Source organism: Gossypium hirsutum, chromosome A10, assembly GCF_007990345.1.
Source record: "Gossypium hirsutum isolate 1008001.06 chromosome A10, Gossypium_hirsutum_v2.1, whole genome shotgun sequence".
In the NCBI taxonomy this organism is placed as follows: Eukaryota; Viridiplantae; Streptophyta; class Magnoliopsida; order Malvales; family Malvaceae; genus Gossypium; species Gossypium hirsutum.
The window spans coordinates 93,204,675-93,276,763 of record NC_053433.1 but is presented as its reverse complement, the minus strand read 5'-3'; the positions used below and the strand labels follow the sequence as shown (position 1 = coordinate 93,276,763).

At 34.4% G+C, this 72,089-nt stretch overlaps 1 protein-coding gene and 2 long non-coding RNA genes across 4 annotated transcripts; all 3 read left to right on the top strand.

The window, feature by feature from the left end:
* Positions 1 to 8,446: 8,446 nt before the first annotated feature.
* LOC107896655 (uncharacterized) lies at positions 8,447 to 9,536 on the top strand. The gene is made up of 2 exons (XR_001683812.2): positions 8,447 to 8,785; positions 9,100 to 9,536. It is a non-coding gene; the product is annotated as an uncharacterized lncRNA (long non-coding RNA).
* A 29,651-nt stretch (positions 9,537 to 39,187) lies between these two features.
* Positions 39,188 to 56,869, top strand: LOC107896658 (uncharacterized). 2 transcript variants are annotated; one of them, XR_001683814.2, is made up of 4 exons: positions 39,188 to 39,720; positions 42,057 to 42,135; positions 43,131 to 43,188; positions 56,487 to 56,869. It is a non-coding gene; the product is annotated as an uncharacterized lncRNA (long non-coding RNA). The 2 variants fall into 2 exon arrangements; XR_005903463.1 differs by lacking the exon at positions 39,188 to 39,720 and adding an exon at positions 41,517 to 41,622.
* A 4,319-nt stretch (positions 56,870 to 61,188) lies between these two features.
* On the top strand, positions 61,189 to 64,326 carry LOC107896659 (protein NRT1/ PTR FAMILY 4.3). The gene is made up of 3 exons (XM_016821877.2): positions 61,189 to 61,475; positions 62,013 to 62,230; positions 62,676 to 64,326. The coding sequence occupies exons 1-3, from the start codon at positions 61,349 to 61,351 to the stop codon at positions 64,122 to 64,124; spliced, it is 1,794 nt and encodes a 597-aa protein (XP_016677366.1). The 5' UTR covers positions 61,189 to 61,348; the 3' UTR covers positions 64,125 to 64,326.
* Positions 64,327 to 72,089: the final 7,763 nt, after the last annotated feature.

Sequence of the window (72,089 nt, the reverse complement as noted above, 5' to 3'; positions counted from 1 at the left end):
CTCTTGTTCTACCATCATTAACAGATCAGGAGATAGGTTACAATTTCAGTCATTTTCAAAATCTTCAGTGTCCTCCATACATAAATCTTGCTCGAAAGGAATCTCTGAGTCATTGGCAACGTTGCTCATATCATTGATATCTGGAGACCTGTTATGGATGAAGAAAGAAATCCAAAGAACAAAAGAATCTAAGAATATTTGATTTATGTGGTATGATTATGAATGAAGTAGAAAGAATAAAAGAATATTTGCTCAAGATGATACGCAAGAATGCATTTTTTATTGAAATAACGATGTTTGGACATATGCCAATTTCATAAAAGGATTCTTATTGCCCCTAGGCTTAGAGCAATAAGCTTGTTTTGAACATTACTCTGAGTTAATTCTAAAAGTTATAGGGATCTCCTCCGCGGTCCAATTGTTCAAAACACTTCTCGGGATGTAAGGGCGAATTCCAGATAAATTCCATTCTTCGGTTCTTTCTTCGCATATGGCGTTAATGCTCAAACTTTCCAACATTTCTTCCACCACTTTCCTCACTGTCATCTCTTGTTTCGGGTGGATAGTTCCTCCAGACACAAATGTTCGGGATAGATGAGGAAAGGTCATTGGTTCCCACTTGACCTCCTCACCGCGCAGACGCGCTCTTCTCATCTCTTGCCTTTTCTCCGGCTCTTTCTTCTTTTGCTTCGCGTCTGGCTTAAATCTTAGGCCAAAGCAGTCTCATTTTTCCCTTAACACTAGTACCTCGATCCTTTCTTGGAGGCATCTTTCAAGTCCTCTTCCTGGTATGGCTCCTTTGCCGACCGTCAATCGCAGGCCCATCCTTATAGTTTTGGATATTTTGGGCATTAGGATCTTGTTCCCTTCGACAATGAATGTAGCATTGACGAATTCTAGCGATCGAAAGGAACATTCTATCGCCTCATCGTCCGTACCCACGTACGGTGCGTCATTAGTGACGGATGCAATGATGTCTTCCTCCGCGTTTATCGTTACCAACCTACCCTCGGTTACCAACTTTAACTTTTGGTGTAGGGATGACGGTACTTCCTCCGTCGAGTGAATCCACGGTCTCTCCAACAGGCAATTGTATGATGGCTTGATGTCCATTACCAAGAAGTGCATCTCGTATGTATTTGGGCCAATCAGGAGAGGTATCTCGATCTTTCCCATCACTTTTCTTTCTGTACCGTTGAATGCTCTCACGACGTTTTGACATGTCTTCATGTGAGAGTTATCCACAGGCAGCCTATTTAACATGGACAAGGGCATGACATTCAATGCCGATCCATTATCAATCAATACCCCCGGCAATGTTATCCCTTGCAGCAAGTGGTAATGTGCAGGGCCTTTGTAGATCCCATGCCTCCGGTGGTATTTCATCATCATTAAAGAAAATAAAATTATCCGCACTGATGTTGTTGACCAGACGATCGAGCTTGTTGATGGAGATATCATCCCCAACATATGTTTCATTTAAAACCTTCATCAATGCACTTCGGTGAGTTTCTGAACTCAAGAGCAAGGCTAGTTGGGATATGTGAGCTGACTATTTGTGCAATTGCTCCATAACGCTGTACTCGCTGTGCTTCAGGAATTTTAAGAATTCCTTAGCTTCCTTTTCAGTTACAGCCTCATTGACAGGTGATTCAGGTCTGGTTGTCTTTTCCTTTTCTTGTTCAACGACCACGGATTTTCCTTTAGCTGGTTCTGCCTTTGTGTTCGGAGTATAACGCCTTCCACTGCGTGTATAGAAACCCTCGTCTTGACCTTTCTCCAAAGTGCCAACTGGATTCTCCTCTCCTGGGATCGTTACGTTGCAGTCGTAATTCCAAGGAACCCTTTTGCTATCTTTATAGGGGAAAGCAACGGGCTTTTGAATTATGACATTTGGCGCAATTGGTACTCCGACTTCATTGACTCTTGGTCAGGATATAATTACGACAGGGTGACTGACTCCATAGACATTGTTGATTGGCCCTTGCTCTGACGTGCACACATCTTCCCCTTTCTGGCCCTCGGTATACTTGAAGAATTCGATCTCTTTATTTTCTATCAATCTCTGTACTAGATCCCTGAATTCATTACACTTTTGGATCTCATGCCCTTCCTCGTCATGGAATTTACAGTAGTACTTTCCTCTTTCGGGCTTCTCCTTTAAATCTTGTGTAATTAAACCTTCTTCCACCATTTTCTTCCAGACCTATCTCAACAGGGTCTTTATCTCCGATACGTCCATCTTAGTTCTCATCCCTCCACTTCGGACTACATCATTTACCCCATTGTCTGAATGACTGGGTAACAGATTTCCCACCACATTAGGTTTTGTGGGTTATCGAACTTCACAATGCCCATCTTTATGAACCTTTCGACTAATTTTTTGAAGGCCGTGCAGTTCTCAATTGTGTGCCTCACAATTCCTGCATGGTATTCGCATTGCACGTTTGCGTCATACCACTTTAGGAATGGAGGTTGCATGGATTTCAGGTAAAATGGAGACACCACATATGCATCAAACAGATTCTGGTAAAACTCCCTATACGTCATTAGGATTGGCGTGAACTAGACTCTTTCCGTGTTAGGCCTTGGGTTGGAATCTTGACTCGCGGAGCCCTGATGGCTAGTAGTCACTGCCATCGGCTGGCTTACTGACTGGTTTGGAATAACCCTTATGATATGCGCTCGTATTGTTCACCTTATTTTCTTTCCTTCTTGGAGCCGATCTCTTGGCACTTTCTTCCGCTTCAATCTTCTCACATCTCACTGCGTTTTCTATCATCTCCCCAGACATCACTTTGTCAAAGAATCTCTTAGTAGCGCTTCCCAACATGTGGTTAATGAATGGGGCCTTCAGGGTATTGATAAAAAGCATGGTTGTTTCTTTCTCCAAGAGAGGCGGTTGGACCTGCATTGCCATCTCCCTCCATCATTGGGCATATTGTCTGAAGCTCTCACTCGGCTTCTTTTCCATGTTCTGTAATGTAATTCTATCGGGTGCTATGTCCGTCACGTAACCGTATTGTTTCATGAAAGCTTGAGACAAGTCCTTCCATGAACCAATTTGGGCACGGCTGAGCTGGTTATACCACTTGGCCACAGATCCGATCAGACTATCCTGGAAATAGTGGATCAACAGCTGATCATTGTTAACATACCCTGTCATCCTTCGACAGAACATCGTAATATGAGCTTCAGGGCTGCTTGTCCCGTTATACTTTTCGAATTTCGAGGTTTTAAATTTTGGTGGGAGCACCAAATCTGGGACCAAGCTTAAGTCCTTAGCGTCGATCCCGCCACTATAGTCAACAGTCTCCATTGCTTTGAACTTTTCTTCAAGCCATTTGCACCGATCATCAGTTGTTTTGCCAGGTCTACTTTTTTTTTTCCATTTCCACCACATCGTCAAGGTCCGGGACAAATGGATTAGCTAGATTATCTCGGGCTTAGAGCTCGAACCTATGGGAATATTCATTGGTGTCGAGGCATTGGCCTGGTATTGCTGGGGCTTGATAGTGACGGGAACCGTTCGTGGGTGTACCTCCGGTTGTGGTTGAGCATTTATCAGAGCAAAGTCTAGAGGGTAGATAGGGTCTTCATTATCGTTCCCCATAACGCTCTTCCTCTTTTCGCGTTCTCTAGCTAGCAACTGTGCCAACTGGCCTATCAGATTATTTTGGGATTCTTCCATTTTTTCCCTCATATCTTGTTGTATTTTAGCCATTTGCTCTTGCATCTGTGCTTGTAATTGCTCTTGCATTTCCCTTTGCATTTGTTCTATCCTTTCTAATCTCTGATCCATTACTTTGGCTTTACGGCGGGTATAGTAGCTGTGTTCAGTTGGTTGATTCTCGTTGGTTTCCAGATTAACTGAAATAATTTTGTTTAATCAGGGTCTTTTCATGAAATTTAATGCATAGGATGAAATGTAATGCAAATGAATGAATGCAAAAAAGAGGCATTGATTCTAATTCAATTTCATTAGAAGAACTTCACTAGAAAAAAATTTCTTTACATAAAACGGATGATTACATATACGACTTTGTCCTAATACCCAAAGCCTTAACTTTCCTAAGAAGCTAAGCTAAGTTTCGGCCTCGCTCTGATTCTGACTCGTACTTTAAGCTCAATACATCAGCCTGAACTGCCAAGGTTTGCAAGTGATCAGCTACCTCCCGAACCTGAGCCACAGCTTCGCCCATGACATAGTCTCTTTCTCTAATCTGGTCTTGAGAGCGATGAAGCTGTTCCCTACAATGGTCGTTGTTTGACTCAAAAAGTTCTACTCAAATTTTGCTATCTCGCAGCACAGTCTCGAGTTCCTCTACTTTCCCTTTCAACTCCTCGATCCTGCTCAGACTAGCTTTCAGCTCAATTACGAAATTACGGCTACGATGTTGATGTAGTGATCTTTCCAATTCAGCCACACGAGCTAGTAACTTCTCCTTTTCGTTTTGGCTTTCTAACAAACTCTTTTTCAGAGTGTCCTCTCGTACTCGGGCATCTTGAAATCTTTTCTCCCAATGGTCGGCTCTAGTCTTTTCCTCTTTGATCTCTTGACGCCATTGCTCTGACGTTTTACCTAAACCGGCAGTTCTTATTGACATACGCAGCTTCTTGTAATCGGTTTTCAGACTATCTAAATCTTCCTCGGCCTTGTTCTTTCCTTTCCTTAACTTCTCAGCCTCTAGCTTGTGGATATCGACGTCTAATCCCAACTTCATTTTCTCTTTTTCTAGCTGCTCTATCTTCTTTCCCAACTCAGAGTTCCTTTTTTCGAAGTCTTGCTTAATGATCTCTAACTCGGATGGGATGACTCGTAAATGCTCCTCTATTGGTTGAGTGTTCCCTTGATTCAGCCTAGGGATATTGTCGCTGACTCTCCTACCCAACCACTATTCGTACTCGGGGGTCGTCATCGGGCCTGTGGTGAATCCTTTCATTCTTCGAGTTTGGTTCCAAGCATCTGATATCTCGCGAACCCTCTTCTTATAATTGTTGTCTTTATAGGGGAACTCACATTGTGCCAACCCCTGTGTCACCGGTATAAACTGCCTTGATCGGTACTGCCTTAGCACCATCAGTGGAGCGTATCCAACAGCTCCCCATATTCCAGCCAGAGGGACCCAGTCAAAATCACCGCACCTATATAAGATCTCATCAGGGATTAACCACGGAGCCCTCCATTCAACGTCTTTAGCCCATAAATTCTGGAGAATAGTTATCCATTTCTCTTCTAAGATGTCGTCCCGCCTCGGTGTGGCTACTAATTCCCTTAATGGGGAATAATCTTTAGAGAAAACCCGATAGGAGACCCTCTCTACCTTCCAGAAATGGCTGTGGAACTAAGCCAAAAGAAACTGAGCACAACCAATAAATCTTCCCTCGCCCGCTCTCCGGCATGCATTCAAGGATTTAAAAGTTTCTGCTAGGATTGCCGGGACAGGTGTAGTACCTTTATCAAGCCAATCGAATAGATTTGAGACAGCTCCATCTATGTGTCCTAGCGCCTTAGGAAAGATGATCAAATCGTAGAGGCTTAAGGCAAAAACATCAACCCTTTTCTTCGAATCCGGGTGCGCAAGAATCAAGTCCCTCAAATTCCTCCAAGGAATACACTTACTATCCCCTTTTTGCTTGATGCGGGGTACAACCCATTGCTCGCTCATCGCCGTTATATTCATCAACTTCTTCAAAAATGGAGGGACGTTGACAGGTCTTGAATAGGCCCTATCGGCCTGTATCTTCGAGCAATTAAGTAACGCCATGTATTCCTCCACAGTAGGTACTAAATCGACTCCTCCGAAGGTGAAGCAACTATAAGCGGGGTTCCAGAACTGTGCGAGGGCCCGTAACAAGTACTTGTCCACCTTTACATCGAGCAAATAGGGTAGGTCACCATAGTTATAGTAAAAGAGTTGTTTGACTTCGCCATTCCAACTATTCCATATATCCCTTAACTCTAGCAGGTCGTTCTGAGTTACACTAATGCGAGTGAAATCCCACAACTCCGACTCATATCCCTCAGTCAAACTATCTCATTTCTCTTGTTGCGTTCTCTCGGACCACACTTGAACGGCCTCATTATCCTCCACTTTATCAAGAAATCCTTTTTCCATGCTAAACTCTCCTATCTAGCAACTGAATGTGAATCAACACCCTTTTATGATGAGATGCCATGCGAAGACAACAAAACACAACAAGTCAGTATTATATACAAAGAATAGCATTCAAAGCAAATAAGAAATAAATGAGCACCTAATCCGGCAACCACTAGGGTTCAACGTGGTTCTACCTAAGGCAGGCTCTTAGGGCTCATTACATGTGGTTCGGTTCTAAAGTAAAGGTACCTGAACTAGCAGATTCCTCGATCCTCACCCATTATAGGTTCATACGGACCGAGTTCGATTCAGGGGAATACATTTTCCTACGGCTATACGGAGATGAAAACCTCACGAAGACGTAGGTACGGATGTGTCCCGAAAGCGATCCACTATCCTATACGAAGGTGTAGACCTCACGAAGGAATAGTTTCACACTTCCACTTAAGAGGGTGAAATTGACCAATAATGCGATGCGATATGCAAAGATACATCAAAGAATTAAACTACTTAAAGCAAGCCTATTATGAAGAAAGCCACGAAAATAACAAACAATATGCAGTGTAGTAAATTTAAAATCGATTTTCAATTTTCGACGAAAGACAAAAATTAATCAATTTAAGGCTTGACTCTCGTATGTCCCCAGCAGAGTCACCAAGCTGTCGAAACCATTCTTTTGAAAATGAGAATCGACTATGTTTGAAAATGGAAATTAAAACGGGAGTTGCCACCGACCTTTATTAGGTGTGATCGGATCACCTTTGTTCTAATAAAACATTTTAGTTTACTAAAACGGTATTTTTGGCCTACGAAACTCGAGAGAATGGGTTCGGGAGTCGGTTACGTGCGATGAAGGATTAGCACCCTCATTACGCCCAAAATTGGTACCAAATTGATTAGTTAGTGTCTTAATGTCGAAAGTTAAAAATCGAGAATGGATTTAAAATACGATTCTTTTTATTAACATCGATTTTAAAAATGCTTGAGTTAGCTCAAAACGATTATTAAAGATTTCCTCGTCTCGAGATATAGGAGTATCACATCCCGTAAGTTAGGGCACAATACCATGAACTCCCGAGCGCAAGTTTATCTTTAATTTTAATTAGAATTCCGTGTATTTTAAAACTCAAAAGGATATTTGGCTATTTAGAACCAACGAGAAAATCGAAACCCCGTAAGTTAGGGCACAACTTCTCGATGTTCCAAAAAGCAAAATATTGCATTATTTTAAAATTTTTATTTTTGAATAATAGCGAATACGATACTTAAATGACGTACGTTATTTGTTTGGGTCAAGATACAACGATTTATTGGATAAATATAAAGAGACTTGATTCATGGACCGATGATATGAAATAAAAGTATAGTGCGACATGGAACAATGATACATGTATAAAATATTCCACAAGCGCATGGCAATAATATGAACACGAGTAAGCAAATTAACGTACATGCAATAGCAATAATCTCACAATATGCACTCTTTAAAAACTAATCATTAATAATAAAAACAAATGAATTAAATAATACAATTAAAAAAATGTAATACATAAATAGTTAAAATCAAACTAAAATAGATGAATTTTAAATGACCATGAATGAATTTAAAATAAATAATGTAAAAAAGGTTAAAATCAATAATATGCAAAACGTTTTTCTTTTTTGAAAGAAAGAATGATATATACATATGAAGAACTTTTAAAAATAGATAATATATATATATACAAAAGTATAAAACAATGTATAAAAAATTAAAGTAAATAATAATAGCAAAACATTTCAAAATAAGTAAATAGGGTTCAAAATAAGTTATATAATCAATTTAAAATAAGTAATAAAATGATTTTTAAATAATACCTAAATAAATCTAAGCTATAATATATAAGGTATAAAAAGTTTTAAACGAATGATTTTAAAGAAAACACTTTCAAATTAATAATAAAAATTTCGAATATAATATGAAAGAAATTTAAAATAAAATAAAATAAAATAAAATGATATATATATATAAAACATAAAACGTTTTTATTTTAATGGAAATAAAGTAACCTATAAAACTTAAAAGGTAATATATATGTATGTATATATATAAGCCTATAATAAATAATATAGCAAATAATAATATGTAAAACAATTTAAATAAGACAAAGAAAAAAGAACTCAAAATAAAAGAAATAAAAGATTTTAAACAGGGGGACCAAAGCAACAATCACGCAAACTTGCGGGGATAATTTTAAATGTAGAAAAATGCAAAAGGGATGATTGAAACACGTAAGACAACAGAGGGACCTGAGTAGCAAATAGCCCATTCGGGCTTTGAAAATGACCCCCTTTTACACTGCGTCGTTTCACCTTTTAAAGAAAACAAAAGGGTTTCTTCCTTTTGTAGGCAGATTTATGCTGCTTATTTTTTAAAAGAACTCAGCCTCCCTACCCCCTTTTCTCTTCGTTCGGCTAGGGTCCTGAACCCCTTATCGCTGCCCTCAGTGGTTTGTCACACCACCATTACAATCAGTGGCCGACGACAAGCGAAATAGGCTACCTAGCCTCTGTTTGTGGTGCCTTTGAAGGTCCCAAATCCCTCGGTCGAGTGCCCGAAAATAAAGGGACTTCCCAACCTCCCCTTTTGGGCTCAACTCCAATGGAGAAAGAAGTCTCCGACGACCGACCATGGGGGTTTTCCGGTAAGTTTTATTTCCCTTTTATTTTCGTAAGTGAAATAAAATAAAATAAAAAAAACTAAGAGAAACAAAAGTAAAAACAAGATAAAGAGACAGAAATCTTCACACACACAAAAAAAATCACCTTTAAAACGAGTATTCTGTTTTTTTGATTAGTTTTTGCTTGTAAAATGTACGTAAAAAAATTACAAGAGAGTAGATCCGGGCTTTTAAAGCCATTTACAATCGATTCCCTTTTAGTTTTTTTGTTTTTTGCTCTTCATTTCTCTGCGCTCGCATGCTTCTTTCTCTGCTATTGTGCTTGTTTCAAATGTCAGATGACGCGTGGAGGGCGACTGATGGAGCAGCGTGCGAGCAGACGAAGAAGCGCGGGGCGGTGGCTGAACGTTCCTAGGGTTCTGCTGATATTTTTTGCATTAGATTGATAGTTTGGGCTGTATTTGTTATTGGGCTGATTATGGTTTGAAGGTTTGGGCTAAAATTTGAGTTTAGAGTTTTTTATTGGGCTGTTTATTTTGGTTTGAAAATTTGGTTTTTATTTATTTTTGTTTTTGGTTGAGTCATGGGCATCGGACAAATTTAGGCCCGTACATTATTGAATAGTTATGTTTATCGTAAAAGACTTGACTCCCAAAACAAACATTTACTAGATAGTTCTCTTTGTATAAAGAGACATAAGAACTATAAATAAGAGTAAAATTGCATTTGGAATGTACGTAAAAAAATTCAGAAATGCAACTTTCTACTCCTTCTATCTTCCTACTAATTATAGATTGTTTATAAAAAATTACCATAAAATTTCTTTTATAGAAATTGACATTCATATTGTATGTTAGTGAAAAAAAAATTCATATTCATAAGAGAGAATATTTAATGTGGCTGAACTCGTAATTTATATGGTTCAGCCCCTTTAACCTAAGCCCAAAATATAAACAGGATAAGGATTACTCCACTAAACTTGTAATTTTGCATGGATAAAGCTAGAAATGTGAATCACCACAAGATACAACTTTTGCAGGAATAAAATTACGAACTCTCCTCTCGTAAATCTCTATTTATAGGACTTATTACGTAATATTAACAATTTGGGTCTATATATAAACATTTTTCATGATTTTGTTTTTGATATATCCTCAAAAGTAATATGAAAACCTCAAAGTCTTGATATGTTTTTTTTTTCCAACAATACATATATTATGTAGCATTGATATTAGAATATTGGAGATTAAATGGTCAAAATGGATAAAAGCCAAAAATTAAGCTAAAGTATATGTATGATTCAAAGCACCAAAGCATATTATAAAAATTAAAAAAAAAAAAAGATGGATTCAAAAAGTCAAAAGGTATGTGTTAGAGAAATAGGTTGGTAGTTGGGCACTCCTTGGGAGGCTTCATTATTTCCACTTACTTTCTTTCGGTCCCCTTGTTTATAATTACGTTACAGTTTAGTAAATGTAAATGGAAAGAAATTTCCCACAACCTCAGAATTAAAAAAGTTAAAAAAATCCCAAGTTAGCACGTGGCAATCTTGGTGACCAGTTGTTTATATATAATGGAATTGAATCACACGAGTTGACATTGATTATCAATGTTCTGCCGACAACATCAGACATTTTTGTCGCTATTGGTCTTTTCTGCGAATGCACTATCAATATCAAACTTTATCCCCCTCCAACATTCTTCTCTCTTCAGCTTAGACAACTTGTACACGATTGTTGGTTGACTTTCACACACTGTAATTATCATACCACTCATGTAATTTCTCTTTAAATTTTGGTCTAATTTCAAACAAATTTTCATTTTTAATTCTTTTTAGAAAAAGAAACTTATATTAAATAATTTGAAATCCATACAAATTTATCCACTGATCTCTCTATTATAATTCAACCGGTTTTCTAAAATGTACATTTGAAGTTAATTCTTTCATTAGTTTTGTAACACTTTAACTTATTTATTTCTATTTTTGTAAATATTTGATATAAATGAGTATTTGCTTCAGTTGTTAAGTGTTTTGAATGTGTGTGTGAGGTCTTAGGTTCAATTCTCATTTTTAACAATTTTTGTTATTTTTTATTCAAGTCTTACCCTTGTTGAGTAGGCTTATATTTAATTGTCTGTTAATTTATATTAGAATGAGCCAGTTGGTTCAAGTGGTAAGCGAGTTGGTGTGCTGGAGGTTATGTGTTTGAATCCTTGCGTGAGCGTAAGTATTAATTTTGCTTGGAGTTGTGATAGAGTTTCGGTGGAGTTGGAATTCTAAGTAGTGGGTGGTTATGATTGTGGATGTAGTAGGATTTGGGTAAAATTCGTATTTCTCAAAAATCCCTCTTTTGGAAATCTGACATTTCTGCACTTTTCTTCCCATAAGAATTTTTTTTGCTTTTCTTTTTCTCACCCTTCTTCCTTCCTCTTTTTGGCAAAATTGTTTTTATAAACTTCGGTGTTCGTACGTTTGGTAGGTAAGAGTTGTATATTTTGGCAGCATCAAACCGTGAAGAACGAGACTCTCCTTTTGTGGAATCGTAGTTGGAGTTTTGGGGAATCGGGTAAGCATTGAACATTTGAATTTCGTTTTTGTCTATTTCAATGTAGTTTGATTTGGTATCAAATTAAGCGATTAATTCGGGGTTTAATTGGTCAATTTTAGGTGCTAATGGTCTCGGGAGTGTTTTGCATCAAAATGGTACCAGGTGTGTTCCCAAATCGCGAAAAACGAAGTTTCAGTGCCAAAACTCCTTATTATAGACACCACACAAGCGTATGGCCGACTGTGTGGCTAGTCGTGTGGGTGGCCGTGTGCGAGACATGGTCGTGTAGTCGACGAAGGCATGGTCGTGCGCAAGACACTATCGTGTAGTGGTGTGAGTGTAGCTGTGTGGGCGCCACGAACTAAGCCAAGTTAGGCGTGTGGGTATTGGGCCAGGCCGTGTGGGCTACTCGGGCAAGGCCAATCTAGACATGTGGGCTACATGAGCATGTGGGCCCATAATTCTAAAATTTTTCCTAGGGTCGTACAGATCGTTCCTATCAACTATGGGCCTACCGTAGGGCCTATAAGAGCTAACCAAAACCTATTTCGTATGTTATGATATTTTGATGGACTGATCTGAGTAGGATACTAAATGTATGCCTGTTATTTATATATAAGCATGTTGAGCATGTCAAATCTGTTATTTCTGTATTTGATTTTTGTATCTATTTTGGGGTGGGATTTTCATATGAGAAGGAAGTGTTCTGTATGGCGTTCATCGCCTATCATCTGGTAGCTTGGTTGTACATTATCTGATATGTGTCGCATCGACACTATATGGTGTGTAGGGATGGGTGGGTGTTTTTAACCTTTACATGGTGTGATGGGATGGACGGAAATGGTGTGTAGAGGATGCAGGTAGGACTCACTGTATCTGTTTTTGTATATTTGCATAACTATTTCTGTTATCTGTATCTGAAATTGATATAGTCCGAATCTGTATCAGACTGTATATGAGTTTACTATATATTTTGCATGTCTATTTCTGTTGGGTTACATATTGAGTTTTCGTAAACTCACTTCTGTTTGTCTATTCTGTACAGGTGACCCACAGACTTATGCGAATTGGTGTAGCGGAGTCTTGCGATGACCACTAGTCTACAAACTGATTTTTAATTAAAGTTTTATTATTTAAGGGTTATTTCTGAGAGTTTTGTACTAATTAGACTCTCCGGACTGTTGATGCAAATTTTAGGATTTGAATTTTTTGTTAAATATTTTTATTGGGATGACTAGCTAAAAACACGGTTTTTACTAAAACAAAGGTTTTCTAAACTTACGAATGGGATTTTAAGAAAATAACATTTACTATAACATTGCTGCAAAATTTCGTTTTGGCAAATCAAGCAATTAATTAGCGTTTTCTGCAATGGATATAAATGAATATAAGTTGTCTAAACCGAAATGATTTAACGTAATCATTTTCAAAACCTATTCTTTGTGACATCTCCGAATTTGACCATAACATCTAGGTCGGGTTTGGGGTGTTACATTTAGTGGTATTAGAGTCAGGTTGTAAAACTCGGGCTGTGAATTTTGGGTTCCAAAGTTTATGATTTAAAAAGAATTGGTTTTCAAATAATCTAAGAAAGTATGTGGTACACCGAGTCTCCAACACTGATCCTGTAAGTATTTCAGAACTTAGATAGAAAACTCTGAAACACTGTAGTTAGTACTTTCTAAAACTGTACTGAGTTAGTTAGAGACAAAAACTTCGGAAAACATCTCTGAACTTCTGATAATTTATGCATAAAATATCTGCTAATAAATACTGGAATTGATGCATAAAACTTTATAATATAGATAAAAATTTAAAATTTACGAAGAGTGCTCGTGGAACACGCAGACTTGGTGTCGAAACCATTCTTAAATTTGAAAACAAAAACGTGGATCGACTTTAAAAATGAAAATGGGATCGCCAACAACCTTTTTTGTTTAGGTGTGATTAGATCACCAAGGAGTTTGGTCATTTTAATAAAAGATTTTGGTTTACTAAAACAATGATTTTGGTCTACGAAATTTGAGAAAACGGGTTTAGGAGTCGGTTACGTATGAGGAAGGATTAGCACCCTCATTACGCCCAAAATTGGTACCAAAATGATTAAATATTGTCCTTATGTCTGAGATTTAAAAGAGCTTTTGAGATGTGGTTCCTTTTGAAGCATTTGAATGGTTCAAGTTGGTTGTCAAAATTCTCTCGTTTCAGAGGAATGCAGCATCACATCCAGCACGATAGGACATAATCCTTTATATCCTCAAAAACAATGATAAATTTTGACTTCCGAAAGCTTATACGTTGGAAAATACAAAAGGATGCCCAATTATTTAGTCCAACGAAAAATCGAAACCCAGCACAGTAGGGCACGATTCCCCGGATTTCTAAACATTGAACATTGCCTTGTTTTAGAATTTAGAAAACGTGAGTGAAATTCTAAGGGAATATTCGATTATTTTGAACAAATAGGAAATCGTAACCCAGCACGATAGGGCACGATTCCCCGAACTGCCAAACATCGAACATTACCCTCGTTTTGAAGAATTTTTAAAGACATGAGTGAAATTCCAAAGGAATATTTGATTATTTCGAACAAGCGAAAAATTGCAACCCAGCACGATAGGGCACGATTCCCCGAATTGCCAAACACCGAATATTGCATTCGTTTTAAAGAATTTTTAAATGAATTGTTATAAAAACTAGCTTAAAACGTATTAATTTTACTTGAAATAAGATGGAATAATTTAAAAAAATTTAAAAGAAGTTAAAAATCATAATGCAACATTCGTATACTAAAAGGAAAATAGAACATGGGGTAATATATACACTCACAAAATACAATATCAATTGGCAAACTAATAATCAAGTATGACTAATCTAAGGCAAATATAATTGAACTTCTCAACATGGATGGAAAACAGTTGATATAACAATAAAATGAATAAATAATATGCAACGATAATATACATGGCATAATATAAAACAATCGATGCAACAAAATAGCAATTAGAAGTTAAAGTGTTATAAGACAATCTTAAGATAATGATGAATTGATGAACACATAATACACATAATATATGAATTGATGAATTTAAAATATTTGCAAAACAACCTAGGGATATATACTTAATTATTAAAATACGTGTTATAAAATAAATATTTTAAAATAAAATAATGTACAAGGTGTCAAAACATTTTAAAAAGTACATACAATAAAAGAGAATTTAGTAATATAGAAACATGAATGAGTAGCCAAGATGCATGATAAAATAGAATTTTTAGAAAATATACTATATACATAATGGGTTAAAAGCATACACATATATATATATAAATTGAAAAGCAATTACATGCAAAAATAACATAGAAATGATAATATATATATAAGATTAAATTAATTTTATTATAAATTATATAATAGATTTAAGAACATGCTTATATATATAAAGAAAACTATATGTATAAAGTACATAGATTTAGAAATGTATAGATTAAACATAGGCACCAATAAATATATATACTTACATGATAATAATTTAAAAGATATATTATGTAGGATCATATAATAAAATATAAGAATAAATTAAAAAGGAATTATACATATAATAAAATATAAGAATAAATTAAAAAGGAATTATATGTATAAAATAATATGAGATTAATAGTATGCATGAAATAAAATTAACTTTATGATAAAGTATGTATACATATATATATGTATGATAGTATAAAAAAACATTACAATAGTGATTTTAAAAAACAAAATGAAATCATTAAAGTAACTTAAAACATAAAAAACAAGTAAACAAGGATTAAGGATGTTGAATGTATCTGAAAAAATAATAATGAACCTATAAAATAAATAAAAAGGAAACTCAACTAAAATAGAATAAAAATGAAAGAGGCAAAACCAGCGTGCAACGTGTGCGAAGGCGCAGGGACCAAATCTGGAAATAATCCAGACCCTAAAACGCAGCACTGAGGCATGGACCAAAGTGCAAACACGCGTAAATTATCGGGCCAAATTCAAAAAACAACAAAATACAAATATGAGCTGATTAAAATGCGGCGCAAAAGGGAAGGGCCTGCTGCGCAAATAGTCCATTTTAAGCGCAAAGGCGCGAACTCGGGTTCTGGAGCGGGTCAACGCGCGGATCCCTTCCCCTCCAGGACGGCACTGTTTGGTTGTATCCTCAAAATTTAAAGAAAATGAATGGCATTTTTCCATTTTTCCAAGTTACAGACCGAATATCCAATTGTTAGGGTTTCGGCGCAGCAACCTTCATCTCCTAAGGCCATTTAATCATCAGTTCACCATTAAAATTGGTGAATGATGTAGAAGCCTTCTTTATTTCCATCAAAATCGACACTTAAAAGAAATTTTCACTAGCATCTCTAACCCCAACTTCGACGGAGAAGACGAGGATCTCATCGATACATCTGCGAAGGTAAACTTCTCATTTCTTTCTCTTTTTTTTTAAAAAAAAATTCTAAAAGAAAAAAAGATACATGCAAAAGAAAAAAATTGAAGACCAAAAATTCAAATCACCTTCTGATTTTTGCTGATTCTTTTGTATTGAGTTTGTGTAGTGTGTGTAAAAAGGGAACCCTTACAATCGAAAATCAACAGGGCTTTATAGTCGAATAATCAAAAGAATAAAAAAATACAAAAATTTTTCTATTGGCTGCTACTCTTGCTACTGTTTTTGTTTTCTTTCGCAGGTACGGAGTGCGTGGCGCGTGGGCATGGCTATGGCACCAGGATGTGATCGTACGGTGTTGAAGGTGTATGGAGGCTGGGACTACTGCGGCGCAAAGTGGACCTTAGGGTTTTTTGTTTCTAATATGTTTTGGGCCGTTCGGGCCTTGAATTATTTGGCTCTAGGTTTTGGGCTGTATTTTATTATTGGGTTTGATGTATTGGACCTGTAAACTGGACTTGGACATTTAATTTGGTTTAATTATGGATTTTGGTTTTTTTGGTGGACCCGGGCAAATTGGCTCGCTTACAGTTGCCCCTCTTTGCTCATTGTCGTGTAACGAGAATAGAGCAAAGACTTCAAAGAAGACCAATTTTGTTCGGTCTCACCAAATCATGACTTCTTTGATGTTCTTCTTCTTCGAGGTAGCTTTGTTCCGATCCTCTGTAACTTCAGGGATATAGGAATTGTTGCTCCAATTTGCTCAGCTGTAACTTTAGAGAGACTAGCCTTGTAGCTTTTAATCTGCTCTGCCGCAACTGCTCTATTGCAACCTCAGGGAGATATGGTTCGTTATATTTAGTCTGCTCCTCTGCCACTTCAGGGAGATAAGACTCGTAATTCAGCCTGTTACCCTACCACTTAGGGAGTTAAGGCTCACTGTCTTCGATCTGTTCCACTGTAACTTCAGGGAGACAAGATCTGCAATTCAGCCTGTTACCCTACTACTTAGGGGGTTAAGGCTCAACGTCTTCGATCTGTTCCACTGAAACTTCAGGGAGACAAAATTTGTAATCTTCAGCCTGTTACCCTACTACTTAGGGGGTTAAGGCTTGCTTCTTCGATCTGCTCAACTGTAACTTTAGGGAGACAAGATCTGCAATCTTCAGCCTATTACCCTACTACTTAGGGGGTTAAGGCTTGCTTTCTTCGATCTGCTCCACTGCAACTTCAGGGAGACAAGATCTTCAATCTTCGGCCTGTTACCCTACAACTTAGGGGGTTAAAGCTCACCGTCTTCGATCTGTTCCACTGCGACTTCAGAGAGACAAGATCTGTAATCTTCGGCTTGTTACCCTGCTACTTAGGGGGTTAAGGCTTGCTTTCTTCGATCTGTTCCACTGCAACTTCAGGGAGACAAGATTTGTAATCTTCGGCCTGTTACCCTGCTACTTAGGGGGTTAAGGCTTGCTTTCTTCGATCTGTTCCACTGCAACTTCAGGGAGACAAGATCTGTGAATTCACTAATGTTGCTACGCCGTCTTCTAAGGACATGTCCTGTAGACTTGGTTTCATATACCTATACTTATGCCAAATGGCTAGGATGCTATGGTCAAAATGAGTCAAATGCTCCTAACTAGATGAATGATTATGAATGTAAAAATTTCATGAGAGTGATTCTTTTTTAGATGCTTAAGGTCTCATTGTTCATATCAGGATTCTATCATTGATGTGCTATCGCATCTTCTTGCTTAGCCGTTATCTTTGACAGAAAAATTAAAGAAATAGTCACAATTTGGGCTATTCTTTTTCCAATGTTTCTCACTTTTGAGTCTGGTTAGTTCTGACTAGTGGCCCTGTTTCAGGTCCTTGTACTGTTTAGAGACCTTCCAGAGTAATATGCATAACTTCTTTTGTGTGAATATTATAAGTCCAAAAATCGTGACTTCAACAAAATGCTCGAAAGAGACTATCATAATGGACAAGATGGAATTTTATTGAGCAAAACTCGAAGTGAATAAATTAAACAAGATAGTAAATCTATTAGGGTACAAAATAAGATGAGAAAAAGGTACCCCAGATATCGCAGCACGAGCTTCACTATTCTAACTTTTCAAAGGCCATTTTGAGCTAAATATGTGTTCAGGAGATCCCACGTATTTTGTTGATGCTCCAAGATGTACGGTTCTTCCCTCTTGTTAATTTGGGAGGACAAGACTACCACATGCCCCATATTCAAAATTTGAGCTGCTCGTTTTCAGGTTTTCAACTCAAAAACCCATTTGGTCTCAAAGTGCCCTTTGCGAGTTTTCACCTTGGCCTCTCCTTTTTTTTGTCTCAAAGTGCCTTTTGCGGTTTTCGCCTTGGCCTCTCTCCCTCTTTAAGTGTAGAACTTCTTGACAGAATCTGAATTCACAGGATTGGGCAAGTTTTTCCCATCCACTTCAGCTAGAATTAATGCTCCTCCGGAGAAAGCTTTCTTCACAACGTAAGGCCCCTCCCAATTGGACATCCATTTTCCTCTAAAATCATTCTGTATAGGAAGGATCTTTTTCAAAACCAGGTCTCCCTCATGGAATTCTCTAAGGCGAACCTTTTTTGTCATAAGCCCGCATCATTCGTTTTTGGTATATCTGACCATGACGGATAGCTCTTAGCCTCTTTTCCTCAATCAAGTTCAATTGATCGTATCGAGACTGGATCCACTCTGTTTTATCTAACTTTAACTCCGACAACACTCGAAGGGATGGGATATCGACTTCGATTGGCAATACCGCTTCCATTCCATAGACCAAAGAGAAAGGTGTTGCCCCAGTTGAGGTTCTGACCGATGTTTGATAGACAAATAGGGCAAATGGTAACTTCTCATGCCAATCTTTGTAGGTCTCAGTCATCTTCCCCACAATCTTCTTAATATTTTTATTGGCCGCTTCCACCGACCAATTCATTTTCGGGCAGTATGGTGACGAGTTGTGGTGTCTGATCTTAAATTGACTGCAGACTTCTGCTATCGTACTATTGTTCAAGTTTAATGCATTGAAAGATATGATCCTCTCCGGCATCCCATATCGATATATGATCTCTTTTTTCAGGAATTTGCTCACTGCCGATTTTGTAATATTGCATATGTAGCAGCTTCTACCCACTTGGTGAAGTAGTCGATAACCACAAAGATAAACCGATGCCCATTGGAAGCTTTCGGTGATATTGGTCCAGTTACATCCATACCTCATATAGATAAAGGCCATGGGGAAGTCATGACATGCAGCGGTGAATGAGGCACATGAATTTTGTCTCTATAGATTTGACATTTATGACATCTCTTGGCTTAATTGACACAGTCTCCTTCCATAGTGGACCAATAATACCCGAATATCATAATTTACCTAGCCATCGTAAAGCTATTAGCGTGTGTCCCACAGACGCCCTTGTGGACTTCTTCCAAGATTTTCTTAGCCTCTACATCGTCTACGTATCTTAATAGCACTTGCTCTTTTCTTCTTTTGTATAGGATTTCCCTATCTAAAACATAGTCAATGACCAATCTTCTCAGTGTCCTTTTGTCATTCTCGCTTGCCTGGTTCGGGTATTCACGATTCTTCATGTATTGCAATATATCGTGATACCAAGGGTGGTCATCTTTTTCGTCGTCTTCTTCAATATTGTAACAGTGAGCCGGAGTTTCATAAATGCTCATCTTGATGGGTTTGACATCTTTTTGTTTGTTCATTTTGATCATGGAAACCAAGGTAGCCAAAGCATCGGCCATCTGATTTTTGTCCCGTGAAAGGTAGCAGAAGGTAATGTCATCAAACTCTTTAACCAATTCAAGGACCAGTTTTCGATAATCGATCAACTTGGGATCTCTGGTATCCCATTCTCCTTTGAGTTGATAAATCAGTAACGCAAAATCTTGATACACCTCTAACACTTTAATCTTAAGTTCTATGGCTGCACGGATACCCATGATGCACGCTTCGTATTCTATCATGTTATTCGTACAATCAAAATCCAATTTACTAGTAAATAGATAGTGATCTCCGTTTGGAGATACCAAAACTGCCCTGATTTCATTACCCACAGCATTTGACGCCCCATCGAAGTTTAGTTTTCAGGGAAGTTCTTCCAAAGCACCTTCTTCAATGGTCACAATACACATCAGGTCTTCATTCGGGAAATCGAAGTTCAAAGGCTCGTAGTCTTCCAAAGCTCTACTGGCCAGAAAATCTGCTATTGCACTCCCTTTTACTACTTTCTGGTTCACATAGACTATGTCGAATTCAGAGAGCAGAATTTTCCATCGGGCCATCCTTCCATTCAAATCTGTTGAATCCATCATATACTTTAAAAGGTCCAGTTTTGAGATGAGCCAAGTAGTGTGATACAACATATACTGCCTCAACCTTCGGGTTGTCCAAACTAGGGCGCAACACAACTTTTCCATCGGCGGGTACCTTGTCTCACATTCAGTGAACTTTTTACTAAGATAGTAAATAGCTTTTTCTTTCATTCCTGACTCATCATGCTGACCCAGTACGCATCCCATGGAATTCTCAAATACTGCTAAATACAATATCAATGGCTTATCGGGGTTAGGTGGCATCAGCACCAGAGCGTTGGATAAGTACTGTTTGACCTTGTTGAAAGCCCTTTGGCATCATTCATTCCATTCACCTGGGTTGTGTTTCTTGAGGAGGCGGAAAACAGGGTCACATTTCTCAATTAATTGTGAAATGAATCGAGCGATGTAATTTAATCTTCCTACAAAGCCTTGAACCTCTTTTTGGATACGCGACGGAGTTAGCTCTTGTATGGCTTTGACTTTGTCTGGATCGATCTTAATCCCTTTCTCACTAATCACAAATCCGATAAGTCTTTCCAGACTTGGCTCTGAAGGTACATTTGGCTGGATTGAGTTTTAGCTGAAACTTCCTCAACCTTAAGAACAACTTCCTCTGGACTTGTATGTGCTCATTTTCTGTTCGGGACTTTGCAATCATATCATTGACATAAACTTCGATTTCTTTGTGTATCATGTCGTGAAACAGGGTTACCATCGCCCTTTGATATGTTGCCCCCGCATTTTTCAGTCCAAATGGCATCACCTTGTAGTAGAACGTGCCCCACATGGTTACAAATGTGGTCTTCTCCATGTCTTCAGGATGCATCTTAATCTGGTTATATCCAGAAAAACCGTCTATGAAGGAAAACGGTGAGTGTCCTGCCATGTTGTCCACTAAAGTGTCGATATAAGGCAGTGGGAAATTATCTCTCGGGCTGGCTTTATTCAAATCTCTGTAGTCTACACACATTAATACTTTTCCATGCTTTTTAGGGACAGGGATGATGTTGGCTACCCATTCTGAGTATTTTACCACCTTTAAAAATCCAGCGTCAAACTGCTTTCTAACCTTTTCTTTTATTTTTAGCAAGACGTTGGGCTTCATTCTTCGGAGTTTTTCCTAAACTGGCTTACATTCTTCCTTTATGAGGAGTCGGTGCACCACGATATCGGTGTTCAACCCGGGCATATCTTGGTATGACCATGGCAAGACATCTTTGAATTCTTGAAGTAATTCGATAAGGTCTCGCTTCATCTCCATGGTGTTACAAGTTCCGATCTTCACCTCTTGTCCCTCTCTTAAGCTCACAATTTCTGCTGATTCTTTGTGAGGTAGGATTTGTTTCTCGCCTTGTTCTACCATCCTTAACAAATCAGGAGATAGGTTACAACCTTGATCACCCTCGCAATCCTGAGAATCCTCCATACACATATCTCGCTCAAAAGGAGGCTCTGAGCCATTAGTAGTGTCACTCATATCGTTGATATCTGGGGACCTGTTACGTGGATGAAGGATGATACAAAGAACCAAAAGACTTTAAGAATACTTATCTGTATGGTATGATTATGAATGAATAATGAAAGAATATTTAGAAGAATGTTCGAAGAACAAAAGAATCCGAAAGTAATCGTTTGTATAATATGATTATGAATGAAATTGAAAGAATGAAAGAACGTCTGCTCAAAATGATAATAACTGTGCATTTCATTGAAATAACATTTTTGAACACAAGCCTATTTCACAAAAGATTCTTTATTACTCCTAGGCCTAGAACAATAAGTATGTTTTGGATATTACTCGGAGTCAGCTCTAAAAACTACAAGAATCTCTTCTGTAGTCCAGTTATCCAGAACACTTCCAGGTATGTAGGGGCAAATGCCCGACAAGTTTTCTCCTCCAATTGCTTCTTCGTATGTGGCATGATGTCCAAGCTTTCCAACCTTTCTTCTATGCCTTCCTTTCTTGGCGTTCCCTGCTCGGGATAAATGATTCCTCCGGACACAAAAGTTTTCAATATATAGGGGAATATCATTGGTTCGCATTTGATTTCCTCTTCTCTTAATCGTGCTCTCCTTCTTTCTTATTTCTTTTCCAGCTCTTTTTTCCTTTGTCTCACATCTGACTTAAATCCCAAGCCAAAGCGGTCTCTCTTGTCCTTTAATACTGACATTGCAACCCTTCCTTGGAGATGTCTCCTGAGTCCTCTTCCCGGTAGAGCTCCTTTTCCGACCATCAACTGTAGACTCATCCTTGTAGTTTTGGATAATTTTGACGTCAGAATCTTGCTCCCCTCAGTAATTAATGTCGCATTAACAAATTCCAAAGACCAAAATGAGCATTCGATTGCTTCGTCATCTGTCTCCAAATAGGGTACATTACTGCTTACAGCTGCAATGATATCCTCTTCAGTATTTATCATTATCAACCGCCCCTCGGATACTAACTTCAACTTTTGATGTAACGATGAAGACATTGCCCCAGCTGAATGTATCTAGGGCCTCCCCAATAAGCAGTTGTATGAAGGCTTGATATCCATCACCAGAAAATCCACCTCATATGTGTTTGGCCCGATCAGAAGAGGTATCTCAATCCTGCCCATCACCCTTCTCTCCGTACCATCGAATGCCTTCACTATGTTCTGGCATTTTTTCATGTGAGAGCTGTCTATAGGTAATCTGCTTAGTGTGGAAAATGGTAGGACGTTCAAGGTTGACCCGTTGTCAATCAGTACTCCTGGTAGCGTATATCCCTTACAACGCGTGGTGATATGTAAAGCTTTAGTTGACCCCCTGCCACCGGGTGGTATCTCGTCTTCATTGAAGAAAATAAAGTTATCGGCACTCATGTTGCTAACTAAACTGTCTAGCTTGTTGACAGAGATATTGTTAGTGACATACGGTTCATTCAAAACCTTCATCAGTGCGCTGCGATGGACTTCTGAACTTAGGAGTAAGGCCAGCACCAAGATACGAGCTGGTTGTTTACGTAATTGTTCCACCACACTGTACTCGTTGCACTTTAGGAATTTTAAAAACTCCTTGACCTCCTCTTCGTTCACTAGCTCATTAATAGGAAGTTCAGATTTGGTCGCTTTTTCCTTTTTCTGTTCGACCATTATGGCTTTTCTTTTTGAGGGTTCTGCTTTCTCATTTGCTGAATCATTGTGCCTCCCGCTACGCGTATAGGAGCCCATATCTTGGTCCTTTTTTGAAGCATCAGCCAGGTTCTTTTTTCCCGAAATCGTCACGTTACAGTCATAATTCCATGAGACCCTCTTGCTGTCTTTATAGGAGAAGACTGTAGGTATTTGGATTATGACTCTCGGTGGCAATTACACTCCTACTTCATTACTTTTGGGTCGTGATATGATGACCACGGGGTAGTTAACTGTTTGATTCTGCATTATCGATTCTCCCTCCGATGCACATATATCTCCCTGTTCGGGATCTTTGGTTTCTTCATAAAACTCTATTTTTCTATTAATCATCATGTCTTGTACTAGGGCCCTGAACTCTACACATTGTTAAATTTCATGCCCCACCTCGTTGTGAAACTCACAGTAGTTCCTCTCTTCTTCAGATTCTTCTCTCGAATCCAACATGATTAATCCTCTATTGACCATCTCCTTCCCGTCTTAATGGGGTCCTGACCTCGTAACTTCATACTTGAGCTTCTTGCTTCCACCTTCGCTTATCCCGTTTACTCATTGGTCGGTCTGATTGGGGAGTGGGTTTCCTGCTACATTAGGTACGGCTGGGTCATCAAACCTCACAATCCTTATTTTAATGAGTCTTTCAACTAGCTTCTTGAACGCAGTGCAGTTTTCGATCAAATGTCGGTGATTCCTGCGTGATATTCGCATTGGAGGTTTGTGTCATACCATTTGGGATACGGGGGCTGCAGTGGCTTCAGGAAAAAAGGGGACACTACATGAGCGTTGAATAGGTTCTGGTACAGCTCCCTATACGTCATGGGTATAGAGGTGAACTGTGGCATTTCTGTGTTCTCCCTCGCATTGGATTCCTGTCTCACAGTGCTATGTTGATTGGAGGTCACCGTCTTTGGTTGATTTATAGTAAGTGACTTGGACTAACCCTTACTGAATGTGCTCGTGTTGTTCACTTCATTATCTATTTTCCTCGGGGCCGACCTTTTGGTACTTTCCCCTACTTCGATTTTGCCACTCCTCACAGCATTTTCAATCATTTCACCCGTCATCACTATGTCTGCGAAGCTTTTGGTGGCATTCCCCAATATATGAGTAATAAAAGGGGCCTTCAAAGTGTTGATAAAGAGCATCGTGGTTTCTTTTTCTAAAAGCGGCGGCTGAACTTGTATAGCAATTTCTTTCCATTTTGCGCATACTGTCTGAAACTTTCATTTGGTTTCTTCTCCATATTCTGGAGAGTGATCCTGTCGGGGGTCATGTCTGTCACATAATTATATTGTTTCATAAAGGCTTGAGCTAGATCTGTCCATGAGTTAATCTTAGCACGGCTCAATTGGTTATACCATTTAGATACCGCCCCAACCAGACTGTCCTGGAAACAGTGAATTAGTAGCTGGTCATTGTTGACGTATCTCGTTATTCGCCTATAAAACATAGTGATTTGAGCTTTAGGGTAGCTTGTTCCATTGTACTTCTCAAATTCAGGCATTTTAAACTTGAGGCGAAGGACCAAGTCTAGGACCAAACTTAGGTCCTTAGCATCAATCCCGTAATGACTATCGACACTTTCCATAGTTCTTAATTTTTCCTCCAGCCATTTACACCTTTCTTCCAATTGTTTTTGTGATTCTATCCTTGCCTTTTTTTTCTTCTCCAACTTCATCCAAATCGAGAACAGACAGATAATTCGAGTTATTAACAGGGTTAGAGCCTGAGCTGGCTTGGAAATTCATTGGTATCGAAGCTCCAACCTGAACCTGCTGAGGCATGATCGTAATAGATGGTCTATGCAGACTAATCTCAGGCTGCATCAGTACATGTGTCGGAGTGAAGCCAGGAGGATATTGAGGGTTTTCATTAATTTCCCAAACATTGTCCATAGGGCCCTTTCCTTTATCCATTCTTCCCATCAGCAATTCAGACAACTGACTCATCATCTCTTTTTGGGATTCCATCATTTACTCTTTCATCTCTCGCTGAATCTTGGCTAGTTGTTCTTGCATCTGTGACTGCATCTGTTCCTGTATGTCCTTTTGCATTTGCTCCAATTTCTCAAGTTTTTTATTGATTGACTTTTTCCTTGTACCGTAGGGGTGCGTAGTTGGTTGGTTTTCGTTGGTTTCCAGATTACTGAAATGATTTTTAATTAATTAGAAACCTTTTATGACCTTTAATGCATAATGATGTGATGTAATACAAATGCATGAATGCAAATGAGGCATCAATTTTGATTCAATTCCCTTTAGAAAACTTCACTAGAAAATAAAACCCTTTTACATAAAGCTGAGTTACAAATAAAACTTTGCTCTAATACTCAAAGTCTTAAGTTTCCTAAGCAACGAGGCTAGCTCCTGCTCGTGATCTGACTCCAACTCGTACTTCAAGCTCAGTGCATCCGCTTGTACTGCTAAAGCTTGCAAGTAATCGGCTGCCTCCCGAATCTGGGTTATGGCTTCCCCGATAATGTAATCCCTGTTTCTGACTTGGTCTTGCGCATGGTGAAGCTGCTCCTTCCAACGCTCCTCGCTTGCCTCAAAAAACTGAATCTACATCTCACAGTTTTGTAGTGACGCTTCTAATTCTTCTACTCTTCCCTTCATTTCTTCCACCTTACTCAAGCTTGCCCTCAACTCCATTACAATATTATGGTTTCGATACTTATGAAGAGACTTTTCGAGTTCTGTCACTCTAGCCTTTAGTTCACCTCGTTTATTTCTACTTTCTGACAGACTCTTCTCTAAATCTTTATTTCGTGCCTGAGCTTCTCGGAATTTCTTTTCCAATCGGTCGACTTTGGTCTTTTCCTTTCGAATTTCATGGCGCCATTGTTTGGAAGTTTTACCTAGCCCTGCAGTCCTCATACATAGGCGTAGCTTCTTATAATTAGTCTTTAAACTGTCTAGATCTTCTTCGGCCTTACTTTTCCCTTTTCTCCACTTCTCAGCCTCTGATATCTGAACATCAATGTCTAATCTCAGATGCATCTTCTCTTTCTCCAATTGTTCGATCTTTTTCCCAAGCTCATAACTTTTCTTCTCGAAGTCTTGCTTTATAATTTCCAACTCTGACGGGGCAATTTGTAATTGTTCCACCATAGGTCGAGCATCTTCCAAGCTTGGCCTAGGAACATTATCATTGACCCTCCTCTTAAACCATCTATCATACTCAGGCATCACCATGGAACCGACAGCCAACCTCTTTATCCAGCCAGTTCGCTTCCAAGTATCCGATAGCTCCTGAACTTTCTTCTTATAGTGGCCACCTTTAAAGGAGAATTCACACTGAGCAAGCCCGTAAGTCGTGGGTACAAACTGCCTCGATTTATATTGCCTTAATGCAAGCAATAAAGTATACCCAGTAGCTCCCCAAATTCCTAACAACGGCACCCACTCAAAGTTCCCACATCGATACATGATATCATCAGGAACCATCCAATAAACTCTCCACTCTATATCCCCCTCCTTGAGGTTTTGGAGGATTTCCACCCACTTGTCCTCTGAGATATCCTCTCTCCTTTGTATGGCTGCCTCCTCTTTTAACAGGGAATAACTTTCAGAAAAGACCCGATAAGAAACCTTGTCTACTTTTCAAAAGTGCCCATGAAACCACACCATCAACAGTTGTGCACATCCAATAAATCACCCCTCGCCTGTCTTCCGACACGTACTCAATGATCTGAACGTCTCAGCCAATATTGCCGGTACATATGTGATTCCCTTCTCAAGATGATCAAATAAGTCGATAACTGCCTTATCCACGTGCCTTAAAGCCTTAGGAAAAATTACCAATCCGTAGATGCTTAAGGCGAAGATATCGACCCTCTTTCATTCATCCGGATGTGTCAGAACCAAATCTCGCAAATTCTCCCAAGGGATACATTTACTATCTCCTTTTTGTTGAATCGGAGTAGTGACCCAAGGCTCGCTCATCCCTGAAATGTTCATCAATTTCTTTGCAAAAGTCTAACCATTAAAAACCCTGGCATAAGTCTTTCTAACTTGAACTTTTGGACACCTGAGCATAGTAGTATATTCCTCTACAGTAGGTACTAAATCCAGTTCTCCAAAAGTGAAACACTTGTAAGCAGAATTCCAAAACTGCACCATAACTCGAAACAGATGCTTGTCTACCCTAATATCTAGCAAGTAGGATATATCACCATAGCTTTGATAGAACAACTGTTTGGTCCCTTCATCCCAATGAGCCCATATATCTCTCAACTATTACAACTCATTCTGTGCTACATTGACGCGAGTGAATTCCTGCAACTCTGATGTATATCCTTCTGCCAAGCTATCCCCTTTCCCCGATTGTAACTTCTTTAATCATGCGCGGACGGCTGCATTATCCTCAACTTTATTAAGAAATTCATTCTTCATGTCAAACTTTCTAACTTAGTAATCGAATACTAATTAACACCTCCTTTAGTATGCAATGTCATGCAAAACACAATCAAAACAAAACACAAGTTAGTATCAAATAATAGTGATAGAATACAAGCACTTAAAAGATAATTATAACACATACATAGGTAAATACTAAGGATTGATGCGGCTCTACCCAAGGATAGCTCCTAAGGTTTGCTATATATGGTTCAGTTCTAGAGATAAGGTACCTGAACCAGCAGATTCCTCAATCCTCACCCATTATAGGCTCATATAGGTCGAGTTCGGTTCAGGGGGATACATTTCCCTATGACTATGTGGAGATGAAAATCTCACGAAATCATAGGTACAGATGTACCCCGGAAGCAATCCACTAGCCCATACAAAGGTGAAAACCTCACGAAAGCATAGTTTCTTACTCTCACTTAGAAGGTGTGACCACAGCGGTCATGCAATGCAATGCAACATTATTTTACAAGACCCGAACCATAATGATCATACAATCAAATGCAATCGAAAGGAACATGATTTTTTTAAAACAAATTTTCAATTTTTGATGAAAGGACAGCAAATAATCAATTTTATGGCTTGACTCTCTTGTTCGTCCCCAGTGGAGTCGCCATGCTGTCGAAACCATTCTTAAATTTGAAAACAAAAACGTGGATCGACTTTAAAAACAGAAATGGAGTCGCCACTAACCTTTTTTGTTTAGGTGTGATTGGATCACCAAGGAGTTTGGTCATTTTAATAAAACATTTTGGTTTACTAAAACAACGATTTTGGTCTACGAAATTTGAGAAAACGGGCTTGTGAGTCGGTTACGTATAAGGAAGGATTAGCACCCTCATTACGCCCAAAATTGGTACCAAATTGATTAAGTATTGTCCTTATGTCTGAGATTTAAAAGAGCTTTTGAGATGTGGTTCCTTTTGAAGAATTTGAATGGTTCAAGTTGGTTGTCAACATTCTCTCGTTTCAGAGGAATGCAGCATCACATCCAACACGATAGGACACGATCCTTTATACCCTCGAAAACAATGATAAATTTTGACTTCCGAAAGCTTATACGTTGGAAATTACAAAAGGATGCCCAATTATTTAGTCCAAAGAAAAATCGAAACCCAGCACGGTAGGGCACGATTCCCCGGATTTCCAAACATTGAACATTGCCTTGTTTTAGAATTTAGAAAACGTGAGTGAAATTCTAAGAGAATATTCGATTATTTTGAACAAACAGGAAATCGCAACCCAGCACGATAGGGCACGATTCCCCGAATTGCCAAACATCGAACATTACCCTCGTTTTGAAGAATTTTTAAAGACATGAGTGAAATTCCAAAGGAATATTCGATTATTTCGAACAAGCGGCAAATTGCAACCCAGCACGATAGGACACGATTCCCCGAATTGCCAAACACCGAACATTGCCTTCGTTTTAAAGAATTTTTAAATAAATAGTTATAAAAACTAGCTTAAAACGTATTAAATTTACTTGAAATAAGATGGAATAATTAAAAAAAATTTAAAAGAAGTTAAAAATCATAATGCAACATTCGTAGACTAAAAGGAAAATAGAACATGAGGTAATATACACTCACAAAATACAATATCAATTGGCAAACTAATAATCAAGTATGACTAATCTAAGGCAAATATAATCGAACTTCTCAACATGGATGGAGAACAGTTGATATAATAATAAAATGAATAAATAATACACAACGATAATATACATGGCATTATATAAAACAATCAATGCAACAAAATAGCAATTAGAAGTTAAAGTGATATAAGACAATCTTAAGATAATGATGAATTGATGAACACATAATACACATAATATATGAATTGATGAATTTAAAATATTTGCAAAAACAACCTAGGGATATATACTTAATTATTAAAATACGTGTTATAAAATAAACATTTTAAAATCAAATAATGTACAAGGTGTCAAAACATTTTAAAAAGTACATACAATAAAGGAGAATTTAATAATCTATAAACATGAATGAGTAGCCAAGATGCATGATAAAATAGAATTTTAGAAAATATACTATCTATATAATGTGTTAAAAGCATACACACACATATATATATATAAAAATTGAAAAGCAATTACATGCAAAAATAACATAGAAATGATAATATATATAAGATTAAATTAATTTTATCATAAATTATATAATAGATTTAAGAACATGCTTATATATATAAAGAAAACTATATGTATAAAGTACATATATTTAGAAATGTATAGATTAAACATAGGAACCAATAAATATATATACTTACATGATAATAATTTAAAAGATATATTATGTAGGATCATATAATAAAATATAAGAATAAATTAAAAAGGAATTATATGTATAAAATAATATGAGATTAATAGCATGCATGAAGTAAAATTAACTTTATTATAAAGTATGTATACATATATATGTATGATAGTATAAAAAAAACATTACAATAGTGATTTTAAAAAACAAAACAAAATAATTAAAGTAACTTAAAACATAAAAAACAAGTAAACAAGGATTAAGGATGTTGAATGTATTTGAAAAAATAATAATGAACCTATAAAATAAATAAAAAGGAAACTCAATTAAAATAGAATAAAAATGAAAGGGGCAAATTATAAATGAAATGAACTATTGAAATAAAAAGGGACCAGCGTGACAGGTGTGCGAAGGCGCAAGGACCAAATCTGGAAATAATCCAGACCCCAAAACGCAGCGCTGAGGCATGGACCAAAGTGAAAACACGCGCAAATTATCGGGCCAAATTCAAAAAAATAACGAACTACAAATATGGGCTGATTAAAATGCGACGCAAAAGGAAAGAGCCTTCTGTGCAAATAGTCCATTTAAAGTGCAAGGGCGCGGACTCGGGTCCTAGAACGGGTCGACGCGTGGATCCCTTCCCCCCCAGGACGGTGCCGTTTCGTTGTATGCTCAAAATTTAAAGAAAATGAATGGCATTTTGCAATTTTTCCAAGTTACAGACCGAATACCCAATTGTTAGGGTTTCGGCACAGCAACCTTTATCTCCTAAGGCCATTTAATCATCAGGTCACCATTAAAATTGGTGAATGATGTAGAAGCTTTCTTTATTTTCATCAAAATTTACACTTAAAAGCGATTTTCACTCGCATCTCTAACCCCGACTTCGACAGAGAAGACGAGAATCTCATCGATGCATCCGCGAAGGTAAACTTCTCGTTTCTTTCTCTTTTTTTTAAAAAAAATTTCTAAAAGAAAACAAGATACATGCAAAAGAAAAAAAATTGAAAACCAAAAATTCAAATCACCTTATAATTTTTGCTGATTCTTTTGTATTGAGTTTGTGTAGTGTGTGTAAAAAGGGAACCCTTACAATCGAAAATCAACAGGGCTTTATAGCCGAATAATCAAAAGAAGAAAAAATACAAAAAAATTTCTATTGGCTGCTACTCTTGCTGCTGTTTTTGTTTTCTTTCGCAGGTACGGAGTGCGTGGCGTGTGTACGGGGGCCATGTGCTAGCATACGGAGGCGTGGGCGTGGCTGTGGCGCCAAGATGTGCTCGTACGGTGTTGAAGGCGCATGGAGGCTGGGACTGTTGCGGCGCAAAGTGGACCTTAGAGTTTTTTGTTTCTAATATGTTTTGGGTCGTTCGGGCCTTGAATTATTTGCGTCTAGGTTTTGGGCTATATTTTATTATTAGGCTTGATGTATTGGACCTGTAAACTGGACTTGGACATTTAATTTGGTTTAATTTTGGATTTTGGTTTTTTTGGTGGACCCGGGTAAATTGGCCCGCTTACACATGGCATTCGAGGCCATGGTAGAGGCCGTAGAGGGGCTCAAGCTGATTCTTTCTCTTTGGGCAGTATGCCAAATTTAAACATGAGTGAGACGCCGGTTTCGCCTGCTATTGAGACTGGGTCTCAGAGCTATTTGGTTGGGGACAACGCACTGTCTCAAGCTATGTTGTGGAAATTGAAGAGGGTTGCGAGAGCCTATTCTGGATCTAGAGGCCACAGGTTGTCAATTGAGTGACTCCGGTCCAATGGTGCTGAGCTATTTAGAGGTGTCACTAGAGTCGCCCCTACTATGGCCGAGTATTGGTTAGAGACCACTGAGAGGATCATGAATTATAGAGACTATACTTCCGAGTAAAAACTTAAGGGCGCAGTCTTTTTGCTTCGCAACAAGGCATATCAGTGGTGGTTATCGGTTGAGAAGGGTACTCAACTTAATCATCTGAACTAGGACTTCTTCAAAACTGCTTTTCATCTAAAATATGTGGGTGCAAGTTATGTGGATGCTCGTAGGCGTAATTTCATGAATCTCACGAAAGTGGTAGATCAATGGCCGAGTATGAGGCTGAGTTTTTGAGGTTAAACTGCTACGCGCGAGGAATGGTGGCGTCTGAATATGAGAAATACGTTCGCTTTGAGGATGGCTTGAGGAATAACTTGAGAGTACTGATTGCTCCATAGAAGGACGAGAGTTCGCGGTTCTAGTAGATAAGGTGAAGATTGCCGAAGAGGTTAAGCACGTGGAGCGCCAGAATAGGGACCGTGAGAGAGGCAAGAATAAGAGGGATTTAGAGCCCTCTTGTTTTTCTCAGAGGCCTAAGAAAAAGGTTAGACCAGATGGGCTGATTAGAGTGGGGGTTTGTATTGCTTCTAATGGGATTCAGCCTTGTGGGATTATGGTAGGCGCTATCCAGGCAAGTGTTAGAAGAGATTAGGAGCTTGTCTGGGGTGTGGGTCTTTAGAGCATCGTATTAAAGAGTGTCCATAGCGGACAGATTAGATGCAAGCTTCAGGACTGAGTTCTGCATAGCCTCGGAGGGCAGTTCAGCAACCACCTAGGGGCCATAGACCGGTTAGGGGTGATAATGGTATGGGCTGACGGTAGAGAGCACTAGACGGAGGAGCTAATCAAATTGAAGTAAGGTAGCATGTATAAGTTTATGCTGCTCAATGCCAAGAGGACAAATATGCTATTGATGTTATCACAAGTACGTTCTTTATTTACGATGTACCTTATACTGCTTTGATAAACATAGGTTCCATACACTCTTATGTAACTAGTTCTGTTTCTAGAAACCTAGGGATGTTTGTTGAGATTACTTCTAGTGAGATCACTGTACTGAGCCCGTTGGGGCAATCTATTCTGGTTAGTAAACTCTATAGGGATATTCCGTTAGAGGTGCAAGGGGCTGTATTTCTGGCAAATCTTATGGAGTTACCGTTTGGAGAGTTTGATTTGATTCTGGGTACGAATTGGTTGGTTGAGCATCGAGTCAATTTAGATTGCACGTCTAAGAGGGTTATTCTAAGGACTAAGGGTGATAATAAGGTGGTTATGATTGATGAGCATCAAGATTATCTTTCCAATGTGATTTTTACTCTTATGGCTAAAAAACTGGTTCGAAAATGTTGCGAGGTGTATATGGCATTTTTCAGTAATTCTGGTTTTGAGGACTCTTCTATCGGGGATATCAGAATAGTGAGGGATTTTTTGGATGTCTTTCCTAAGGAGTTACCGGGTTTACCTCCGAATCAAAAAGTTGAGTTCGGGATTGAACTTCTACCGGGTATAGCTCTAGTGTTCATCACTTCCTGCCGAATGACACTGAAGGAGTTTACAGAGTTTAAGGCTCAACTTCAGAAACTTCTGGACCGTGGTTTCATCCATCCTATTGTGTCTCTGTATGGGGCACCGGTTTGTTTGTTAAGAAAAAGGATGGGACCATGAGCGTGTATATTGATTATAGATAATTGAATAAACTGACGATGAAGAATAAGTATCCACTTTCGATAATCGATGATTTGTTTGATCAGTTCTGAAGGGCTTCAATGTTTTCGAATATTGATCTTCGTTCTGGGTATCATTAGCTTAGAGTTAAGGAAGCTGATGTTTATAAGACTGTATTTAGGACTCGTTATGGATATTACGAGTTCCTAGTTATGCCTTTTGGTCTGACGAATACTCCGACTGCATTCATGGATTTAATGAATCGAGTCTTTTAGCCATATCTAGATCAGTTCGTCATGGTTTTCATCAACGATATTTTCCTTTACCCTAAGACTAAGGATGAGCATGATGAACATCTTAGAGTAATGCTTTAGATATTCTGAGAGAAGCAGCTTTACGCTAAGTTGAACAAGTGTGAGTTTTGGTTGCGAGAGGTAATTTTTCTAGGGAACGTGGTTTTTACTAAGGAGATTCGTGTTAATCTAAAAAATATTGAGGTTGTACTTGAGTGGAAACAGCCTAAGAGCAATTTTGATATCCGCAGTTTTCTGAGTTTAGTGGGATATTTTCGGCGGCTTGTTGAGGGGTTCTCTCTGATTGCAGCTCCTTGGACTAAGCTTTTACACAAGGGTGTTCCATTTCTCTAGACTGATGCACAGCATCGAGCTTTAAGAAGCTCAAGCCATTCAAACTCACGCTCTTGCTCTGATACAGTCTGAATCTAGAAAAGAATTTATGGTATACAGTGATACGTCACATGTTAGTTTGGGTTGTGTTTTAATGCAAGATGGTAAGGTTGTGGCTTATACGTCTTATCAATTAAGACACACGATGGGAATTATTTAACGTATGATTTCGAGTTGGCTGCGATGGCTTTTGCATTGAAAATATGGAGGCACTATTTATATGGTGAGAGGTGTATTATTTACACTGATCATAAGAGCCTCAAGTATTTTCTTACTCAAAAGGAGTTGAATATTAAACAGCACCGATAGAGTATCATCCTAGTAAGGCCAATGTGGTGGCCGATGCTCTAAGTCGTAGAGCGATAACTGATTTGAGAGTGATGTTCACTCGTCTTAGTCTGTTTGATGATAGGAGTCTGTTAGCTAAGTTGCAAGTTAAGTCGACTTGGATTGATCAGATTCGAAATAAGCAATTAGGGGATGAGTCTCTGGGTTTGCGGTTTTGTCAAATTGAAAGCGGCGGTACTTCAGATTTTGGGCTGAATAAGGATAGAGTTTTGTGCTTTCGAGGTCAAATTTGTGTGCTTAATGATTCTGATCTGAGACAGTTGATTCTGAAGGAGGCACATAATAGCCCTTATACTATACATCCCGGTGGTAATAAGGTGTATCGCGATCTTCATGAGCTGTATTGGTAGCTGGGGTTGAAGCGTGAGGTTACGAATTTTGTTGCTCGATGTCTGACATGCCAGCAAGTTAAGGCTGAGCACCAGCTGCCTTCAGGTTTTTTACAACCCGTTAAGATTCCTTTACGAAAGTGGGAATAAGTAACGATGGACTTCGTTAGTAGATTGCCCTTGATACCCATTAAGAATAATTATGTTTGGGTCATCGTGGATCGATGACCAAGTCCACTCATTTTATTTCGGTTCAGATGAACTACTATCTGCAAAAGTTAGCGAAGCTTTATATCTCCGAGATTGTAAGACTGCATGGGGTTCCTGTTTCGATTATTTTTTATAGAGATCCTCGCTTCACATCTCAGTTTTGAAAGAAATTGTGCGAGGCTCTGGGTTCAAGATTAGACTTCAGTACTGCGTTTCATCCTCAAACCGATGGTCAATCTGAGAGGATGATTCAGATACTGGAGGATATACTTCAGAGTTGTGTGATTGATTTCTGAAGTAGTTAGAGGGATTATCTGTCACTAGCTGAGTTTGCCTATAATAACAGTTTCCAGTCTATCATTCAAATGGCACCTTACGAGGCTATGTATGGTCGTAAGTGTCGTACTCCGCTATGTTGCACTGAGTTGGGTGAGCGTCAGGTTTTAGGTCCTGAGTTGGTTTCTAAGACCAAGGATAAGGTTAAACTGATTCGGGATCGTCTGAAGGCAGCTTCTAATAGACATAAGTGCTATGCAGATTTAAAGAGGAGAGATATTGAGTACTCTGCGGGGGATTTAATCTTTCTCAAGGTTTCTCCGTGGAAGAAAGTTCTGAGGTTCGGTCGTAAGGGTAGGTTAAGCCCTAGGTTTATTGGGCTGTATCAGATTCTGAAGCATGTAGGACCAGTCGCTTATTAGTTGGAGTTACCTCCAAAGTTGAATCGTATCCACAATATATTTCACGTCTCGATGTTTAGGCGGTACCGGTCTGATCCGTCTCAATTTGTCTTTGTTGAGGAGATCGATGTTAGACCGGATTTGACTTTTGAGGAGGAGGTGGTTTAGATTTTGCATTGAGATGTTAAGATTCTAAGGAGGAAGTCCATTCCATTAGTAAAGGTTCTGTGGCAGAATCATGGCACTGAGGAAGCTACGTGGGAACCTGAGGACTTGATGCGTCAGTAGTATCCTTATCTGTTCTGATCAGGTAAATTTTGAGGTCGAAATTTCTTTTAGGGGTAAGAGTTGTAATGCCCTAACTTTTTTATTTATCTTTCTGTAAATATCTGACATAAATGAGTATTTGCTTCAGTGGTTGAGTGTTCTAGGTGTGTATAAGAGGTCTTGGGTTCAATTCTCACTTTTAGTAATTTTTGTTATTTTTTATCCAAGCCTCACCCTTATTGAGTAGCCTTATATTTAATTGTCTATTAATTTATATAAGAATGAGCTTGTTGGTTTAAGTGGTAAAGGAGTTGGTGTGCTAGAGGTCCTGTGTTCGAAACCTTGAGCAAGCGTGGGTATTGTTTTTGTTTGGTGTTGTGATAGAGTTTCAGTGGAGTTGCAATTCTAAGTAGTGGGTGGTTATGATTGTGGATGTAGTAGGATTCGGGTAAAATTCGTATTTCCCAAAAATCCCTCTCTTTTGGAAATTTGACATTTTCTGCACTTTTCTTCCCATAAGAATTTTTTTTGCTTTTATTTTTCTCTCCCTTCTTCTTTCATCTTTTTGATAAAATTGTTTTTCTAAACACGGGCATGTGGGTTCACAATACTGAAATTTTTCCTAGGGTTGCACGGGTTGTTCTGATAGACTGTGGGCCTTGTTCCGATCGACTGTGGGCCTACCATTAACACCCCTTACCGGAGACCATCGTTAGAGTCGAGCACGAGGCGTTACCAGACTTATCTTACTTGTTCGGGGCATAAAAAAATTTATTTTAAAAAAATTAATCTGAATAAACTTTTCTATCTCAGATTCACGGTTTCGCAACCACTGTTTCGTTTAGGCCCTATTTTAGGATGTTACACGTGTGCCAGTAAGTGCTAACCAAAACCTATTTCGTATGTTATGATATTTTGATGGACTAATCTGAGTAGCATATTAAATATATGTCTGTTATCTGTATATAAGCATGTTGAGCATGTCAAATCTGTTATTTTTGTATCTGATTTGGGGTGGGATTTGCATATGAGAAGGAAGTGTTCTGTATGGCGTTCATCGCCTATCATCTGGCAGCTTGGCTGCACATTATCTGATATGTGTCGTATCAACACTATATGGTGTGTAGGGATAAGTGGGTGTTTTTAACCTTTACATGGTGTGATGGGATGGACGGAGATGGTGTGTAGAGGATGGGGTAGGACTCACTGTATCAGTTTTTGTATATTTGCATAACTATTTTTGTTATCTGTATCTGAAATTGATATAAGTCTGAATCTGTATCTGACTGTATATGAGTTTACTGTATGTTTTGCATGTCTATTTCTGTTGGGTTACACATTGAGTTTTCGTAAACTAACTTTTGTTTATCTGTTCTCTATAGGTAACCTACAGACTTATGCGAATTGGTGTAGCGGAGTCTTGCGATGACCACTAGTCTACAAACTAATTTTTAATTAAAGGTTTTATTATTTAAAGGTTATTTTTGGAAGTTTTGTACTAATTGGACTTTCCGGACTGTTGATGCAAATTTTGGGATTTGAATTTTTCGTTAAATATTTTTATTGGGATGACTAGCTAAAAACACGGTTTTTACTAAAATAAAGGCTTTCTAAACTTACGAATGAGATTTTAAGAAAATAATATTTACTATAACATTCGCTACAAAATTTCGTTTTGCCAAATAAAACAATTAATTACTGTTTTCAGCAATGGATATAAACGAATATGAGTTGTTTGAACCGAAATGATTTAACATAACCGTTTTCAAAATCCATTCTTTATGACATCTCTGGATTTAACCATAATGTCTAGGCCGGGTTTGAGGTGTTACAAATTTTATCTTATTTGACATCAATAATTTTATTTTTAAACATATAATGATGTGGCATATATAATTTAATTTTTTTGTGCATATTTGTTAAGTCGTAAAAAATAAGTGATGTTAAGTTATTTGATAAAATTAAGGAAAAAATTAGTCACAAAATTAAAAATATTAAAATCAAATTATAATAAAAAAAGCATGAAAACTGAAAGAAATGAGGTTAGTTGGAGTATAAAGATGATTAGAAATTTAACACTCCGATAAAGGTACAATATAAGTGTAATGTGTAAGGTTCAAATCCACCTTCTTTGAATTTTGTTCCTATTTTAATTTAATAATCTTATATTATAAATACACAATCAATCTCACATTTTACTCAATTATTTAGAAGGTTTAATAACAAATTTGATCACTAATATTTAAATATTTTAATCAAAATGCCCTTAATTATATTTTTGAGTCTTTTTTTGCCATCGACATTTTTTTCTTCAAAATGCTTTTTTTAACATATTTGATGAAAGTGCCATTAAAAAAGTTAACGGGATGATGTGTAATATTTTTAATGAGATATAATTTATTACATAGATAACCCAATAAAGTAATTACATGTGAAAAATAATAAAATAAATAAATAATTCATGAAGTTAAAAAAATAAACGTAGTGATCTAAAAATGAGTTTTAAGGGAATTAAAATAATTGAAATTCAAGATTTTGAATTAATGAAAAGTTTTCCCTGCACGTTTTTGTCTAGCAAAAGTCTAGGTTTTACCGATTGAAATTCTGCAATTTATCTCTATTGTTCTCGATTCTGCAAGTGGATCTTACAGCCGACTAGAGTTGATCAAGGCCCGCCCGAAAAATGGGAGGGTTTGGGAAAAAATATAAGTCTAAAAAATGGGCTTGGACAAAAAAAGAGGCACGTTTAGAAAACAGGCCAGGCCTCAGACAAGTTTTTTTGGCCCAAGCCCGGCCCGAGCCCGGCCCGGCCCAACCCGAATTATATAATAACTTATATTTATTTTATTTTTAATCATTTTAAAATTTTAATATAACCACTTTTTATTATATTTTCAATTTGTGTATTTTAATCATTTTAAAATTTTAATATAACCACTTTTTATTATATTTTCAATTTGTGTATTGTTTTAAGAATTATTTTAATATAATTTTTTTAAATATTTTTTTATGTTTCTAAATGTATTTGCTTTATTATGTTTTAAAAAATTTTATTTAATAAAATAAGCTAAAAATTTTAATATAGGTCGGGCCGGTTCGGGCTCGGGCTTAGCAATTTTATTATGGGCCAAGCTTGTACAATTTTTTAAGCCCATATTTCAGGCCGGGCTAGGCCTAGGCCTAGAAAACGGGCCTAAAATTTTATTTGGGCCTGGCCCTGCCCATGATCAGCTCTACAACTGATAAATAAAAATCCTTTAAATTAATTAGGTTTTTCACGCTTTAGGTTCTGATTTCCTGATTTGAATTGTTAAAATCAAAATCAAAGTGTTGATTTGGGAATCATGACGGAAGAGTAATCGATGGAGAAAGAATTGGAAGAATTAATTCTTGAAGAAGAAGAAGATGAAGGAATGCAACTTACGACGGAGATTAGGCCACAAAAATCTGCTTTTGAGATATGTTTAGTAGGTTGTTGTCTCACTGCAAGTGTAGTCAATTTTTCGGCATTAAAAAATACTTTAGCAAATCTATGGCATCTGTTGGGAGGAAATCAAATCTCTGATCTAGGAAATAAACGATATTTATTCCGGTTTTTTTATGAAGTTGATATGGAGAGGGTAATGAGTGGAACACCATGAAATTTTAATAATCATCTTCTTCTACTCCATAGATTACAAGAGGGCGATGATCCAAATTTGGTACCTTTGTGTTATGCTGAATTTTGGGTGCAAGTCCACGATCTACCATCAAGGTTTTTCTCTGATTGTGTGGCAAAACAATTGGAGGATTTCATTGGGAAATTCCTGGAACATGATAGAAAACAGGTTAGTCAAGGTTATTTGAATTATATGCGTATTAAAACCCAGATTGATGTTAGAAAACCATTAAAAAGAAAAAAAATATCATGATTTCCCAATTGAGTTTTGTTTATGTTAAATTCCGTTATGAAAAATTATCATTATTCTGTTTCTTGTGTGGTTGCTTGGGGTATGGAGATAATTTTTTTTCGAAAAAGGATTAATTTAAGTCTAAAGGAAGTAAAATATGGATGGGATATTCTTTAAGGGCTCAATCACGAAGAGCCAGTGTTATTCACAGTGTATGATTGAGGGACGATAAGATGGATGGGAAATTTAAGGAAATTGAAGGTAAACAAACAACCATGAAGAACAATAATAAGGAATACAATATGGGCATGCGACATAATAAGGGTTTTATTACCCAAACCCTAGGAATTAATTTAGAAGGTAGAAATAGGTGCGATAAAAGAAAAGCAAATTGTATGGAATAGTGAGGATAATGATGTAGATATAGACGAAGATGATGAGGAAATATCTCTAGTGAAAGATGAAGGAAAGAAAAGACACCGGTCAAATGTTAATAATTTTGGTTTAATTTTATCAAGAGAAGAGGGTAGATTAATAGACCAATAAGAAAGTAATTGCATAAATTAAATATCGACGGCTGCCAATAGGCTAGCCGATCGACCACAATGAAAATATTAAGTTAGAACGTTCGTGGATTGGGGAGCCACGGGGCGTTAGAAGGTTTCATCATGCATTGAATTCGAATAATCCCCAAATAGTCTTCATTATGGAGACAAAAATTGACAAGCACTGACTGGAAAGAATTAGACGTCGTTATGGTTTCAATTTGGCATTGATGTACCGGAAGTTGGAACACGAAGAAGGTTGAGTCTTGGGTGGAAAGAGGAAATATTAGTAACATTAAGAAGTTACTCAAATAATCATATTGATGTTGACATTGATAATCTTAAGGTAAGAGCTAAATGGCGAATTACTGGATTTTACGGAGCCCTAGAGACAAGAGGAAGGGAAGAGACATGGGATCTTTTGAAGACGCTGGGTAGAGAGCCAATCACACCTTGGTTATATGTAGGGACTTCAATGAGATTTTATACTCTTTTGAAAAGGAATGCGGTCTATGTAATGACCCGAATTTTACCAATACTAGAAAAGTGTAATTTCGGGTCTCCGTTTATGACAAATGGATTCTTAAATATTTATTAAAAATATTTACGAAGTTAAGTAAGTGATTAATTAGAGTCTAATAAAGTGAATTTAGCTTAATTAGGAATAATTGAGTAGAAGGATTAAATTGAATAAAGAATAAAAGTTTAATTATAGACTAAAGAAAAGTGAAGGGACTAAATAACCAAATAAGCTGAAGTGAATGCCAAGTGTGTGATAAAATAAATGACATGTGTAATTAATAAAATACATACATTTGTAATACATGTATGTATTTGCTTAATATTTAAGTAAATAATTAATGCATTTATTATTATTAAATTGATATTAGGTGATAAATAAATAAAAGAAAGACAAATGTATGGTAATAAATGGATACACATGTATTAATAAAAATACATACATTTTTTTATATATGTATTTAAGTATTACTAGATATTTATCAATTAAATAATTATATTATGAGATAATTATATAAGTAAATAAATTAATTATGACAAATGTAGAGTGATGATTGGTACAAGTGTAATAATGTGTATGTATACAAATGTTTAATAAAGAATTGTTATTTAAAAGATATTTATTAAAGTAATTATTGTATTATATAAAGTAAAGGAAATAAAAGAAAAAGAAAAGGAAGGAAAGGATGAAACGAAACAGAGAAGAAACAGGGGAGAAAGAAAGAAAGAAAAAGAAAAAGAAAAATTTGGGGTCTCAAGGTTCAAAGTCACTTTGGTAAGTCAATTTAATCTATTTTCTTGAAATTTTTGAGTTCATGGAATCCTAGAGATAAATACTACTTGATTTAAGCTAATATTTTGAAAGATAGTTGATTTTTAGATATAGTTTATGTTAAATAAAATGATGAATTAAACGCTAAATTAATAGAAATTCAAGTTAGAAATGATATAAGGATTAAATCGTAAAGAGAGAATTAAGTTTTGACATAGTAAGGATTAAATTAAAGGGAATTCAAAATTGAAGTTTTATGTTGAATATGAAAAGCTGCAAATTACTTTAAAGTAAGTATAAAGATGAAAACTAGGTTAATTTTGAAGAAAAAGAAAGGTTATGGTGATAGGACTAAAATGGAATTTATGAAAAAGTTACATGGAAAATTAGAGAATATGATATTAATGATTTTAAATGTTGTGTTAATTTTTCCGTAGCTAATACAGCGCCGAAAGTGTCATCGAGGAAAGGGAAAAAGAAAACGGATGAGGATATTGAGTGGACTCAAGAATTACGGTTTGTATTTCTATAAACCGAACTTAATAATTATTTATTATGATAGTATTTAAATTGTTGAGAAATGAAAAGTTTAAATGTATGATTATTGGAAAAAAATAAATTAATAGGTATATTGTATTGAAATTGAATTACATGTGATTTGATATGGAAAAGTATTGAAATGAAGTAAAATTAAATAAAGAAGGGAAATTGAAAATTGGAAGTTGACTGAAATCCCTATTAAAAATGCCGGGCTAGTCGGATATAGTTGGCATGCCATAGGATCAGTAGAGTTAGGGATATTCCGACTCTGTGTCGATGAGACACTTTATGTGTCGCCAGACTGTGATTGTTCCGGATTCGTTCCGATTAGGTACTTTGTGTACCGTTACTGTGACTGTTACTGTTACTGTTACTTTACCATTGCGGTGTATTCCAGCTTCGGTCGATGAAACACTGTATTATATCCCTGGTGTGCGGGTTGGATTTGGATCCGTGTATCCGTCCAGGTCCGAGTCATGTTAATAGGGATAACTAAAAGTATTAAAGACTGTTTGCTACGGAATAATTGACTGTTACTGAATAAATGACTGTTATTGTATAACTGACTGTTATAGAGTAACTGAATGCTACTGAAGAAATGATTATAACAGTATAATTAATTGTTGATGAATGACTGAATGTTCTGTATGAAACCGATAAATTGGTTTATAAATATTGACTGTTGATTGTTATGTATTAATGGATAACGAATGTAGACCGAATGAAATGGTAAAATTTATAAGTTACGAAGTGAAGTTAAGTTATTGAATTATAAAGACTGTGAAGTTAAAAGCTAAAACTCGAATACATATATGAATGACAAATATTATTGTTTTATTGATTTATGAAATTATTGTAAAAGTTGCATGATTTTAAGCAAATGTTATATTTTTTTATATATACTATTAAGTATTTAGTTTATAAAAATACCACTGAGTTTATACTCAGCGTACGGTTGTTTCCGTGCGTAGGTTAAGCTAAAGAAAGATCGTCGAATCAGCATCCTAAGCCGATCTCGAACTCAACAAGGTAAAATATGTTAATTGTTGATAATGGCATGTACCTAGGCTATTAAGTTAATAGAGTAAAAATGTTCAAGAATAGTTTAAAGATGTTAGGTCATAAAATGAAATATGCATGCTTGAAAGTTAATATAAGTAAGTTGTTTAAGATTGTACACAAAAATTTTAAGTCAATCTAGATTGTGGTACCACTGAGAGTACATTGGATGAATGTCTTATTGTCAAGTTGGATTAGCATTAAATATGTTTAATTGAGTTTTAATCATGTTGAAAGTCGGTAAAAATGTTATCTTAAAGCTTAAGTTTTTACAGGGTTAGTAACTTGCAAAACGAAACTCATCATAGGTCCACACAGTCAGGTCACACGGGCGTGTGATCAGATCGTGTGAGACACACGGCTCGCGCACGGGCGTGTCGTTAGGTCGTGTGTCCCATGCACCCAAAATGTTCTCCAGTTAGTATACTGGAAATGCTACACGGGCTAAGCACACGGGCGTGTGCTTTGGCCGTGCGAAATTAATAGATTCTAGAGGAAACAACACGGTGTTCCCACACGGACGTGTAAGAAGGGTACACAGGCGTGTCCCCTAGGTCACACGGGCATGTGACATTGTTCACAAAAAGGAATTTTTATGTTTTCACGAAAATTTTTATAAGCTTCCGATCGAACCCTGGTTGGATTCAAATGTTTATAGTAATCAATATAGGCCCATTTAAGATACAAAATGACTTAATTTTAATTCTTAATTTTAATTTATGTATCATAATTATCCCCGTTTAATACATAAAAGTATTGTAAAGACTGATAATGCTCCGTAATCCTATTCCGGCGACGGGACGAGGTTAAAGGGGTGTTACAATCTACCTAGAGATGAAAGACGTATGGAAGAGTTTTGTAACACTCATAATTCATGTCAACTTGAAGACATGGGTTTTTCAGGCAAATGGTTTACGTGGGAAAGAGGGAACCTTCTAGGAAAAAAATCAAAAAACCTCTTGATTAAGGAGTGTATAATTCAGAATGGCTCCATCTTTTTCCTAATTATACTATCCGACATTTAACACATTCTTTTTCAGATCACTGCCCTTTGTTATTTCAAACCAAGCAAAAAGAGTTAAGTAGAAGAATGAAAGGGTTTCGATATGAAGCATGGTGGGTCATGGAATAATCATGTGAGGAGGAAATAAAGCGTATATGGGAAACGGGCAGAGGAGGAGTTGTGGAAAAATTAGAATATGTAGGAAAAGGCCTACAAAGATGGTTAGGGAAAATTAAGAGATCTCGTAAAGGGCTATTAACGAAACTTCTTACTCATATTGCAGAATTAGATGAATTGGAAAGAATAGAAGAAAATTTAGAGGAGTTTATTGATAAAAAAAATTCATCTAAATTTGGAAATTGATAAAGAGGAAAGATATTGGGAACAACGAGCTAGAATGAATTGGCTAAAAGAAGGTGACAAGAATACAAATTTTTTTCATACCTTTGCCTCTCAAAGAAAAGGAGCTAATAGAATTGAGGAGCTGAAAAATGGGAGAGGGCACCTTGTTATTGACAAAAGGGAGATGGCCGATGTAGAAAAAGAATATTTTCAAGAGCTATTTTCATCAGGAGATATAAGTAATCCAGAGTACATTTCATCTGGAATTGAAAGTTGCATTTCAGAATCCATGAACAGTATGTTAATGGAAAATTTTACTTTGGAAGAAATTGTTTATGCTCTTAAAAATATGGGGCTGACTAAATCTTCTAAAAAAGATGGATTTCCAGCACTCTTCTATCAAAAGTATTGGCACATCGTGGGAGAGGAGGTTAGTAACTTTTGTCTTAATATTTTGAACAGGGACAGTTTGATTGAGGAGATTAATATCACATCTATTGTCCTCATCTCTAAAGTAGAAAATGCGGTGAATTTTAAAAACTTCTGACCTAGCAGTCTTTGCAAAGCTATTTACAAGATTATTGTTAAGACAATAGCGAATCGATTCCAAAAAGTTTTAGACGCTTGTATTGACAAAACCCAAAGTGCATTTGTGCTTGGGAGACTTATCATAGACAATATTCTACTCGCATATGAATTAATGCACTCTCTTAAACAAAGAAGATTGGGTCAAAACGGAAATCTTGCTCTAAAACTTGATATGAGCAAAGCATATGATAGAGTGAAATTAGAATTCATTGAGAAAGTCATGTAGAAAATGGGTTTTGCTGATGGATGGGTGTCTTTAATTATGAAATGTATCAAGACAGTTACTTATGTAGTGTGTATGAATAATGAGATAGGGGAATCTTTCACACCAATGCGGGGGTTACAACAAGGAGACCTTCTAAGACCTTATTTATTTTTGATATGTAATGAAGGTCTTTTGTCCTTAATGCGTTTAGCATTGCGTGAGGGAACCATAAAGGGAGTCAAATTTTGCCGAAGGGGCCCAAGTATTACACACTTAGTATTTACGGATGACTGCATCTTATTTGGAGAAGCTACGAAAAGAGGAGTGCAAACCATCAAAACCATATTAAGAGAATATGAATTATGTTCAGGTCAATGTATCAATTTTGAAAAATCATTAGCCTATTTTAGCTCAAATGTGACCAAACAAGGAAGGGAACAAATTGCGACTTTACTGGGCGTGCGAACATCAAGAGATCCAGAAAAATATTTGGGGCTGCCAAATATGGTGGAGAGAAATAAGAAAAGAACGTTCTAAATCTTAAAAGATAGAATGATTAGTAAAATAAAAGGGTGAAGTGCTCATTTCTTATCCATAGGAGGGAATGAAGTTTTCATTAAAGTAGTGTTACAAGCAATACCTACCTACACTATGGCATGTTTTTTATTACCAAAATATTATTGTTCGGAATTAGAAAATCTTATAAGAAGATTTTGGGGGCAAAAATAGCATAATAAATGAGGAATCCATTAGTGCGATTGGAGGAAACTTGGGGATTTAAAAGAAGACGGAGGAATGGGCTTTAGAATCATGTTAAAATTTAATATAGCACTTATTTCAAAACAGGGCTAGCGGTTACTTTTGTAATCCCGATTCGTTATTAGCAAGATTGTTAAAAGCAAAGTACTATCCACACTCGAATTTTTTGCAAGCAAGATTGGGGAATTTACCTTCTTTTACCTGGAGGAGTTTATGGGAAGTAAAAGACCTCCTTGAGAAAGAAATGCGTTGGAAAGTTGGGTCTGGTGGGCAGATTTCAATTTAGAATGGAGCATAGGTCCTAGGTGCTAGAAATTATAAAATTCAATTATCAAATTTTAATCCAAATTTCATGCATGTTTCAGAGTTAATTGAACAACATGAAAACAAATGGAAAGAGGAATTAATTAGAAATACCTTTCACTAAGAAGAGGCTGAGAAGATTTTATTATTCCTCTCCTATCTGAAAAAAGAAGCAGATAGCATGGTGTGGAGTGCAGAAGCTTCGGGGACTACACAGTACGCAACTGTTACAAATTATTATTACAAAATGATCAGGACATTAATTTACAAACTTCACAAAGCCAATACAAACCTTTATACAAGAAAATTTGGCTCATGGATTTACCATCAAAAATTAAAATTTTAGTGTGGAAATCCCTAAATAATTTCCTTCATACTCAAATTAATCTTTTTCGACAAAAACTAGTAAGCTCCACGATATGTCCAAGATGCTCGCAAAATGAAGAAACGATGGAACATGTGTTCAGATATTGCCCTCTGGTACATGATATTTGGGTAAGATTAGGAATCGGTTGGACCCTGGAGCAAAACCAATTTCAGTTTAAAGATTCGATCAAAGTCATATTCGAAAATCAATTGAATCATAAAATACGAACTAGTATGTATGCTTTATAGGCAGTCTGGACAGCTAGAAATAAATGGGTTCATGAAAAACAAAAGCAAAAAAGTGACAAACTCACTCAATTTATCCTTACCTACTTGCAAGAGTTAGATGAAATATGTAAGCTGTAACACCCATAACCCACATCCGTCACCGGAATAGGGTTACGAGATGTTATCAAAGTTTACAGAATAATTACACAAAAATTCCATTATTTACTTATATTCACATCAAAGCTGTCCACTCAAGTCATAGTCTCTAAATTATTTATATCTTAAGCTACAAAATTCTAAATTAAGATCCATAAAATTCATTTGAAACTAGACTCATATATCTTTCTACCATAAAATTTTCAGAATTTATGGATTAGCCATAAAGTACAATTTATTTTCAAAGTTACCCTTGTTCTACTATTTGACAATTTCGACCATTCTTTACTAAAAATTAATTATCTCATAGTACAGAATTCAGGTGATGTTCCCATTTGTTTCTTTTGAAACTAAACTTATTAAGGATTTTAAGCATATAAATTATAACCCATAATTTTTTTTAATGATTTTCCAAAGTCAGAATAGAGGAGCTTGAAATCATTCTGACCTTGTCTCACAAAAATTCAAATATCTCCTAATATGAAAATCTTTTGCTTACACCGTTTCTTCTAGTGAAACTAGATTCAATAGGCTTTAATTTCATATCTTATTCAACCTCTAATTTGATTTCCATAATTTATGGTGAATTTTCAAAGTCGAACTACTGCTACTAACCAAAAACTATTTTAGTACAAAATATTGTTAACTAGTTTATAACATCTTCACTTCATTTCATTTAAACTCTATACATGCCATATAAGTCTTTAAACATAAAACAAAAGCTACCGGAATTGATCTGGATAGTGAGCTTTGTTGTGATGATTCGATCTACCAACTTCCCTTTAATCCAATCTACCTAAAAATATCAAACACACACAAGTAAGCTTATTGAAGCTTAGTAAGTTCATAGGTTTAAAAGTAATGCTTACCAAACATAATATTTGCAAACAATAACAAAACATTTACTAAAGTTCCCTACCATTCACAACCACTGTTATAATACTTTACATAGTTGAGCTCAATATTAACAACTACATAATCTCTTTCATTTGGTTCACTCCTATTTTATTACTTATTATAAAATTAGGAAACGGCTTACGAAATTGAGTACGTCGTTGCTCAGTGCCACGATTTGCAACTCAGTATGGTTTTCCTCATTGAAGTACCATACCTACATTTTACAACTCGGTATGGGAAATGTCATATCTACGTTTCTTAACTCAGTATGGATTTGATAATACCATACCTACGTTTCACAACTCAGTATGGATGATACCATACCTGCGTTTCACACTTTTCCATAGATCAACCATGGTATTATCCATCAATTCATCACATGTCACGATACGAACATACTTAATCCTGTGTTTTTCCTAATTTGAATTTCCATCTTTATTCTTTCATTTTAACATAATTTTCACAATCCCACAAAAAATTCATATATAATAACACATTATATCATTACATGTAAATTCAACCATATGAACTTACCCGGCTGATTAGTAGAAGATTTTGAAATTTAGGAACTATTCCGCAACTTTTTCTTTTCCTCGTTCGTCATTGGATTCTTGATCTATAATATAAAATATTTCCACTCATTAGCATTTATTTCATTTCTATTTCACTGCACAATTTATACTCTTCAACTTTTGAAATTGCACTTTTACCCCAAAATTTATAGTTTTTACAATTTAGTCCCTACTTAATTCACCCATCAATTGAGCTATTTTTTTCTCAATTAACACTTTATTTTATCATTATAAACTATTTAAAAACCTTTGATATTCTGAATTTCAACACCAACATCTAATTCACAACTTTTTCACAATTAGGTCCTAAATAGCATTTTCTATAAAAATTACTTAATAAAACCACTTTAATATGAAATTAGAACTTCAATTTCATAATAATTCATCATAAAATATCCTTAATCATCCAGGTTAGCTTCCAATTTCACCCACCACATAAAAAACTAATGAATTCTATAAGTGGACCTAATTGTAAAAGTCATAAAAACATAAAAATTATCAAGAAAAAGAAAGAATTAAACTCACATGATGTAAAAATATGAAAAACCAGCTTTCTCCAGACCTCCTATGACATTTTGGCTGAGAAAATATGAAGATATCTCTAGATTTTTCAATTTTGTCCTTATTTTATATGTTAAAATTTCCAAATTTCCCCTTATTTCCCTTATTTTTCTGGTGATTTTCTTGCCCTTGCCGTCCAGCCTATTCACTTTTAGGCTTAATTTCCCTTTAAATCCTCTTTCTTTTAACACTTGAACTAAATTTTACATTTGTTACAATTTAGTCCTTTTTTATTTAATTGACTACCAAAACGTTAAAATTTCTCAACCAAAATTTAATACTAACTTAATGACACTCCATAAATATTTCTAAAAACATTTATGGCTTGGTTTTCAAATTTGAGGTCTCGATACCTCGTTTTTGACCATTTGACCTAATAAATTCTTTTAATTCACCAAATTCATCAATTCACAAATTATTCTAAATTCTTACTTGACTCATAAATATTAAATTACTATATTGTTTAATCTTACTTGTAGGATTTAGTGATCTCAAATCATCGTTTCTGACACCACTAAAAATTAGGCCGTTACAACTCTCTCCCCTTTAAAAATTTCGACCTCGAAATTTGTTACCTGAAAATAGATTTAGATACTGTGATCTCATTGACTCCTCTGTTTCCCAGGTTGCCTCCTCCATACCATGTCGATGCCATAATACTTTAATCAATGGTACTATTTTGTTCCGTAATTCTTTAACTTCACGAGCCAAAATCTTCACTAGTTCTTCTGAATAAGTCATATCTAGTTGAAGCTCAATTTCAATATGAAGAATTACGTGTGCAGGATCTGACTTATACCATTTTATCATAGACACATGAAACACATTATGAATCTTCTCAAGTTCCAGAGGTAAAGATAACCGATAAGCTACAGGACCAACCCTTTCCACAATTTCATATGGCCCTATAAATCTCGGACTCAATTTTCCTTTTCTGCCAAACCATAACACCTTCTTCCATGGTGAAACTTTTAAAAATATTCAATCACCCACTGCATATTCTATGTGTCTTCATTTCAAATCCGTATATGACTTCTGACAGTCTGAAGTAGTTTTTAGACTATCTCGAATAATCCGGACTTTCTCTTCGATTTCCCGAATCAAATCAACCCCAACTATTTTTATTCACTCAATTCAGACCAACACAATGGAATCTTGCATTTCCTACCATAAAGAGCCTCAAATGGTGTCATTTTTATACTAGATTGATAGCTATTATTATAAGAAAACTCAGCCAAAGGTAAATACCTTTCCCAACTGTCACCAAACTCGAGTATACAACATCTTAACATATCTTCTAGAATTTGAATCACTCGCTCTGACTGTCCATCTGTTTGAGAATGAAATGCTGTACTAAAATTCAATCTGGTACCCAAATCTTCTTGTATTTTATTCTAAAATCTCGAAGTAAACCTTGGATCTCGGTCCAAAATGATAGATACTGGAACTCTATGTAGTCTCACAATCTTTGACACATACACTTCTACTAACTTCTTAAGTGAAAAATCTATTCTGACTGGAATAAAGTTTGCTGACTTTGTCAATTTATCAACAATCACCCATATCGAATCTTTCTTTCTTGGAGCCATAGGCAGTCTTGACACAAAATCCATTGTAACATACTCCCACTTCCATTCAGGAATCATAATTGGTTGTAATAAACCTGTTGGCACTTGATGCTCTGCTTTAACTTGCTGACAAATTAGACATTTCGCAATAAATTTTAAAATTTCTCTTTCCATACCAGGCCACCAATATAACATTTTCAGATCACCATACATTTTTTTACTGCCCGGATGAATAGAATACATACTATTATGTGCTTCAGAAAGAATATTATTCATTAAATCAGAATTGTTTGAAACACAGATCCTATTATGATAACGCAACATACCTTCATCATCAATGTTGAACTCTGAATCTAAATTATCTCGAACCATCTGTCGTTTAAGTACCAATTTCAGATCTTCATCCTGCAATTTCTGAATTTGTTGAAGAAACATGGGTTTCAATTTCAATTCTACTAATACAACACCTTCTTCATTAAGAGCCAAATGAGCATTCATTGCCCGAAGTGCAAACAAGGATGACTTTCAACTAAGTGCATCAGCAACTACATTAGCTTTCATTAGATGATAGTTAATAACCAAATCATAATCTTTCAGCAACTCTAACCACCATCTCTGTCTTAAGTTCAGTTCCTTCTAAGTCATCAATTATTTCAAACTTTTGTGATCCGTATAAATATAACAATTCTCACCATATAAATAGTGTCTCCAAATTTTTAAAGCAAAAACAATTACAGCTAACTCAAGATCATGTTTAGGGTAATTTTTTTAATGTGGTTTTAAGTTTCGTGAAGCATAAGCCACCACCTTTCCTAACTACATTAACACACAACCCAAACTATTTGAAGATGCATCACTATACACAACATACGGTATACCTGATTCTGGTTGAGTCAAGACTGGAGCTTTTGTTAACATTTTCTTTAATTGATCAAAATTCTATTGACATTCATTAGACCACACAAATTCAACATTCTTCTGTAATAAACGAGTCATTGGTGAAGCAATCATCGAAAAATTCTTTACAAAACGGCGATAATACCCTACTAGTCCCAGAAAACTTCGCACTTCAGTTACATTCTTCGATATTTTCCAATTCACCACTGTTGAAACTTTACTTGGATCCATACGAATTCTTTCAACTAATACAATATGACCCAGAAATCCAACCTCATGAAGCCAAAACTCACATTTACTAAATTTTGCATATAGCTGCTTTTCTCTCAAAGTTTGTAATACAATTCTCAAGTGTTGTGCATGTTCGGATTCTATCTTTGAATAGACCAATATGTCATCAATAAATACCACCACAAATCTATCCAAATAAGGCTGAAAAATCCGATTCATTAAATCCATAAATGCAGTAGGGGCATTTGTTAAACCAAAAGGCATTACCAGAAATTCGTAGTGACCATACCGAGTTTGAAAAGCAGTCTTTGGCACATCACACTCTTTAACCTTCAATTGATAATACCCAGATCTAAGGTCTATCTTTAAAAACACTGCGGCACCTTTCAGTTGATCAAACAAATCATCCATACAAGGTAATGGATATTTATTTTTAATTGTTACCTTGTTCAACTGTCTATAATCAATACACAATCGCAACGAGCCATCTTTCTTTTTCACAAATAAGACAAGTGCACCCCAAGGTGATGTACTCGGTCTGATGAACCACTGAAAATTAGGCCGTTACATAAGTAGCCACCTGTTAAGAAATTGCTGAAGGAAAATTGGCATCCACTGGAGGAAAATTATGTTAAAATCAAATTTGACACTACGTACGATAAACAACAAAAAAATCCTGCATTGGAATTGTGATTAGAAATTCAAGAGGGCAAGTTTTAAAATTTGAAGTTCACTTTAATAAACACATTCCTTTGGCTTTTGTGGCAGAGGCTGTCGCATGTGTTCAAGCAACCCAGTTTGGGGCTGAATCTAGCTTCTTGCGGAGCGACATCGAAGGCGATGCTTTGTCAGTAATTAAGAAGGTTAACAATGAAGAGGAAGACAGATCAGAAATTAGGGCTTACATTATAGATGTTAAAAGATAAAAAAAAATTATTTCATTTCATGTACATTTAAACATACAGAGAGACAAATGAACAAAGTGGCACATCATTTAGCAAAAAAAAAATGGATCAATAAAGAAGAAGACACTTATCTTAGAAACGGACTCCCCAGTTCTATTACCCAGGCCGTCGAGGAGGATAAACGTAATGCAAGAAGAACAAAATCAACGAGTCCAAATGAGGGATAAGGAACCATCGACAATGATAAAAAAAGGGGGATACCTTTATTTGAGTCTTTGGAAGATTGGGGAAAAGAAATGTTTTTTAGACAATGAAGATATCTGGCTCAATCTGCTCACATATTAGAGCAACTAATTAGCGAATGAATTCGTTATCTGAAGGGATATCTGAGTCATTGCTACCTTGTTGTTACACGAATCGCCCTGGAAACAAAATGAAGAAATGAAGAAACAAGAAAGGGATTCGTCAAAAAAATTGAAGAATTGGCTATTGATTTTTTAAGGTCTATTTAGATTTCCTAATTTTGTTTTTAGGATCTGTTTAGGTTTCCTGATTTTGTTTTTAGGAGCTTTATTTCACGCTTTGAGCCTTAGCCTTTTCCCTTTTCCCTTTATTTTCTTGATAAAGCAGGCCATGTTTTTTTCTCAAAAAAAATGAGTTTCAAAATGAATACACACATTCAATATTTTCAATTTTATTAATTATTTTTTGATACCTCTCAACAAACAAACAAATGCATTCATTTTGAAACTTTTTTTAGATAATTAAGTTTATTTTCTTTAAATTAAGAGTTTTTTATTTTATTTTATGTATGATTTATTTATTTTATTATTTTTCACATGTAATTATCTTATTGGATTACTTAAGTAATAAATTACATCTCATTAAAAATATTTTACGCATGAAATTCCAAATCATCCCGTTAACTTTTTTAATGGTATTTTCATCTAATTTGTTAAAAAAAAAACAAAGGTTGATAGGCCAAATTTTTTATTAAACCTTACTTAAATGATAAAGAAATTGTTATTTAAATTCTTTAAATCATGTATTTCTTGTCAATGTGGAATGACTAGCATTGCAAACAACTAACAATTCTCCACTAATTTAGAATATTAGTAATTAATTTGCTTTTCACACAAATAAAATTTATACATATAAAATGATATTTCTCAATTTAAACCACCAATTAACCAAAATATCTTACAATTTAATGAAGCCATTGATGTTCACATATTTGAACTATCAAATTGATGATAAAACACACATAATCTTCATTCATAACTTGGTCAAAAGTTGTTCATATTTATTACTAATATGTCCCTGTGTTTTTTTTTTAAATAACATTTACGAGAGAAAGTAGCACCACTTCTTATATTTTTATAAGTAAAGTTTTTCTATTATCTTTGTTGTTTTAGACACTAAATATTAACTAATGACCGCCATTAAGAGTCTTTGAATGAAAATTTTCAAAAATATTTGAGATTTCTAAAACGCTAGCATTTGTAATTGTTTTATTTAGAAAAAAATTAGGTTATTGAAATTTTACAAATTAAAAGAAGAATAATTCTATTAATATAAAAATATTCAATATAAAATTTATTATATATGTAAAAAAATTATAAATAGTTTTAATTAAATAAAATTTTAAAAATTATTTCAGAATTAAATAAAAAAATTTTATCATGTGTATTAAGTCAAATAAAATCATATGAAATTTAAAAAAGCGACCTCAAAATATGAAAAAGAAAAAAGAAAAAAGAAAATTGAAATTCTCTCATGAAATTACTCACAAGTGTCCAATATATAAAATCCTCACCCACACACATCATATTCATGCTCTTTACGCAATAGTGTAACATTATTATTCAGAATAGATTTTACAAGCTCTCGTGTCTTCCTTTTGCAGCAGTAATATATGCATACTGTAGTTGCAGTAAAGCTACGTTTGATTATGACCACAAATCTTTGGATTCACATGGTAGGGTAGGAGATGCAAATTTGACTGTTCAAACAGCTCCACCTCCTAGAAAACCCAACACCTCCTTGCACATTGTTAGGTCATTTTTGTCCCTCGTATTAAAATCACAACGTGAAAGTTAAAAAATTAATTTTAACCTTTAATTTTTACATATTATATTAATTTAGTCATAATTTTATAAAAATTAATACTTAAAATTTATAAATAATCTTAATTTAATCTTAATCTTAAAAATATACATATAAATTTTCAAAAATATAATAAAAATTTTAAATTTTATATTAATATTAATATTAATATTAATATTAAATAAATATAATTATATTAATATTAAATAAAATAAAAATCTCCTCACCCTGTACCTCTCACCGCCTGTTACATCATACATGTATATACAGCCAAATCCGAATTACTAGCCATACCATAACACTAAATTTAACTCCGGATATCTATTGAAGAAGATGGGGAAGGGACAATGGTGGGGAGGTTTTTATTTTATTTAATATTAATATAATTATGTTTATATTTATTTGATATTAATATTAATATAAAATTTAAATTTATTATTATATTTTTTGAAAAATATTATGTATTTTTACACCTTTCTTTGAATTTTTTAGAATTAGGATTAAATTAATATCATTTGTAAACTTTGATGTTAATTTTTTAAAATTATTATTAAATTAATATATTATGTAAAAATAAGGGCTAAATTTGTTATTACACCGATTTTTTTAACATCCATGTTAGTTTGTTATTTGTAATTTTAACAAAAATGACCAAAATGACTGAACTATATAACGTAGGTGTTTAAATTGTAATTTTTTTTTATTATTTTAGGTGCCTAAAATGAAAGTTTTTGATGGTTCGGTAACTATTTGTGTAGTTTATCCTAATTAATATAATTAGGACTACCAAATCTAATATATATTAGACTTGATCATGGATTGGGTCATCCTGTTCAAGCCTGTATGAAAAATGAGAGGGTTTGGGCAAAAATATAGGCTCGAAAAATGGGTTTCAACAAAAAATAAAAACCTGTTTTCTAAATGGCCCGTGCCTCGAGTAAGATTTTTTGCCCAATCTTGTCCCGACCCAAATAAGATGTTTTGTTGTTGTTTCGTTGTTATTTTGCTACAATTTCGTTATTATATTGCTACTATTTTATTGTTATTGTTTGGATATTATATAATTATTGTTTTATTGTTAATTTTACTACTATTTTAGAGGCATTTGCTTACTAAAATTGCAACTATCTTAGTGTTATTTAAGTATAAAGACTTTTTTTAATGTATTTTTAATTTATTGAGAAGCATTTATTTTAATATTTTTAGTATATTTGATTTATTATATTTTTAAAATTTATTTTTATATAAAAATAATCTAAAAAATTAACATGGGTAAATTGGGCTGAGCTAGCGTTTAACATTTTTAATTTGGGCCGACTTGGACATAATTTAGGCTAATTTTCAAGTTAGGATGAGCTGAACTCAAACTTAAAAACGGGCTTAAAATTTTATATCAATCTAGCCCAACACGACCCGTAATCAGTTCTATAGCTAGGTTTTTAACCAAATAAGGAATATGGGCTTTGTTGACATAGTTCACTTATTGACAAATGGGAAAGTGTATTTTTTTAACTTTAGTTGAATTCTATTCTCTCAAAACTTGTATAATTTAATCTTCTATAATTTTGTTTCTTTTTGCAGGAAGGATTTGCCTAGGCAACAGGCACCAGCAGACCAAATGCCGGAGAATTGGATTAACAGTTTAGGTAGAATTTGGAAACGCTGCAGCGGAGGCAGTCATGAAAAATGGAAATGGGGAGTGAATTATGGGATATAATTGGGAGTATGCTCTGTTTTAGGTGCTGAACTGTATGGTATTTTTTATAGTTTAAAACTAATTTAAGATAGAAGATATGCTGGAGTTATGATTCAAATGGATAATTTGGAGGCAATAAAGGCCATTTAAGAATCTTCTTTGACGAATTCGAGCTCTGCCCTTTTAGATGTATTCATTATCTATTAGAGAGAATTGCAATATAGTTCCATAGACTACAATAAAATTGTTGATTGTATGGTTAAAATGACCTTTGATACGAATCATAGTCTGAAAATGTTTATAAAGATTCTAAAGGAGGTGCCAACTATTTTTACTGTTGTTCAAGCAAAAGATAAATCTTGTATTTTTTTGTATAATTAATTTAATTGCTTTTTTTTATTTGTTTGGTGGTTTTTAACAAATTTAATGAGAATTATTAAAATAATTGTTAAGAATTAATTATATTCATAATTTGAGTTATGCCAAAATTAAATGTCAGGAAACATAGTGATAATAGCTTAACTACAAAAATATCATTTTTATAATTCAACTATTTTGACTTTTTCATAATTAATACCTACCTATAAACTATTGCCATAAGTAAAAAAAAAAAAGAAAAAAAAAGCAGGAAATATCAACTATTTGACATAAATAATTTAGCTATTAAATACAAAATTCTTTATTTACTGTCATATATATACCTTACATTCAGTCCATCATTTATAAAATAATTTAATTATTGGGAAAACTATTAAAATAATAATTTTTGTTTATCTAAATTTATATTAGTCATTTATATTTGAAATGTTATGTTTTAATCATTTACGTTATTGTGTTGTGATATTTTAGTCATTGAGCATTAATTGTCATTAATGATGTAATGGTAAGTTGATGTGGTACGTTAAATTATCATTTCAAGAAAAAAAATTAAGTTAAGTTATACAATTAGTCCCTATATATTTTTTTTGTTTTGAGTAATTTAATTTTTTCTTTTATGTTTTTTGAACTTTCCTCTTTTTTTTTTCTTTTTTTTTTCATTCTCCTCTCCTTGTCCCTTTGTTTTCCCCACTTCTCTATTTTTTCTAATGACATTTTTTTTATGTTTTCTATTTGTTAAAATTAGTCCCTATACTTTTTTTTAAGAATTTAATTTTTTTATTTTTTATTTTCCTTTTCTTTTTTCCCTTTATTTTTCTCTTTTCTCATATTTTTTGCTGCAGAAATATAATCTTTACCTCAAAAAAAAAAACGAAGTCATTGTTTTTTTTACATAATTCCTAAATTGAATTTCACTCAAAAAATCGAATATCAATCATTCTTTAATCAAATCTTAATTTGAATATAACCTAATTTTGAAACTAAAATTAGATTTAACTAATCAATATAAAAATCACATCCTTAAACAAATCTAAATATAAATTGAATTCTTTATGTTCAAAATTTTTTTTTCCATTTCCAAACATAAATTGAAATGGCAATTAACAGCTCAATGACTAAAATGTTACAACATGTTAATGTAAGTGACTAAAATGTAAATTGAAGTAAACAAAAGTGACTATATATATATAATATATTGTATTTATTTGAAAAGTATATTATAAATAATTTAAAGTAGGTCAACACTAATTTATATCTTTACATAAATTATAGGAGGCCGAAACCTGGAACTTTTTCTTCCACCCCACATTTTCAACATCATTATTAAACATCATTCTAATAATAAAAAAAATAGATGAATTTGGATTGGTTAATGCACTAATTATTTTAAAAATAAAAATAAAAATAAAAATAAAATATATTAAAAGAACTAGATTTTATTTCAAACTTATTTTTTAATAAATACTCTTTGTTACTGTATTTATGATAAAACTTTTCAAAACCAAACTTATTTCCCATTCTTACACATTTATAAATGCTCTTAATATTTTTAGGTAGTAAAAATTTAAAGGAAATGTCAATTTTTTCTTTAAAAAAAAAAATGAGTCACTAGTGAAAGTGTATCTTGAAGGACACATTTTCACAGGGAAAATGCATCTTATAGGGTGTGCTTTTTAATTTTTTTTTAACATATAAGTTTGTTTGATTAGACAGTTAAATGTTAGTGGTTTTATCCTCAAGTCCTGAGCTTGATTCCTCTCTTACACACATTTGTATTTTTTATTTCATATTTTGAGCTTCTTTTTTATTTTTAATTAATATTTTTATTTCTTCAGGTCCTTTGTTAGATGGTTAAATAATAGTGATTTCATCATTGAATCTCAAGTTTGATTCCTCTTCTAAGCACATTTATATTTTTTATTTCATGTGGTTTCAAGTTTTTTTTAATATTTTTAATTAATAAATATATTGTTTCCAATTTTTTTTTGTTTTTAATTAATAACTCTTTTATTTATAAAATCAAATAATAATTATATAATTATATAATAAAAATATATTTTTTATATTTATCATTATATTAAAAATATTTGAAATTAGTAACTCCTAAATTTATATGAATAAATTAATAACTATATATTTATTTTACATTTTTCATTATGTTAAATATTTTTATTTTTAAAAACATCAACTAATTTTTTGATATATTTTTCTTTATATATAATATTTATATGTCAAATATTTATTTTCTTCATCTATATTGAGAGTATGGTGATTTCTAATATTATAAAATCAAATAATTATTTCAAATGTCATTATTATTTGTATATGTAAAATATTTCAAATATTATTGTTTTTTCATCTACTTTGTGGGTATGATATTTCAATTATTTTTATATGTGAAATATTTCAATTAATTATTTCAAATACACATACAAAAATATATAATACTAAAATTTACTACGCTCATGATATGAAATGAAAAATAAATATTACACGTAAAAATTATATTTACTAAAAATAAGATATTTGCATAATTATTTGATTTTATAACTAAAAGAGTTATTAATTAAAAAAGATGAATAAAAAATAAATAAATAAAAAACCTTGAAAACACTATATTTATTAATTTAAAAAATGATTAAAAATAAAAAAGCTTAAAACAATATGAAACAAAAAATACAAATGTGTTTTAGGGTCGATTGAGTCGAGTCGAATCGAGTAAAAAAAATTTGTGTTAGTCGAGTTGATGAATCCTATTTTAGCAACTGAACTCAATTTGAAATCTTTTTCGAATCAAATCGAGTTAAAAAATTTTGAATCAAGTCGAGTTGAGTTAACAAATCCTATTATTTATACTCAATGTTACGTTTATATAGACCAATTATTTAATTAGTAGATGAAGTAAAAGATTATTTAATCACATAAACGATATAATAGTTTTCCCTTTTAACTTAATGAGTAAACATCTATCAAAACGATGTAGTTTTGTCTTTTTTATTCGGATTTTTAGATAACACGAATTGTACAATTCATATTTGAGTTAAACCGAAAAGTTTAATTTTTTATTCGAGTTGGTCCGAATAACTTGATTAACTAAAATAATTTGAACTACTTAATTTAAAATTTAAAATTTTTATCGAGTTTTTTGAATCGAAACATATTTTGTTAACCTTTAATGTGCTTAGAAGCTTAAGACTCAAGGATAAAATCACTATTATTTAATCAATTAACCAAAAGAGCTGATATAATAAAAATATTATTTAAAAAAAAACAAAATCTTGAAACAACATGAAATAAAAATACAAATATGTGTAGAAAAGAAATCAAATCCAAAATTTAAAAGTAAAATCACCAACATTTTAAGGAGATGAACATTTTCTAGAAAACTAAAATATTTCCTTAAAATTTGAGAAAATGAACTATTTCTCTAATTTTTTCTAAAAATTGAGGTTTAGCGGCACATGAATAAACTAAAACAACTGAATGTATAAAATTGAAAGTAGTTTTTGTATGAGTGAAGGTGAAGAAATTAAAAAAGAAAAAAACAAAAGCAGTATGTAAACAGAGTGGAATGATTATTTTGACCTATTAAAAAAAATAAATTTATTTTTTAAAAATAAGGATGGATTTGGATTGATTAATATAAAAATAAGGATAACAAGAGTCTAATATGAGACTAAACCCACCACCATCCAAATATACCCTTGTGGACTTCAAAAAGTATCAATTGTGGACCACCATTGGAAAAGGCAACACATTTCACACGCTCCTTCAAATTACGTCATACACATGCTGTAAATCTTTTTTAACGAAACATATTAACCTATTAAAATGTTTAAAATATATTTCTCAAAACTCTTAAAATGACATGTTATAATATTCTGCATCTGTTAGTATAATTTTGTAAGATTTTCAAGTAAATTAATGTCTGATTTCAGTCGGCTTTTTAATTATGAATAGGTTACATCTCTTACAACCCATTAAGCATAAAGTAATCTAAATAAATTTTAATCTGCTTTTAAATAAACCGCAGATTGAGTCACATGTTTCATGTCTAGGGTGCACAAGAGATTAAACAAATATATTACTATAATGATAATATTTGGGGAGGAGGAGGAGGAGGAGGAGGCGCAAGTGATACACACACGGTTATGGTGCGTGTGGGGTTTAAATTCAAGTGAATAATAATTTCACAAAAATCTATGGGAGGGGGGATTGACCCATGGGGATGGAGAGGGGGAGGGGGTTATAAATTTAGGACAAAACCAACCCACTTGCGTGTCTCAAAAACAAATCCCAGCAGCACCATTGGTTTGGAGTAAGACAACATCAAAATCACCTTTCTGGGTTTTCAGTTTTCACTTCCCAAATGGAAGAAGGAAGAGGGACTGACAAAGGCGAAATGAAACACCAACAAGAGAACACTGTCGATTGGAGAGGCAGACCTTCCAATCCTAAGAAGCATGGCGGCATGTCTGCTGCTGCATTTGTTCTTGGTTTGTTCTCTTTCTCCTTCTCTCTCTCTTTTTTAAATGTTGTCTTCTATAATTAAGCTATTACATGAAGATTCTTGTGTCTGAAAATAAAGTATTTTTCGATGATCATTTACGTACCCTACTATTGCCCAGTCCAGCCACCGTGTCTATATTTTTTTCCCGAAAAAATTTGAGGTGAGAGCAAGCCATCGCTCTCATAAATGGTTGAAAGAGACCAGTCAGGTCAGGTTTGAACCCTAGTGATATTATGAGTTGGTCAACCCATGTTGACCGCCATGTCTATATTTAAGTTCCTTCAGATCTGCATATATACATATTATAGATCAGTTGTTGTTTTTGTTTGAAAAAGTGGGTTATTTTGTGGCTAATTCATAGATTTGAGACATATTATTTTTGAGGGTTAGTCTTAATAATTTTCATGTATGTATTATAGTTTTAGGGTGCAGCATGGTTATAGAGAAAAAGACATGGTTTGATTCTCTGTCATCAAAATTGGGTAATATATAATAAAGGAAAAGTGTGATGTGGAAAATGCAGGGCTACAAGCATTTGAGATAATGGGAATAGCAGCCGTAGGGAACAACCTTATAACATATTTGATAAACGAGATGCATTTCTCGCTGTCAAAGTCAGCAAACATAGTGACAAACTTTGTTGGAACAATCTTCCTTTTGGCCCTCCTTGGTGGTTACCTTTCCGACTCTCATCTTGGGTGCTTCTGGACCATCATTCTCTTCGGCTTTGTGGAGCTTTCTGTAAGCTTCCCCCCCCCCCCCTTTTTTTTCTACTGTTGATAATGCTTCATTTTATACACGTCAATTAGACTATGACACACCATCTAAAATATATTATTTAAATGATATCTTATCATTTCACCATCAAGAATGCATACAATTATATACTATCAACACTGTACCATATGCAGTAGAAGTTTGGCCAACACTGTGCCATTTTTTTTTCATCTTTATTCATTTATAAGAATAAACTCACATGATATCTTTTCATTTAAAGTAAGTTACTTGTTTTATTTTTAATGAGTGACATCACAGTAAACTTAGATACTAATTTTATTTAATTTAATTTATACATTTTTACAAACTTTTACAAACTATCTGAATTTTATGATTTAAAAAAAATAGAGTATTAATTAAAATGGTTGTGTATTTCATCATTAATTTGTTTCTTTCTAAACGTATATAGGGTTTCATATTACTGTCAGTCCAAGCTCATCTTCCTCAACTAAAGCCAGCCAAGTGCAACATGTTAACTGATGGAGACATGTGTGAAGAAGCAAAAGGCTTCAAGGCCTTGATTTTCTTTGTGGCACTTTACTTGGTGGCATTAGGAAGTGGATGTGTGAAACCCAACATGATTGCTCATGGAGCTGATCAGTTCAATCTTCAAACCAATCCCTCACACTCTAAGAAGCTCTCAACCTACTTCAATGCTGCCTATTTTGCCTTCTCCATGGGTGAACTCATTGCCCTAACTGTTCTAGTATGGATCCAAACCCATGCCGGTATGGATGTCGGGTTTGGAGTTTCGGCCGCCGCCATGGCCATGGGACTAATCGTTGTGGTTTCCGGGACATTGTATTACAGAAACAAGCCTCCTCGAGGAAGCATCTTCACTCCCATCGCTCAAGTTTTTGTTGCTGCCATGTTAAAGAGGAAACAAATTAATCCAGAGCTGATGATCAATAGAGATCAAAACCAAGCTGAATCTGGAAATGTGGTTCAGACACAAAGGTTCAGGTTCTTAGACAAGGCGTGCATCAAAGTTGAAGATGGAAGCAATACAAAGGAAAGTCCATGGAGATTGTGCAGTGTTACACAAGTGGAGCAAGTGAAGATATTGATTTCAGTGATTCCTATATTTGCTTGCACCATTGTTTTCAATACCGTTTTGGCTCAACTACAAACATTCTCAGTGCAACAAGGAAGTGCAATGGATACTCAGCTAACCAAGTCTTTCCATATCCCACCAGCTTCCCTTCAGTCGATCCCTTACATCATACTCATCTTCCTAGTCCCATTATACGACAAGTTCTTCGTCCCTTTTGCCAGGAAGATTACCGGTCACGAATCCGGAATTTCGCCTCTACAGAGGATAGGCTCGGGTCTTTTTCTCTCAACCTTTTCGATGATTGCCGCGGCACTTATGGAGAAGAAGAGAAGGGACTCGGCTTCGGGTTCGGGCGAAATAATATCCATCTTTTGGATCACCCCACAGTTCTTAATCTTCGGATTATCGGAGATGCTTACTGCGGTTGGCCTAATTGAGTTTTTCTACAAGCAATCCTTGCAACGGATGCAAGCATTTCTGATGGCAATGACCTATTGTTCTTACTCATTTGGGTTCTACTTGAGCTCAGTACTGGTTTCTCTAGTAAATAAGATCACATCTTCTTCTTCGAAAGGCGGTTGGCTTAGCGACAACGATCTCAACAAAGACAGACTAGACCTTTTCTACTGGTTGCTAGCAGTCATTAGCTTCCTCAACTTCCTAAACTATCTCTTCTGGGCTAGATGGCATTCTCACAATTCTTCTGCATCACCCACCATACAAAATGAAGCAGATGGGATGGGGTTGAACCACTACATCTTGACCAAACATTCAAAAGATGTAGTAGATGAGAATATACCATAAACATGGGACATTATGGCAATTATCTACCACTAATAGTATTGTATTATATATGAACAAGTATTATTACACCATGCAAAAAGGCTCTTTAAGAACTATACAAGTTGTTTAGAAAAAAGTTAACATTTCAGGCTACCTTTTGTTAGTGGCAAACTGGAAATCAAGTGTAATCTCGTTTGTTTGACTAATAATAGATTTGATATCAGACAGAGGTATTAGCTAAAATAAATAGACTGCTTTATTATTTGATAGTTGGGAAATTTAGGAGGAAAAAGAAGATGCCCCTTTTAGAAATGAAGGGTCCCAATGGATCACTATCAACTTTGTTCTTGAGCCATTCACATAGATTCAATGCATCTTCCTACTGCTCGGCTTTTATCCATTCATCAAGTCATTCAGAGCAGCTTTCGGTTTCCATTAGATGACAAGAAAAGAATATGAAAGTTGCAACTGGTGACATAGCTAGCTGGAAGGTTTAAGGGGGCCACTTGTTTTAGAGCTGGTATGTCAAACTACTGTTTGTGATGCATGAATATGCAACATAATCAAGCTCCAATAGATTAAGTCAACTGGGGGAAAAAGGAGGCCTAAGACATCCATTAGCAAATTTTTTGAGAAGTGACCCACTTCTTACCATATGCTAAGAGACATGTCTCAAACATGTCCTTATGTTGGAGCTTGGCCCCCACTGCAACATACTTCACTATCAGTCTCCTCATAAAGCCCACTAGATTTCATTATGTTTTAGTTGCGAGACTGACTAGGAACCAGACTGAAACACTTGTTGATGGATGGAATTGAGTAAGACTATGATTTTATTTCAACAAATTTAATGCAGAAATTTATATTGGATCCTGTCTAATCCTTCAGCCCTATAAAACAATTAATTATATAAAAAAATAAAACATTTGATTTTTTATATAAAAATATTTTAATTATTTAATTTTGATAAATTCCGAATAACAAACGTAACTAATGTAACTCAAACTCAAGCCATACTTAAAGGTAATGAACAACCTAAACCATCAAACAATGACATGAGATTCTTAAGGAATTATATTGTGTATTCTGCTTCTTATTTTATTTTATTTTCCAAAATTTTGATAAATAAAATATTGTGTTGGAAGATGATGTATTAAGGTTCTTAAGGAATTATATTGAATCGGTTTTGTGCAATATTAGGCTATGGATTGATCTGCCTGTGATGTCTTCAAGAATAATTGTGTTGAATTTGCGCATTGATCTGCATTTTGAGTTAGATTTGTGTCTAATTCTAAATTGTGTTTCTAAAATGTTTGTATTAAGGGGCAGTGTTGAGGTTGGCTTATCAAATTTGTGGAAAAAGAATTGTGGCAACTTTTATCTATGATTAAAATTGTACCTTATCAAATAAAAATAAAAATAAAAATTGTTAATTGCATTTCATTAAGAAAATTAAACTTTTGTTTGAGTCGGCTTGAATTACTGTATTTTATGTATGATTAACTTTGAACAAAATTCGAATTTATATTTTGAATTAGATTAAATTTGGATAGAAATAATGCCTAAAAACTCTTCAAACCTAGCTCAGATAACTCTACCGTTGGCGGACTAATGACTCCTTTTGGTGCCCATTTCCCTCCAGTTCAATGTGTTTGGGGGATTTTTCAGTGTAATCACACTGGTCGGAGCTGTTTGGATTGCAAACCGGCGATGTGATGAAATCCATCTGCCACCAATTGAAATAGGATTTTTCAGTGGTCAGCAAAGTGGCAGTGGGCTCACTGCAGTTGTGCTTTTACCTTTTTATCTTTTTCATGTATTTTTTGGGTAAACTATCAAAATAGTTACTTTTGTTTATATAAGATTACATTTTAATCACTTATGTTTGAAATGTTACGTTTTGGTCATTTACGTTATCACGTTGTAACATTTTAGTCACTGAGCCGTTAATTGTCGTTAACGGTATAATAGTATGCTGACATGGCACGTTAAATCATCATTTTAAACAAAAAAATTTAGGTTAATTTACACAATTAATCTCATTTTTTTTGTTTTGAGCAATTTAATTTTTTTCTTTTATGTTATTTTAAGTTTTTTTTTCTTTATTTTTCATTCTCTTCTGCTTCTCCCTTTATTTTTTCCCAAGTTCTGACGCTCTTCATTTAAAAGCATTTTTGCATGGTCACTCCCAGCGGTCAACAACTCTATGGCATGCGCAACCGTGCTGATTAAAAGAAAATATAGATATATACCTAAAAAGAATGTACAAGAAAATCCAAGCTTTAATTTCATGATATGCTCTTATAGTTGCCAGAACAAAAATATATTGAAATAGCACCCCATATAAGGCTCCAAAATTGCACTACTAACAAAAAAAAAATATATATGAAGATGGAAATATGACGGCTAACCAAGGACCAAATCCTTTCAAGCATTCTGCTAATACAACCTGAGAAATACCCAAAGCATAATTTAATTTAAGGTTAAGGAATTAAAAGGAGAATTAACAAAGAATGCAAATTGATATTATATCCCCACACGTCACCTCAGTATTTTCCCCAAGAATTCCAATTATAAGCCCCATCAACCTATGTACAGAAGCCATTGGTTTCAATTGAATGCTTTTTTGTGCCAAGCTGTACATGCTTTCTAACCCCTAACCGAATAAAAGAAGTCAAGTGATTATTTCAGGGTCCGGCTATCATGCATAAATTATCAACATTACAAATATATGTTATACATGGAAGTTACATACCATTTTAATGGCCTCATGTATAGCAAGTGAGAAATATACAACTCTATCCAGTTATATGTTGCAGAGCAAAGACTGTTAGCAAAACCCATCATTATTTGTGTAAAAAATATAACGTCGACAATGACAATGTATCGCAAAGAAAAGAGAAAGAAAAATAAAGAACACAGATTTTTACAAGGAAACCCTTTTGGGGAAAAAAAACCACGGGCAAAAAATAAGATAATTCACTATGTCGAATTCGAATGATTATAAGAAGATGAGACTATGTCTATTTATAGGCTTGTAAAACCATATTCTAATAGAAGGGGTATAGTAAGGTTGAAACATCTTATTCTAATCAATATCAAATAGATGAAGTGTAATAAGGTTGAAAAACCTTATTAAAATAAAAAGAAGTGTAATTCTATATAGATTTTACTTTTATTTTATTTTACTACTATATTTTATTTTAACAAGGATTCGGGTCACTCAATTCTAACGATTTGTAACATACTTCTCAAGCCCTCCCGAGGCTGTTGGTGTGTACACTGAAACCATAATGCACTTGAATTCGACTTATTTATCTGACCTCACCATTTCTCCTAAGCCTATGCAAGAGAAAAACTCGAATTACTTATATATGGTGGTAGTGGATCTTAAAGCAAAATGGAAGAAAAAAAAACAATGTTAAAAGAAATGGAGAAGGGAGGAAAACTGAGTGAGAAGTAGAAGAGAATGAAAAATTAAAGAATATAAAAGAAAAAAAAACTAAATTGCTCAATACAAAAAAGTATAAGGACCAATTGTAAAAATTAACCTAAAATTTTTTGTTTGAAATGATTATTTAACATGCTACGTTAGCTTACCTTTACACCTTTAACAGTAATTAACGGCTCAGTGACTAAAATGTTACAATGCAATAACGTAAGTGACTAAAATGTAACCTGAGATAAAAAAACAAATGACTATTTTAATAATTTACTCATATTTTTATAGTTTTTATGCTTATGCCATGATGTATCTCATTATCTTTTATCTCAATCTATTTTTATATTTTAAATTTTAATTTCAAAATGATTTTATTAAATTTAAAAATAAATTTTCATTTCACGATAATAAATGATACTTTAAAAAATAAATTTATGTAATTATTTTAAATAAAATATTGTGTCAATATTATATTGAATATTGTTTTTATAATTTATAAAAAGATATTTTTTTGATATAGATAGAAAAAAATCTTATCATTTAACTTTTATTTTTCATTTAAATTAAACATTAATAACCATACCAATAATAACTAAAAATATTATTTGATATATTATTATCATTTTTTATTAATTTTTAATTATTTATTAAAAGGCCATTATTTAACATAAGTATAGTTACAATAATTTTAATTAATTTATTAATTTTATAAATGTTAGATGATTTAAATTTTTATTTTATACAAGTTACTTCTAATCTAATGTCCTTAACGGAAATTTTCTCATGTTATTACCCTTCAACTCAATATTGCAGTTACATTTGAATCAAAACACATATCACACCATTAGTTTTAATCTCCTCGCTACAATACTCAATCTCATAATTACAATAACTAATCTCACGGTCATCTTAGTTTTTAATCTCATTGTAGTTAATCTCACTGTCCATCAAAGGGAGCCTAAGGAGGAGGAAGCTCGAGAGACAGTTCACCTGGAGGGCTGAGAGTCATAAAAGTGGTTTAAGTTGTCAAAGGAGTTGAGAGTTTGGAGATGAGTTGGAGAGTAAGGTAATTGTCTACCTTGATTGAGCTTCAAAAAGATATTTAAGAGGATATCATAGGTTACGTGTCTTCTATTGGTTTGGTGGGTGTCATTAAAGTATTGTAGCCAAGGTTCTTGATGTAACATAATGATAAAGCGTCTGAATGATTGGTGACAACAATCTTATCGGATGGAGACAATAAGTTAACAAGGCTTGCTAACTAAATGTGGCTTGTTCTTTAGGGAGTTAGATCCAACACATATATATTAATATTATTTAATTCATTAAATGAACTTAACTATAAAGTAATGTCCAAAGAATTACATCATAATCTAAAATGTTAGTAAATAGAATTTGGGTGAAAAATCATAGGTGAAGAAGGAACTATGTCTATAATGTTGGCTAGAATACCTTGGTTGTGAATTGCCTACCTAGGGGATGTTACACCTCTATTTTTTCAGACTGGAGCTCCTTGTCTTTCATTCCCAATCTCTAAAAAAATCATCAAGTTCATATATATTCTGCTAATAGCTTTTGACAATATTCTTTGTATTGCTACACACATTAAATAGAGTCAGTAGATTGTTTCTACTCTTCTAGTAAAAAACAAATTCAATGAAATTTGAAGAATTCTTCAGATATGAAAGGTCTTTATTGTGTTGCTTGATATTACAAGGCAAGCTTTTTCATTTCAGGCTAGAAATTTGCAAGAAATTATATTCAATTTTCTATGGTTGAAGGACAAATTTGGTGTTGTTCGTGTGTGTTCAGCAGCTTTTCCCTGAAAAAGAAATCACTAGTGTGACCATCTTATTCGAGATATATAATAAATCTGTCCTCCGTTGTTGCCAACTCAAACATTCAAGGATACCAATACAAACCCTCTTTAAGGTATGCTTATTTGAAGAGACTAATTAAATTTTAGGGACATTATGGCGTAAAATTACTTACATATTTGCAAATAGTGTTGCACTTATTGTGTATGAAATTATGTTTGCTACCTTATATTATTGTTGATTGCTGAGCGCAAGAGGTTCAGAAGTCAAAATTGGGCATGAGAACCAACCATGTGTCTATTTGAGATGGTTAAGCAATGTGCAGACAACCAATTATATGTATTATGTGGAATGCATTTTTAAGAAGATGAGATGTTTATCCTACACAGTTGTTTAGGGAAATTAGATGGTGTATTCGTAACACAATTACACCATATGGTTACTCTATACAACAACTTTGTTGCCGAAATTCAAATCCAATCTTGAGTTTGCAACCTTGCAAATTTTGTTTATTTGGAGGGATTGTTTGCATTGAAATATTGGATGGTCTGTCATGTGTGCTTGTCAATTAAATATTCATCCTTTACATGGTAAAACCATTTGCTCTTTGCCACAACTTGTCTATTCCATTCATTTAGTAATTTTAGATACAATTAGTTCATAATTTCACATGTGTCGTATAAAATTTATTAGTATAAGAAATGTTACAATTATGTTTTTTCTATGAATGTTAGCAATTTTTTATTTGTATTTATAAGTTAAGTATAAGCAACGAAATAGAATATTTATGTTTGTAAAAAGAGACAGTATAAAAACATTGAAGTTCAAACCAAGCCTTTAAGGTGATTTAAGATATAAAAACGATAGTTCTTTTAAGGATAAGCAACAATTTTATTTTAATTTTAAGGGAGTTTTTAGTCATTGGTAAGACAAGTTAGTTGAATGAGAGAGTGAGATAGTTGACGTTAAATTTTGTAATAATGACATCGTAACAATTAAGTGATTGGTTGGGTTTAAATCATTATTTGTATAGTGATTCAATAATACATTCATTTCTTGAATGAATTAGTATCCAATTCATTCACAAAATTCAAAATTGTTCATTATCAACATATTGTATAAAGACAAATATGAATTAAAAAAAAATGCCAATAACCTAAGTGGATACTAACTAAATTTTTGTTTAGTCTACTCTCGTAGCACGTTTCTATCTAATTTCATAGCGTGTCTTTGTTTTGTTTAGTTTCTTTGGTCTTTTCTATTTTCTCTGTTATGTTTTTTAGTTTGGCCTAATGTTTTGATCGATTTCAATATGGAGTCAAATATAATGAATCTACAGTTAGATGATAGGGATGATGACGTGTGATAGACCGATCCGACCAAGTAGACTACTTTAGAGCTGGTTTCTATTTCACAAAATAATATATTGGTCAGCCCTGTTGTGTAAGATTGAACAAGATAGTAATTTAATATTTATGAGTCAAGTAAGAATTTAGAAGAATTTGTGAATTGGTGAATTTGGTGAATTAAAAGAATTTATTAGGTCAAACGGGTCAAAAAATGAGGTATCGAGACCTCGAATTTGAAAACCAAGCCATAAATATTTTTAGAAATATTTATGGAGTGTCATTTAGTTAGTAGTAAAGTTTGGTTGAGAAATTTTAACTTTTGGGTAGTCAATTAAATAAAAAGAACTAAATTGTAACAAATGTAAAATTTGCTAGAAGGATTAAATAGCTCAAGTGTTAAAAGAAAGAGGATTTAAGGGAAATTAAGCCTAAAAGTGAATAGGCTGGACGGAAAGGGCAAGAAAATCAGCAGAAAAATAAGGAAAATAAGGGCAAAATTGGAAATTTTACAATTTTAACATATAAAATAAGAACAAAATTGAAAAATCTAGAGATCTCTTCATATTTTCTCATCCAAAACGCAATAGGATGCCTAGATAAAGCTGGTTTTTCATATTTTTGCATCATGTGAGTTTAATTCTTGCTTTTTCTTGATAATTTTTATGTTTTTATGACTTTTACACTTAGGTCTACTCATAGAATTCATTAGTTTTTGATTTGGTGGGTGAAATTGGGAATTACCCTGGGTTATTAATGGAATTTTATGATGAATTATTATTAAATTTAAGTTCTAATTTCATATTAAGGTGGTTTTATTAAGTGATTTTGATAGAAAATGATATTTAAGACCTAATTGTGAAAAAGTTGTGAATTAGAGGTTGGTGTTGAAATTTAGAATATCAAAGGTTTTGAAATAGTTTATAATGATAAAATAAAGTGTTAATTGAGAAAAATTAGTTCAATTGATGGGTGAATAGAGCAGGGACTAAATTGTAAAAACTATAAATTTTGAGGTAAAAGTGCAATTTCAAAAATTGAAGAGAATAAATTGTGAAGTGAAATAGAAAGGAAATAAATGCTAATGAGTGAAAATATTTTACATTTATAGATCAAGAATCCAAAGAAGAACGAGGAAAAGAAAAAGTTACAGAATAATTCATAAATTTCAATATCTTCTACAAATCAGTCCGGTAAGTTCATATGGTTGAATTTACATGTTTATTTGTGAATGATTGAATGATATAATGTGTTATTAAATATGAATTTACTGTGGGATTGTGAAAATTATGTTAAAATGAAAGAATAAAAGTGGAAATTCAAATTAGGAAAAACGCAGGATTGAGTACGTTTGTATTGTGACATGTGATGAATTGGCGGA

Bases quoted from the DNA above. Each gene is read 5' to 3' on its own strand.
- LOC107896659 (XM_016821877.2), top strand. From the start codon at position 61,349: ATGGAAGAAGGAAGAGGGACTGACAAAGGCGAAATGAAACACCAACAA. The intron at 61,476-62,012 runs GTTTGTTCTCTT...TGGAAAATGCAG, and splicing joins TGCTGCTGCATTTGTTCTTG to GGCTACAAGCATTTGAGATA. The intron at 62,231-62,675 runs GTAAGCTTCCCC...AAACGTATATAG, and splicing joins TCGGCTTTGTGGAGCTTTCT to GGTTTCATATTACTGTCAGT.